This window comes from Lepisma saccharinum, chromosome 3, assembly GCF_977018435.1.
Source record: "Lepisma saccharinum chromosome 3, izLepSacc3.1, whole genome shotgun sequence".
NCBI classification, from domain to species: Eukaryota; Metazoa; Arthropoda; class Insecta; order Zygentoma; family Lepismatidae; genus Lepisma; species Lepisma saccharinum.
The window spans coordinates 84,991,425-85,063,513 of record NC_139231.1 but is presented as its reverse complement, the minus strand read 5'-3'; the positions used below and the strand labels follow the sequence as shown (position 1 = coordinate 85,063,513).

Genomic DNA, 72,089 nt, shown 5'->3' with positions numbered 1-72,089 from the left:
AAAAACCAAGTCGTCTGCTGGATATGACCGACATTTGAATGTTTCGTGATAAAACGACCATTGAAACTGTTTTGTTGGCCATGTACTCTATTTTCGGGTGAAAAAGTGTGGAATTCAGGTGTGGATAACATGGACCATAACCATGACGCATCCAAAAATTCAAAATCAATTGAAAAACTTCACTTTATGACAGCATCATAGAACTTTTTTGATTTGATTTGATTGATTTTGCTTCGCTTGTGCCACTTTTGGCTAATTTGTGAAGATGGGAAGAGTGATGATATGATGAAATTGATGAATAGACATCACAAACGTCCATGCCCAAGCCAGGATTCGAACCCGGGACAGTAGTATCGGAATTAGATAACGTCAATCGCTGCATGGGTGGTCTTTAATTTGCACGTACTTATAACTAATTTGCACGGGTTTTAATTAATTCGCATGTACTTAGAATTCATTTGCAAGTACTTAGAATATTTTACATTTATGTATTTGCATGTTTATAACTTTTATGAATATATAATTATTTATTTTATGAAAAATATGTATATAGAAGGTAATTAGAGGTACTAAACGCTATGCATATGGTTTTATATTTATTACTGCAAAGTATGTAATGTATAAAATGTTAATATTAATGTTTATAATATTGAAAATAAGAGTTTATGGTTTATGAACCGCTATGAACGCTGGTAATGGTACGAAAGAAGATGGTCCCGGTACTCGAACCCGCGATATGTAATGTTATTAATTAGTACTATGAAATAATTTCTTTATGTTATGAAACACGGTGGTGCGAGATGCTTGACAGAATACTGTCTCCGAATCTCGACTCCGCTCTAATGCCAGACAGAGAGAATGAATTAATATTCCGCGCAGCTAGAGGAGAAAGGAATTTGGGGGAAGTGCGTTCTAGGTCAAATGACGTCAGAACGTCAGAACAAAGGAAGAACCTGATTGACCAATCAGAGAACGCGTCGGTAGGTTTTCAGAACCTGTTTTTTCAAGGTTAACCAGTACGCAAGAACAGGGGAAAGCTATGCAATACTGTAGGGCAGGGGAGGGATTCAATCAGACAACAAAGGATGTCTGAGAATGCGCAGCAAGGGTCAAATCTCTGAAGCTATGCGGTTTCCGCCGCCAATTAATATTCCGCTCAGGTTTGCCTCCAAGGCACAGGACGCTTTAGCGCAGGTTTTTTTTATCTGTACTATGAAGAAGGGAGAGCTATTAGGGACGGGGCCTACAGTTTTCACCATTTGCTTTTATCACGGGGTAACGAACCTAGGACCCTTTGATTATTGATTTAGGTAGTAAATGTATGTTACTGTGTGCTATTTAACTTAATTTTATGTTAATTTTTTACCAAAATAACACTATTTGTACTATTCAGGCAACACTTTTATTAAATTTTGGACTCACAAAGACATTTTTTTCAACGTTTAACTTATTATTTTACAACTTGATATTAATTTTTTACCAAAATAACACTATTTGTACTATTCAGGCAACACTTTTATTAAATTTTGGACTCACAAAGACATTTTTTTCAACGTTTAACTTATTATTTTACAACTTTATATTAATTTTTTACCAAAATAACACTATTTGTACTAATCAGCAAACATTTTTTATTAAATTTTGGACTCACAAAGACATTTTTTCAACTTTTAACTTATTTTACAACTTTATATTAATTTTTTACCAAAATAACACTATTTGTACTATTCAAGCAACATTTTTTTATTAAATTTTGGACTCACAAAGACATTTTTTTCTACGTTTAACTTATTATTTTACAACTTTATATTAATTTTTTTTACCAAAATAACACTATTTGTACTAATCAGGCAACATTTTTTATTAAATTTTGGACTCACAAAGACATTTTTTCAACTTTTAACTTATTATTTTACAACTTTATGTTAATTTTTACCAAAATAACACTATTTGTACTATTCAGGCAACATTTTTTATTAAATTTTGGACTCACAAAGACATTTTTTTACAACTTTTTAACTTATTATTTACAATTTTATACCTATTTTTAACCTAAATAACACTATTTATACTATTAAGGAAAGACTTTTAGTTATATTTTCGACACACAAAGTGTGTGTTCTCAACTTCTATCTGTTTATTTCACAAGTTTAGGCTTATTATTACTCAAATAACACAATTCAATCTGTTCAGGAAAGACTTTTAGTTACATTTTCGACACACTAAGTGTGTGTTCTCAACTTCTATCTGTTTATTAGGCTTATTATTACTCAAATAACATTATTTATACTATTCAGGCAACATTTTTTTATTAAATTTTGGACTCAGAAAGATATTTTTACAACTTTTTAACTTATTATTTTACAAGTTTATACCTATTTTTAACCTAAATAACACTATTTACACTATTCAGGAAAGACTTTTAGTTACATTTTCGGCACACAAAGTGTGTGTTCTCAACTTTTATTTGTTTATTTCTCAAGTTTAGCCTAATATTTACTCAAATAGCACGATTTGATCGTGTCTTTTATTACATTTTGGACACACACACACACAGAGAGAGAGAGAGAGAGAGAGAGAGAGAGAGAGAGAGAGATTTTTCCAAGTTTACAGGATTATTCTCCAAGTTTACTCAAATAACACAATTTAAATGTGTTGTGAATTAGATTTTGTACACACGACGTGTGTTTTGTCAACTTTAACCCTTTCATTTTTAAGTTTATTTTACCAAAGTAAGACCGCTTAGTCTATTCAAGAAAGTTTTCAATTATATTTTGGATGCAAAAGTATATTTTGTCAAGTTCTACCCTTTTATTTTACAAGTTTAGGCTTATTTTTACTCAAATAACACAATTTCATCTATTTAGGCAACATTTTGTTTCTTATATTTTACTCACAAAGACATTTTTTTCAATTTTTAATGTATTATTTCACAAGTTTATGTAATTTTTTATTCTAATAACACAATTTTAACTATTTAGGCAACATTTTTTATTGCGATTTGGATTTACAAAGAGATTTTTTAAATTTTTGTATTAAATTTTCTATTTATTACGTTTTGTATTTCACATTCACTAATTTTTAAAGTTTTACTTTTTATTTTTATCTAAAAACTAAAGAAAAAAGTATTTTTAACTAAAAGTTATTTTATAGTTTTCGGTTTTCAGATTTCCACAATGCTATTTTTGATTCTGTATTTCTATATTAGGATATTACAGTTCTAAGGTGTGTATAATATTTCAAAGTATTTTCAGGGTGTATTTGTTAATGCATTTGGATGATAACTATTAGGTTTTTGGACGAACTAATGTTAAGAATATTTCAACCAATCAGAAAACGCGTCGGTTTTATTTCAACCAATCAGAGAAGGCGTCAGTTTGCTTATGAGGTATAAAAACTACGTAAAAGCAAGCAGAAGCTATTTTGAGAAGTATTTCTGAAGCATTGCGTCAGAGAAGACATCAAGTTGTGATTATTGTCTGAGATTTGAAGACAAAGAACTCAAAAGAAGCTATAATTAAGGTAAGTGAATTGTTACATATATGTATGGTGCTTTTAAATAATGCGTAAATGCAAATATTGAAACGAAGAAAACGTCAATGCAAACCAAAAAGAATATGCGTAATGTGAACAAGTACTACAACTATTTTTCTATTTTTCAGGTGCTTCTAATTTTGTATGTGCGACTGAAAGGGACCATTAGTAAAAGATGGCGTCTTCAACCTCCACAAACAAGGCTAACCACACTGCGGTGAGTACCTCGCAAGAGATTTTACCACTGGAATGTATATTTCTCCACTAGTTTTTGAAATAATATATAAATCCAGAAAACAAAGAAACGAAAAAAGTAAATACAGAAATGAATATGCGTAATATAAACAAGTACTACAACTATGTTTATATTTTTCAGGTGTTCTTATTTGTGTACCTGTGAGTGGAAGGATCTATTACTGGAAATAACGCCAACAAAGTAACCAACAAGGACATGAGTCAAATAATTGCATCATGTCCATGTTTTTCCAATTATATCTATAAGGACTGTGTGTTGGAGACTTTGAAGAGGTATACACCTGGCAAGTATATTATATGCTGGGGATGTTATTCTAATCAAGGCAACCAATTAGCCCACGATTGTGTAGTTAACCATTTCTACGAGTGTGAGTGCGTATGCTGTAAAGATGAAGATTTACTCTCTGAACGTTATTTTATTTGCCAAGGAGAACGCTGTTTGAATAAATGCCAACGATGTTTTAAGTGGATGTGCGAGAGAATCCAGTATTATTTACAGGACTTGGATAACACAAAACATATTTTTGATTTTTATATTACTAACCATGAGGATGTTGCGGATGCTTTGACGGCACACGAGGTACAGACAGAATACAAAGCTTTTTATAGTGTATTATGTGAAATTTCAAACAATATCGAACTAGTGAAAACTCTTATAGATCCTATACGCTCAGCAGAGCTTACTTATGGTAGCACAGGATTTTTGTGAGAGTTGAATAGAGACTGACTAATAACACCGAAAATGGTGCAATACATTATTGATGTACAAGGATTTATTTATAATAGAAAATTTATATTGCGTGAGATTTGTGTGAGTTCTACAAATTTGGACACTGTGTATTATGCGCTTGTGAGTGTTCCCGATTATTTCAAAGAGAACAAAGAATCGCGCTGGGTTAAAGACAATCTCCATGCATTAATGTATGATATTCCTTGTGGATGTGAAATATACTATGTCCGGAGGGCAGTTAGGAACTTGAACTGTCAAGGTGGTACATTTTTCTGCAAAGGAAAATCCCAAATTATCAAAGATTTGTTTAATATTGATAACATTGTTGATTTACAAACTGTAAACTGTCCATCCCTTAAGAATTTGTATATGTTTCAAGAAGGATTGTGCAAGTATCATTCTGATACTTCTCCCCCAGCTGAACAAGGTTGCGCATTCAGAAATGTTCAAAGACTTGTATGTTGGTACAATAATAAAAATATTAATGTGTAATGTATTTAGTGCAAATAATAAAGATTTGTGAAAAAGAAATGTTTTCTATGTTGTTATTTAGTTTTAAAGCCTTTATTCAAGGTATTTTCAAGTATTACTGGTTTTTTGGCTGCATCAACACATGGGTTATTTCTATTTGGTTTATTATACGAGGCTACAATCACTATATGTCTATGAGGACTAAAATCCACTGATTGAACCTTAAAGCTTAGGTTTACTATGTATATTGATTAAACACAGGACAACACGAATTTTACAGAGGATTGTAGGAGGCATAGGCCCACACGCCAGAGCCTTATTACCCTGCAAGAACAACTTGTATGTTGAATTGTGACTGTTTAGCAATAATATTTATAAAGTTTAAATCATTTTCATTAGATTACATATATATTTTGGATTCAAATAAAACACTCAAGTTAAGTTTTTTAAGTTTATTTTTATTTAATATACAAATATAGAATATATCAAATTTACATATATGAAAAGTACTCTACCAAAGAGCAAAAGTCACATAGGGATTACGATTTAGCCGATGCTGAAATTCTTCCATGAGGGATTTGTAGTAAGAGAGAAATTTTTGCCACTGTTTAAAGTTGAGGGTGACTCCACCAGAGATGCTGGTGGTTTCCACTTTTATATTTTCTCCACTGCCCTCGAAGGTGAAGTAAGGTTCTCCTATAATGTCTATAGATCTGAATCTGTCTTTTTGTGTGGGGAATCTGTTTTTGTAAGTGTCGAAGATCACATCTGATTTGTAGACGCATGATGGGTACTCTTCTTTATTTAGGACAATGTATTTTTTTTCATGTTTCAAAATCAATTCAGTGTCTGCGAAAGTACCTCGAATAATGATATCCATGTTGGCATCGATGATGAATCTGGTTTCTGGTTTTATGTTGTTCATTTGGTGTGCGCCTCTGATAGACTGCATTTTGGTTTGGTATCAATAAAAAGTTTTAAAAATATGCAACTAGTGCTACAAAAGGAACGGAAATTATCGACAATTTCTGGATTATAACTAAAATTCAGTTTGCCTTTTACATATCCAATATTTACATACCAACACTAACTAGACTTCGATTTATATAAATGTAGCAGGAACTATATTTCTGAGAATCAAACTATATTAGGATTATATGTTAAACTTATACAAAACCAGATTATTCTATGTAAGTATATTTATATTGACTGGATTATTTAACAGATCAAACAGAAAGAAGGCAAATTCCACTAAACGTAGGTGATTGCATGAAAATAACTAGGTCAAGGAGTGACCAACAGTGAGCTGAGGTTATATATAGTGGGTCGCTCTTCATAATTCTTACCTTCGCTGGATCGGCGAAGGAACGCACTTGTGGGCGGTAGAACCTGAATGGACTCCACCAAGACATCGGAGACTCGAAGCAGATGTCTTGGTGGATGAACCCAAGTAAGGTCATAGGCGCTAGGGTCAATTTGGTTATTTCTTCTTGTATGAGGAACCAATTTGGCCAACTCCCCACATTAACTTACATTGCTTATAACTAATTAAATTTGAAGAAAAATTATAATCTCTTAGACTGTAAACATATTTTATATTTAGGCTGCACAAGATCCAATGATAAAATTAAAAAATGGTAACCACCCAGACAGGGACTCGAACCCTGGACAGATAGGTTAAAACCCATCTGAGTATAAGGTATTCTTTTTTTGAAAAGTTAGTTATGTTAAGAAATATCGTTTGAGAACTCTTTCGGTCTGGGTCGACAGAGAAGGAGACACCATTTCCAAAATTTTACAGACTGGATGTATTTTACCACCACTATAGAGGTCTTTACTATATGTAATTCGAAACGCTAGAGTTCAGTTAGCTTTCAAAATTGAAGTTACATAGTACAATATGTTGAAGTTTTTGTGTTTGGCACGCATAACAAGTTACACTATATCTAATTACGGACATATAATACTAAAACTTTGCTAGTAGTTGATGAGATGACAGTAAATTTGAGAGTTTTAGCATTATTTGTCCTGAAATGGATATAAGTGTAACTTGTTAAGTGTGCCAAACACAAAAACTTCAACATATTGTACTATGTAACTTCAATTTTGAAAGCTAACTGAACTCTAGCGTTTCGAATTACATATAGTAAAGACCTCTATAGTGGTGGTAAAATACATCCAGTCTGTAAAATTTTGGAAATGGTGTCTCCTTCTCTGTCGACCCAGACCGAAAGAGTTCTCAAACGATATTTCTTAACATAACTAACTTCTCAAAAAAAGAATACCTTATGCTCAGATGGGTTTTAACCTATCTGTCCAGGGTTCGAGTCCCTGTCTGGGTGGTTACCATTTTTTAATTTTATCATTGGATCTTGTGCAGCCTAAATATAAAATATGTTTACAGTCTAAGAGATTATAATTTTTCTTCAAATTTAATTAGTTATAAGCAATGTAAGTTAATGTGGGGAGTTGGCCAAATTGGTTCCTCATACAAGAAGAAATAACCAAATTGACCCTAGCGCCTATGACCTTACTTGGGTTCATCCACCAAGACATCTGCTTCGAGTCTCCGATGTCTTGGTGGAGTCCATTCAGGTTCTACCGCCCACAAGTGCGTTCCTTCGCCGATCCAGCGAAGGTAAGAATTATGAAGAGCGACCCACTATATATAACCTCAGCTCACTGTTGGTCACTCCTTGACCTAGTTATTTTCATGCAATCACCTACGTTTAGTGGAATTTGCCTTCTTTCTGTTTGATCTGTTAAATAATCCAGTCAATATAAATATACTTACATAGAATAATCTGGTTTTGTATAAGTTTAACATATAATCCTAATATAGTTTGATTCTCAGAAATATAGTTCCTGCTACATTTATATAAATCGAAGTCTAGTTAGTGTTGGTATGTAAATATTGGATATGTATAAGGCAAACTGAATTTTAGTTATAATCCAGAAATTGTCGATAATTTCCGTTCCTTTTGTAGCACTAGTTGCATATTTTTAAAACTTTTTATTGATACCAAACCAAAATGCAGTCTATCAGAGGCACACACCAAATGAACAACATAAAACCAGAAACCAGATTCATCATCGATGCCAACATGGATATCATTATTCGAGGTACTTTCGCAGACACTGAATTGATTTTGAAACATGAAAAAAAATACATTGTCCTAAATAAAGAAGAGTACCCATCATGCGTCTACAAATCAGATGTGATCTTCGACACTTACAAAAACAGATTCCCCACACAAAAAGACAGATTCAGATCTATAGACATTATAGGAGAACCTTACTTCACCTTCGAGGGCAGTGGAGAAAATATAAAAGTGGAAACCACCAGCATCTCTGGTGGAGTCACCCTCAACTTTAAACAGTGGCAAAAATTTCTCTCTTACTACAAATCCCTCATGGAAGAATTTCAGCATCGGCTAAATCGTAATCCCTATGTGACTTTTGCTCTTTGGTAGAGTACTTTTCATATATGTAAATTTGATATATTCTATATTTGTATATTAAATAAAAATAAACTTAAAAAACTTAACTTGAGTGTTTTATTTGAATCCAAAATATATATGTAATCTAATGAAAATGATTTAAACTTTATAAATATTATTGCTAAACAGTCACAATTCAACATACAAGTTGTTCTTGCAGGGTAATAAGGCTCTGGCGTGTGGGCCTATGCCTCCTACAATCCTCTGTAAAATTCGTGTTGTCCTGTGTTTAATCAATATACATAGTAAACCTAAGCTTTAAGGTTCAATCAGTGGATTTTAGTCCTCATAGACATATAGTGATTGTAGCCTCGTATAATAAACCAAATAGAAATAACCCATGTGTTGATGCAGCCAAAAAACCAGTAATACTTGAAAATACCTTGAATAAAGGCTTTAAAACTAAATAACAACATAGAAAACATTTCTTTTTCACAAATCTTTATTATTTGCACTAAATACATTACACATTAATATTTTTATTATTGTACCAACATACAAGTCTTTGAACATTTCTGAATGCGCAACCTTGTTCAGCTGGGGGAGAAGTATCAGAATGATACTTGCACAATCCTTCTTGAAACATATACAAATTCTTAAGGGATGGACAGTTTACAGTTTGTAAATCAACAATGTTATCAATATTAAACAAATCTTTGATAATTTGGGATTTTCCTTTGCAGAAAAATGTACCACCTTGACAGTTCAAGTTCCTAACTGCCCTCCGGACATAGTATATTTCACATCCACAAGGAATATCATACATTAATGCATGGAGATTGTCTTTAACCCAGCGCGATTCTTTGTTCTCTTTGAAATAATCGGGAACACTCACAAGCGCATAATACACAGTGTCCAAATTTGTAGAACTCACACAAATCTCACGCAATATAAATTTTCTATTATAAATAAATCCTTGTACATCAATAATGTATTGCACCATTTTCGGTGTTATTAGTCAGTCTCTATTCAACTCTCACAAAAATCCTGTGCTACCATAAGTAAGCTCTGCTGAGCGTATAGGATCTATAAGAGTTTTCACTAGTTCGATATTGTTTGAAATTTCACATAATACACTATAAAAAGCTTTGTATTCTGTCTGTACCTCGTGTGCCGTCAAAGCATCCGCAACATCCTCATGGTTAGTAATATAAAAATCAAAAATATGTTTTGTGTTATCCAAGTCCTGTAAATAATACTGGATTCTCTCGCACATCCACTTAAAACATCGTTGGCATTTATTCAAACAGCGTTCTCCTTGGCAAATAAAATAACGTTCAGAGAGTAAATCTTCATCTTTACAGCATACGCACTCACACTCGTAGAAATGGTTAACTACACAATCGTGGGCTAATTGGTTGCCTTGATTAGAATAACATCCCCAGCATATAATATACTTGCCAGGTGTATACCTCTTCAAAGTCTCCAACACACAGTCCTTATAGATATAATTGGAAAAACATGGACATGATGCAATTATTTGACTCATGTCCTTGTTGGTTACTTTGTTGGCGTTATTTCCAGTAATAGATCCTTCCACTCACAGGTACACAAATAAGAACACCTGAAAAATATAAACATAGTTGTAGTACTTGTTTATATTACGCATATTCATTTCTGTATTTACTTTTTTCGTTTCTTTGTTTTCTGGATTTATATATTATTTCAAAAACTAGTGGAGAAATATACATTCCAGTGGTAAAATCTCTTGCGAGGTACTCACCGCAGTGTGGTTAGCCTTGTTTGTGGAGGTTGAAGACGCCATCTTTTACTAATGGTCCCTTTCAGTCGCACATACAAAATTAGAAGCACCTGAAAAATAGAAAAATAGTTGTAGTACTTGTTCACATTACGCATATTCTTTTTGGTTTGCATTGACGTTTTCTTCGTTTCAATATTTGCATTTACGCATTATTTAAAAGCACCATACATATATGTAACAATTCACTTACCTTAATTATAGCTTCTTTTGAGTTCTTTGTCTTCAAATCTCAGACAATAATCACAACTTGATGTCTTCTCTGACGCAATGCTTCAGAAATACTTCTCAAAATAGCTTCTGCTTGCTTTTACGTAGTTTTTATACCTCATAAGCAAACTGACGCCTTCTCTGATTGGTTGAAATAAAACCGACGCGTTTTCTGATTGGTTGAAATATTCTTAACATTAGTTCGTCCAAAAACCTAATAGTTATCATCCAAATGCATTAACAAATACACCCTGAAAATACTTTGAAATATTATACACACCTTAGAACTGTAATATCCTAATATAGAAATACAGAATCAAAAATAGCATTGTGGAAATCTGAAAACCGAAAACTATAAAATAACTTTTAGTTAAAAATACTTTTTTCTTTAGTTTTTAGATAAAAATAAAAAGTAAAACTTTAAAAATTAGTGAATGTGAAATACAAAACGTAATAAATAGAAAATTTAATACAAAAATTTAAAAAATCTCTTTGTAAATCCAAATCGCAATAAAAAATGTTGCCTAAATAGTTAAAATTGTGTTATTAGAATAAAAAATTACATAAACTTGTGAAATAATACATTAAAAATTGAAAAAAATGTCTTTGTGAGTAAAATATAAGAAACAAAATGTTGCCTAAATAGATGAAATTGTGTTATTTGAGTAAAAATAAGCCTAAACTTGTAAAATAAAAGGGTAGAACTTGACAAAATATACTTTTGCATCCAAAATATAATTGAAAACTTTCTTGAATAGACTAAGCGGTCTTACTTTGGTAAAATAAACTTAAAAATGAAAGGGTTAAAGTTGACAAAACACACGTCGTGTGTACAAAATCTAATTCACAACACATTTAAATTGTGTTATTTGAGTAAACTTGGAGAATAATCCTGTAAACTTGGAAAAATCTCTCTCTCTCTCTCTCTCTCTCTCTCTCTCTCTCTCTCTGTGTGTGTGTGTGTCCAAAATGTAATAAAAGACACGATCAAATCGTGCTATTTGAGTAAATATTAGGCTAAACTTGAGAAATAAACAAATAAAAGTTGAGAACACACACTTTGTGTGCCGAAAATGTAACTAAAAGTCTTTCCTGAATAGTGTAAATAGTGTTATTTAGGTTAAAAATAGGTATAAACTTGTAAAATAATAAGTTAAAAAGTTGTAAAAATATCTTTCTGAGTCCAAAATTTAATAAAAAAATGTTGCCTGAATAGTATAAATAATGTTATTTGAGTAATAATAAGCCTAATAAACAGATAGAAGTTGAGAACACACACTTAGTGTGTCGAAAATGTAACTAAAAGTCTTTCCTGAACAGATTGAATTGTGTTATTTGAGTAATAATAAGCCTAAACTTGTGAAATAAACAGATAGAAGTTGAGAACACACACTTTGTGTGTCGAAAATATAACTAAAAGTCTTTCCTTAATAGTATAAATAGTGTTATTTAGGTTAAAAATAGGTATAAAATTGTAAATAATAAGTTAAAAAGTTGTAAAAAAATGTCTTTGTGAGTCCAAAATTTAATAAAAAATGTTGCCTGAATAGTACAAATAGTGTTATTTTGGTAAAAATTAACATAAAGTTGTAAAATAATAAGTTAAAAGTTGAAAAAATGTCTTTGTGAGTCCAAAATTTAATAAAAAATGTTGCCTGATTAGTACAAATAGTGTTATTTTGGTAAAAAAAATTAATATAAAGTTGTAAAATAATAAGTTAAACGTAGAAAAAAATGTCTTTGTGAGTCCAAAATTTAATAAAAAAATGTTGCTTGAATAGTACAAATAGTGTTATTTTGGTAAAAAATTAATATAAAGTTGTAAAATAATAAGTTAAACGTTGAAAAAAATGTCTTTGTGAGTCCAAAATTTAATAAAAGTGTTGCCTGAATAGTACAAATAGTGTTATTTTGGTAAAAAATTAATATCAAGTTGTAAAATAATAAGTTAAACGTTGAAAAAAATGTCTTTGTGAGTCCAAAATTTAATAAAAGTGTTGCCTGAATAGTACAAATAGTGTTATTTTGGTAAAAAATTAACATAAAATTAAGTTAAATAGCACACAGTAACATACATTTACTACCTAAATCAATAATCAAAGGGTCCTAGGTTCGTTACCCCGTGATAAAAGCAAATGGTGAAAACTGTAGGCCCCGTCCCTAATAGCTCTCCCTTCTTCATAGTACAGATAAAAAAAACCTGCGCTAAAGCGTCCTGTGCCTTGGAGGCAAACCTGAGCGGAATATTAATTGGCGGCGGAAACCGCATAGCTTCAGAGATTTGACCCTTGCTGCGCATTCTCAGACATCCTTTGTTGTCTGATTGAATCCCTCCCCTGCCCTACAGTATTGCATAGCTTTCCCCTGTTCTTGCGTACTGGTTAACCTTGAAAAAACAGGTTCTGAAAACCTACCGACGCGTTCTCTGATTGGTCAATCAGGTTCTTCCTTTGTTCTGACGTTCTGACGTCATTTGACCTTGAACGCACTTCCCCCAAATTCCTTTCTCCTCTACCTGCGCGGAATATTAATTCATTCTCTCTGTCTGGCATCAGAGCGGAGTCGAGATTCGGAGACAGTATTCTGTCTAGCATCTCGCACCACCGTGTTTCATAACATAAAGAAATTATTTCATAGTACTAATTAATAACATTACATATCGCGGGTTCGAGTACCGGGACCATCTTCTTTCGTACCATTACCAGCGTTCATAGCGGTTCATAAACCATAAACTCTTATTTTCAATATTATAAACATTAATATTAACATTTTATACATTACATACTTTGCAGTAATGAATATAAAACCATATGCATAGCGTTTAGTACCTCTAATTACCTTCTATATACATATTTTTCATAAAATAAATAATTATATATTCATAAAAGTTATAAACATGCAAATACATAAATGTAAAATATTCTAAGTACTTGCAAATGAATTCTAAGTACATGCGAATTAATTAAAACCCGTGCAAATTAGTTATAAGTACGTGCAAATTAAAGACCACCCATGCAGCGATTGACGTTATCTAATTCCGATACTACTCGGGACCCCAGCATCATATAACTATTTTCAATGAAGATTCGTCGGATTGATCTGCTCTATAAGTAGCCTTCGATGTTTCTGTAAGTATCAAATTACGTATTTCTTTATTAGGCTAATGTTTATTGTGTCAACAACCAATGTTTGCGATTTCACTTCGGTCCTTATGTCAACATTTTCCCCTGATTAATAGCTTTACCAAAATCTAGTATTGAATTGCAGACGTACCAGATTAATATTATATGATCTACTTGGAAGACATTTGGTGGGAGAGGGCATGAGGTGGGGAAGCGCCCAAGTCTTACGGCTCCTCCCTTAAATGTACCACTGATAACCGGTAACACTTTTAAAAATCCCATGCCACGCCACTGTCCATATTGCTACACGATTGCCGAAGATGTGCGTAGTGAGTTAGTCACAGAAATAGAAAATAATGATAGGGAGGCACTGCGGAGAACATTTTTTTTGGAGCAATAATAATTAATGCATCCCGTCCTAAATACCACACAAGAAGCACATTTGAGCTAAAATAATATTTATTTACATAAGTTTTTTGTGTTTGCTGAAGGTATGATAAGGGAGAGGGTCTGGTCGAACAGAGGGAGACCGGCGCCCTACCCGCTCTGACAAGGTCACTGGATGTGTAGTTTGAACTTTGAAGTGAAGGCGGAAGGAGAAAAACAAGAATATTTTGTTCGGCAGTCAAACTTAGTATACCCGTAAATATCTCCAATGCTATTTTTTTTAAAAAATGCGAGTATAAAATGTGTAGAAAGCAGACAGGTTGAAATCGATCGTCTTTTATTGAAGCAAATTGCGAAGTCTTATTAATTCTGCTAGCAGTGGATTTCGAACCCGAGAGATTCCTAGAATGTTTATATTACATATTATGTTTTCATGACACGCTTAATTTTCAGCGGCTCTTGATTTGATTACAAGGCGACGACGTTATCACTGTACCATCGATCTATAGGGGAAATGATCTGCTCACGCAGCTGTCAGTTAGAAAGTTATAATTTATGAAGCTGCAGTCGGTTTAAAAAAACTGCTCAGTAATCGGTTAGTTCGTATGAACTTTCCAGCCTGATCATTACCAGTGTGTAGTTAGAGATCGGTTAGTTCATATAACTCTCCAGCCTAATTATTGCCTATTTTTGTGGGAGCAGGAAAATGTTTATAGTAGTATGATTGATGATATTATTGGGACACTTATAGCGTACAAATGAAGAGCTCATATGATTAAACAACCCGATTTGGCTATACTTAAAATAATGCCAAGAGGGGCATATACCCCAATTCTTCAAGTGTGATATGCTTTCAATCCCAAGAATTTTGAATCCTAGTGTAGAAATGAAGAACCCCCCTCAGACAGATTTGCCTACACTCAAAACAATGTCAAGAGGGGCATATACCCCAATTCTTCAAGTGTGATATGCTCTTAATTCCCAAGAATTCTGAATTCTAGTGTAGAAATGAAGAACCCCCCTCAGACAGATTTGCCCATGTGTGTAAAAGCTACATCTCTCAGTTTGTTGTCCATAAACTTGTCAAAAATATGCCCCCCTTCATATTGTTTTGGCTATACTTAAAACTAAGCCAAAAATGCTTATAAGAGCTTTTGCTTACACAATAATATAATGTAATATATGCTTAAATACTTGTTGCTGTTATGTTAATATGTTACCTGGAATATGCTCAATATTTTAATTGGACACCAGCCTCAACTCATATATCTAATACTAAGACAATGTAATATGCAGAGGCCCTCTAGAATTGCTCTGTGACTCTCTCATTTCTTACATCATAAACATATGATTTTTCACCTATAAGAATAACACTACATATGGTGTCATCAGGGAGTGTATCGTGGAATTCACAGATAATTTTAATGTTTGTCCTGTCATTAACCACAACTTGTTTCCTTTTTGAAGTGTTGATGACAAACATGGGTCTCTGTGCTTTGAATTCATCTGGTGTGTAATACATGTCAGTATTGCCAGTAGTGACCCTTTTGTATGCTGTAAATGCCTCATATAATTTAAGAAAATCATCCTTGGACATGTCTAAATTATAATTTTCTCTAGGAAATACCTCATTTCTGCCATTTTTAAGATATATGTTCTTGATGTTGCAGCTATCAAATTTACTTGAATTTTTTTCCTGATTATTGTGTCTTCCAGTCTGAAACAGTACCACCACAAAATCTGGCATGTCATTTTGTATACTGGAGAATGAATTTGTAGCATCAAACTCATAATAAGTACCAGTGGCAGGCTTCTGTACACATTGATATGTATAAAATTGTAAAGGAATCTGTGGATTTTTTAGGATATCAGCTTTGTATTTAAGAGCATAACTGGCTTCATATTCAACAACTGGCATTCTTAGCTCCATAGTCTGAATAAGGCACTTGCCCTCATCAGGTAGGGTATTAGGCAGAGCTTCCCCTGTAGAGTTTAATGCACTGTACCTCATCAAAGCATTATTATCATTGGCAGCTCTTCTAAATGTAATTCTTAAACCACCCTTCCACATAATATCTTTGTAATCTGAGAAGAATCCTGGCAACAGGCGCATAGGAAACAATACTGTGTGGCTCTTGGATAATATCTTATCACCAGCCTCAAATCCACCTATTTTGTAGTAAGAAGCCTCGGTTTTGGATAATTTTAGTGTGGCCAAAGCTGTGGAGGTAATGCCGGGATAATCTACTCTGTTTATAACAACACCATGTTTTCTGATCTCAATTTCAGAGAACAGATGTGGCACAAAATTGTCTACCAATCTTATATTTGAATTTGCCGGATAATCTGTACCATCGAGTTTTACAACATCAAATTTGATGTATAGATCTGCTCTGTGGGGGTGTATAAAGCCATCCCCTACATCAAGATCAACCTCAATCTCTGTGTTGGGTTGATTTAAATTTGCAAAGGTCCTCCTGTTTGGGGGGAATGATTGTAGCTCATAACTCTCAATATTTTCCATTTTTTTCTTGTATGTATTTTTATTTAAATATTAATTTCTATGATAGCAGTTGTTGTGGCTCCAGCAAAATCAACTAATTCTTCTTTTTCATTAGTGACCATCAACTCAATATAATATATTCTATTATGGCACACAGGAAAATATAATGTTGGTGATGGATTGTAGATGATGGGCTCCATAAATTCAGAGTTAGGTTTGAATGTTGCAATGATCCCAGTTTGTTTGTGAGTGCCTATGCCATTTGATTTGGTGATCATACCCTCGGCCACATTACAGTGAATATTTAGAGTCTCTATGGCTAAGAATTTAGGTATATTAATAGCAGTGTGTTTGATGGGTGGTTCAAGTTTTGTGTTGTTCTCAAATCCTAACAGCTCTCCTATAGTACCCAGATCCACTGTTTCTGTAGCAGATACAATCTCTACTCTGTGAGTGACAGAATTTTGAGTTAATACTATACCTCTGGGTAACTGAGCATTTAAAGTGGACAGATTATATTGCCCTGGAGTGATGACAATTTTTTGATCCCCTACTGCAATTGTGTTGTTGTGGTGTGTAATATTAGGGATCAAGTACATGCCATAAAATGCTCTGAGAGCTATTGTTTTGGGATACACTATGTCATCATGTAATCTAAGTTTCAATATTGAATTTTGGCTGGTGAGATGGAATACCCCCATGATGCTTCAGATACCACAAGGCTTTTTGAAAATTTTCAATTGATGGTTTATTTATTTGAGACATATATCTAAGAACAGATAAACACAAATGTCCACAATTAATATCTTTGAAATTTTGAACACGGGCATTATTGTAATAAAGATTAGTTGATTTTAGATATTTTACTAAATTTTCAGGTGGAACACCTCCAAATGAATCAAACACAAATGCCTCATCTTTTAAATATTTAAGATAACAGATCCAGTGAGTGCCCTGATTTTTGTACTTATCCAAATTAACTATGCCACACTCTTTGTTGAGTGGTTGTTCTGGTAAAGAATCAGACATGTACACACCTCTAAAATTTTTGATGCCCAGTGGCTTGATTAAAGCTTCAATATCTTGGTTTGTAAGCGGCTCTTGTTTTTTTTAAACTTATTCATGGCTCTCTTAACACCTTTGCCTTGTTTCTCCATGGCCAGGTTATGGCGCCTCTGCTCATCTAATTCTGCCTTATTCTTCTTGGCATCTATTACTGTTTTTGCTATGGCAGCTGATCCCCCAGCCAAGCTCCCCACAGCCCCGAGAGCAGCTAAGATGGCAGGGATAGTAAATATGAATCCCCCCACATGTGATTTTTTTCTAGATTGCTGTAATTTTTTTAATTGAGGGGTGCTAAGTAATAATTTCATACCATGGCCCTTGGCAAGACAAGAATTTTTTTTCTTGCGCTGCTTTTTGGTTAGAAGATTATTAATAGGCCAAAGAGATTTGAGACCTGCATAAGGTATCTGATATACAACACCCTTGGCCTTCATCCTAGGTTTATTATATATATATTCACAACCCCCACCCCAATTTTTGTTTGGTATTCATAGCTATGGTGGTCCCCAATGCTGCTATTTTTTCACTTAAAGAAGCATCTTTGCTTACAAATCTACCAAATGCAGCCTCTTCTAATTTCTTGTCTGCAACATGTCTCTTGTCAAGATCAGAATGTGTGTTGTATGCTATGTCATGGTCTCTACAAGCAGCATCTAGGGGATTAACACCAGGATCACCTCTGTATAATCTATGGTCCAATTTTGTGCCTGGACCACAATACTGATAGACTGGAATGTGTAGTTCAAATGGCAGCTTGTTTATAATGTCATTAACCAACCCCCGACCCTCAGAGATATTCCAAAATTTAGGTGGTAGAGTATTAATAATTTTTATAAGATATCCAATCCCCTTAGTGTCATTCACTATAAAATTAGACAATTTTGTGCTTATCATGTCCATAATTCCAATCTTTTCATTGTAAAAATTGTGGTTGCCAGCATTTTCTTCCCCAGCTATGACCAGCAACCTATCTACAAGTTTCCTGACATCATCAACCCACACAAATTCTTTAGGCAGGGTGTTGTATTGTTTGATTCCACTACCAGTCTTGATCTGTGACCATATGGGCTTGATTAAGTTGTTGTATTTTGCTCCACTGCTAGACTTGACTCTTTTTTGTGTGGGATCATTGTTCTGGTATAGAGCATCTGATTTTATTAATATTTCTTTGTAGTGCTCATAATCTTGATCTGTATAGCTGCCAGGTCTCTTCCTAGTCATCAGTTCCCACAATCCAGGTGTTCCAGGATACTTAACAAAAGCACCTTTTTCTCCAAGATGAGATTCTGAATATACAATCAGATCATCTCCCATAAATGTTACTCTGAAATTGCCAATTCTATGTATGATGCTACCATCACGCTCTGTGTCAGCATATAAGCCAAAAACCTCTTCTTTGTTGTCTTTAGGTGTGCTTAAATATTTTTGAGCAAGAAGACCCAATTCAATAGGATCCTGAGTAGCTTCAATTCTTCGAGGACCAACAGGATTAGGTGTATGAATACTAGAAAGTGGGGTGAATGGATAATCTAATATGTTTCTTGCTGCTACAGGTACAAGCTCTGTGATCAAATTTTGATTTTGCTCTGTAACAGTTTTGATATTTTTACCTAATTCACCAATAGCATCCATAATAGGCTGTTCTGTTTGCTTGTGTTTTTCATAAATTCCTCGGTTCTCTGATTTCCATCCCTTAAATCTTTTTACAAGATAATCTCTTAATTTAAGATCATCAATGATTGGCCTTTTCATGGTTATTTATATATGTTTCAATGTCTAGAAAATTGTTGATTTTATTTCTGTATTTCCCACTATTGGGTTTTCTTGTCATATCAATTGTGACAAACCCATAACTGTCCTGGTTCCAGCACCCACTGCAAAACTTGGAAAAATCATTGTAGCTCAAGTCCCCACCTACATATTCATCATGTATGTGTTTGAGGTTGGTATGATCTTGATGAAACACACATATAAAATTGCTGTTGTCTCGGATCAGCTGCTTCGGAATTTTAGAAAAAGTCTGTGCCAGGTAGAAGCAATCAATGTTTTTGTGCCGGCCCTGTGTAAAGAAATTTCTAACCTTGTTTTGATTATCCAGTATAATGTTATCAAATACAACAACAGAATTATCGAGACATTCATGGAGTGGCTTAACATCTGGTTCAAAAGTGGCTATATCCAATCCATCATATAGCTTCATCAGCTGTTGATATTTTAATTGTTCCAAGCTCTTAGAGAAGACATACAAGTGCCTGTTTTTCCAGTCTAACCAGTTGGGTGCCAATAAAAAATTATCAATCATTAGTGTAGTTTTACCACAAGCCGATGGCCCAACAATAAGACATCTAATATTATCAGGCAGCAACATTCCATTTCTCTTATTCTGCTCTTCAGGTTCTGGCAGCCTCTTTATAACATCCCAGGTGTTCATATTATCACTTTGTTTGCATCGATCCAGCTGTGTTCTGGGAGTCCTAGCCATTTGACAAGTAACTTGCCTTTTCTGCGGATGATATTTTCTATGAGATATGTGTCAGGCTGTTTAGTTTTGCTGAGCTCTTCTTCATAAAACCTGCCTTTGAGAATTTCTCCTCGGTGATCTTTTATTATATATGTGTTAAGGGTCCCAGGTTTAACTTGAACCACTGTAAATAATTCAGTGCTCCAGTTTCTTGTAAAACCTCTTTTGAATAAGTGCTTATATTTACTCATTCTTACTTGATCACCAATCTTGTATTTGGATTTTCTTGTTGTTGGCTGATATTTAGGATAATAAACAGTGCTGATCAATTTTTGCTCATCAGATGAAGTTACTTCAGAGGGTTTCATGTTGATTGTAGAATGGACAGAGTTGTTATATTTATGTAGAAGTTCTGGAAGAATATTAAGCCATTTATAATTACCTTGAAGTGTGAATTGTTTATACATATAATTTTTTAGGGTTCTGTTGAATCTTTCTACAATTGAGGCCTTGAGATCACTGTAACTCGAGTAATGTTGTATTGACTGGCTTTTAATAAATTGTTGAAACACTGAATTATATAATTCTTTGCCATTATCTGTTTGCAAATAGCGCGGTGATCTTCCACTCTGATTGATGATTGTCCTGAAGGCTTCTGTAACACATGCTCCAGTCTTGGATTTGAGTGGCACAGCCCAGGCAAATTTTGAAAATGTGTCTATGACAGTAAGTAGATACTTGAAGCCCTTGTTGATCTTGTCTAAGTTTTCCAGGTGTCCACTTGCCAACTCAACCAAGTCACCCTGCCATAAATCATCTATGCCTTTTGTGACTACTGGCAGTCTCTTATAATTATGTCTGGCTTGTCTGTGTAATTCATCAACAATAATTTGTCTAGACATAATATGTAAACAAGAATATTGCAACTATAGGGTGTTCAGCAGCTGATACTACAGGATTTTCTAAATATAATTTGTCCCCTATTTGTATTTTAAATTCCAGAGAGCCATCATCTTCAGCATAGGCTGTTTCTAATGTATTGGGGTCTGTATCCTCTAACTCTACACTGGTGATTTTTGCTTTGTTGTCAGCATTTGTTATTGATAAGTTAGGGTAGTGGTGTGCCTGTGGTTGTAGCCAATATTTGATCTTCATTGGTCTCAGTGTGCCCCCAACAAAAAACTGGTAATAAAATTGTGCAGGGGACAGCATATATATTTTGCCACCTGGTGTAAATGGTGAATCATATTCTTTGTTGGGGATGCTGTACAATTCAAGAATTACTGTATGTTTAGGATTCTCGATTATGCCTGTTATTTCTTTTTCTGCTGTAAGCAATCTACTTGTTACAGATTCAAGGTGCTCATTGATAGTCCTAACAACATCATCATGGCCTGGCTTGATTTTTATGTCCACAACAAGTTTCTTGTATTGTTGCACAATCTCTTGTAGCTGGGTGGCAAAAACAAACAAAGCATTTGCTTGATTGGATTCCATGGTCCCTAGCTGTTGCTTGATATTAGCTACAATTTGCTGTAAATTTTCAACAACTGCCAATTTTGAATTTTGAGCTGTAAGATCATGGACCTGTCTTCTGATATCCTCAAACAGGGCATGCAGTTCATTAATATGTTGATTGGTTGGTAGAGTGGCCACTGTCTGAGTGAGTTGTTTGATCTCTGTCTGGATATTCTTGATATCTTCTGATTTCAATATGCGATTCACAGCTCTCTTAATATTTTTAAGTTCCTGTGATGTAGGCAGATTTGACACAGTATTTTGCAAAGATTCAAGTGCCAATATCACATTGTTTAATTCAGAAGCATCAGCCACATTTTGCATAGCATCTTGGAGCAGGGCTATATCTGCCTGAGAGGGTGTTGATTGTTGTAAAATTTCAAGCTTTGTTTGGATATCATCGATCAAGTGATGAAAATGAGATAGCTCAGATTCAGTGTTGAGGTTTTCAAGTTTTGTGATCTGTTGCTGGACACTGACAAGAGTGTCTACAATACCAGGCAAGCGGGATTCTAGAGATTCTTGTACATTTGTCAAATCACTTTGCACTGCTGCTATTGTACCCTCAAGATGGGTTATGGTACTTTGAATTTTTCCAAAATCTTCATATGTTTCAAGTTGCAGCTTAATATTGGCAACACTCCGAGTTATTGCACTCAAAGCATCAGAAGATGGCAAGTTGTTCATAAAATTTTCAAGTGTCTCAATTTTTTCTTTAACCTCGGCTATGGCATTGTTCAGAGGGCCCAGATTAGGTATCTGGAGTGACTGAATCTGTTCCTTTAGAGTGGAAATCGCTAGATCAAAATCTTCTTGTGATTTTATTCTTTTGACAATTGTTTGGAGCTGTGTCTGGACATTATTTATCTGCTCTTCCAATTGTTGTTTCAATTGCTCAGAGTTGGTGGCCTGGGTCTTAAATTTGGCTTGAAGAGCTGCTACAGCTTCTTCTAAATTTTGAAAATTATCCAATGTGGCCAAATCAATATATTTCTGAAGCAATAATTTGAGTTCAGAATCAATTTTAAGAAGAGGGTCCATGCATTGTGATTGTAAATTTGTAATTTCTAGTTGAAGACTGGCATTGAGTGTAGTTTGTAAAGCTTGTAAATCACTTCTTAATTTCTTGACTCTGACATCAAGCATCAGAATCTCATCACTGTGATCTTCATGTCTTGTATGGCCAAATATATCATTAGGCATTTTTGTTTTAGTGGTTATTTATTATTGAATATCTAATTCTTAATTCTATAAAAAAAGGTATAAGCTTGTCATAGGATCCAGGGACCTCAATATATAAGCAGTCACCAGCAGAAACAGTATAAACAGTGCCAGAAACCATGTTTGAGTGCTTTATCCTGTAAATATTTTTGCCTATTGAAATCTTGACATTACCCTCTGGGGTTGTAATAAATTGTAATTGACCACCTACAGGTAATTGGTAATGATTTAAATTATTGTTAAATATGTACAATATTTTACCTGTTTCATCATCAACATCTGTAAGTATGCTGTTCAGATGAATAATTAATAAACCACTTAGTTTAGATATTATATCAGAAGAGGGTTGTGGTGTTGGCAGGTCCATAATAGCCTGTTTTTTGAACCCAAATAAGTTCATAGGCATGTTTATTTATTTCAAATCATGCTCTGTAATTGGGCATTGATTACCATTTTTCAAATCACAATGACCCCATGGTAGAGTATGTATGACACATGATAAAATACATCTCTTATCATCATGTGGGTCCAGAGCCACTTTTCTTACAATATTTGTAGTCAATAAGTGATCCACACTCTGAATTCTGGATTCTGATGTTCTGATTGTGCTACATGATTTGAGACAATCTTCATAATCTTTAAATTCAAGCTCTTTGTCAACAGTTACTCTGCCAATGCCCTTGGCCTTTTTGGCAACAACACCACTACATGTTTCAAAGCTGTACATCTTGGCCCTTAACCCAGCAAATGCCACAATAACATCACCAAGTGTCTCATCTTTTAACTTGCCAGGCACCTTTTTGTTGTGGGGTTGAATCCTTGTATGTTCACTGGTATCAAAATATTCAAGCAATTCAGGCTGGGACATATCTTGATAAACATCTTCTGTCTGAATATCAAGAACAAAACTATCTGTGTCCATGTACATCAGTTTTACACGATCCTTATAAAAAGGCTTCAACACATCATAATACAATTTTAACATGTGTAATTTGGCCAATTCCAATATCACAGCCCCTACATAAATAGGCTTATCAAATTTAATCTTTGTTTTTTTCATATTAAAAAGTGCCATATTTTCATCATAAATTCTTCTATAATTGAAATTAGGTTTTGCTATCAATTTTTTGTTCAGGCTGGGGTCAGTAATTATTTTAACATCAGTATGTTTTCTGACATTTTCTATGGTTTTGCCATACACAGAATTGACCATCAATTTAAACAAGGCCTTATCAAATTGGCTCATTGCAGATGTTCGAAGCTCTGTGTTTGTATCAATATATGGCCTCAACCATCTTGAGTGCCTGAACCTCAAAACTTTTCCAACTTTGGTTACTTGAACACCATGATGCATCAGGAACTGGAGGTTCTTGTAATATATGACATAACCCTGTTTTGGCTCCAGTGTCATCATCAGTTTCTTGTGTTTAGAACCAGGTGAGCACTCAACCTCAGGAATTGGGGGCAGATCAGAAAATATCTTGTGTAAATTATCAGGAATTGTCAGATCAACCTCTAAGAATAGGCCATAGTTACTGTCATCAAAATCCTTAAGATCTTCAATATTGAAATCTTCAACCCTCTCAAGCCCTGCAGATGGCAGTTTATCCGTCATAGCGTAACCATACAAGCTATTTGCATCCACATAGAGTATATAATTTGATGGCAATTCTGGATCATAATTGGGAATATATTTGTTATTAGCTCTGGCATATCTCTGAGAGCATTGCACCATGCCCCCTCTTATACATTGCTCCATAAACAGATACATATCTTGATCTTGGATTAGATCCAATTGCATTTTAGTGTTTAAAAACATTGCAGACCATGCTAAGCCTGGTGCACTGTAAAAATACATTGGATCCAGCTTATAATTTTTCATGGAAGATTTTCTGAATGCCTGCAGTATATCAGCTAAGAGAGTGACATCAAGTTTTAAATATGCCTTGTGATAATCACCAAATGTCTGGCATTTTAAATTGTTCCACATCAATTGGGCATGGTAATAATCATCATCAGTGATTCCAGATCCTCTGATTTTGCTGTAAAACTCTTGTTGCGGTGGCAGAGAACACTCATCAAATTTAGAAAAATCTGTAACATAGTCATATGGATATACACCCTTCCGCCTAATTAATTTCAGGTCCTGATTTGGAAACAAAGCACATGTGATTTTGAATTGATCATCAGATAATTGAGTGGCCAGTGTAGCCAGGCTAGCAGACAGAATTCTGTAAGAATCAAGAAATCTTAAGTGAATAGGAACACCATTAATTTTAATTATCTTGCTAATAGCTATATATTTTTCATCATTTTCAGCTAAAATATTTAAATTCTGCTTGTCAAACCCCTCGTACCTAATCAAGTGATGAAAATCATAATTGGATGCACCATGGCAAAATATAGGGACAAATTTTGGTCTCTGGATCTTAATATTACAGTTATTACACAGTGCCATTAAAAATTTACCATTTGTATGGGAATGGTGTTTCACCTTGATATTTGTATCTGAAAATTCACAATCACATACCGGGCATTTTTCTGCATTGTTGAAATCTTCAATCTGATCCTCTGTTAAAGGCAACATGGGTTTTGATTTTAATAAGACATTAGATGCTATGTCACGGCACTCATTTTCTATTCTATGTGCAAATTCTTTGATGGCATCTGGTCCCATGTATAAATATTCTTTACTAACAACCCCATCCTGTACAACCACATAATAAAAACTAGAAGGTTCATGTAATTGATATGATGTAATTGAAGATTCCTCAGGATCTGGGCTACAGAATGCAAGAGGTTTGAGGTTTGATTCAAAATCACAGACTATATATGCTGGGTGTTCCAACAAGGCTTCAAACTTTTTGAATTTGGCATTTTCACTTGGCATTGGCATCACCATATGAACAGGTTTATGGTTGCCACAGTATTTCAGATGCTCAATTAACTTGTTTTTAGCAATTTCTGCATTCACTTCCCGAACCCCATTCACCATTTTTTGACCATCAAATACAGTTAAACATCTTCTACACAACTTAAATATTCTATTAAATTTGTCTAGTTGTTTTCTTACTAGAGCTTCAAGACTGTGTATCAGAGTGTAATGATATGTGTTTTCCCCTTCAATTAAGAGCAGATCAATCGGAACAGCAGAATCATCATCAAGTGTACTGATTCTGAGAGGTGCTATCAAGCAATTGCCACGACCAGTGGAGCAAATAAAAACATTAATAGATAATTGTTTACCATTGATATCCTGGCTTTTTTTTTCAAATTTATCAATATTCTGAACAGACATTGGATATTCTAAGTCTTTCATTGCTTCATCGAAATTGTGTTCATATTGTTTATAATAAGTTATTCTCTCAGGATGATCTAAAACTGGATACAAAGCAGCTAAAATACACCACAAAAAGCATTTCTGGTCGATATTTTCTATGTTAACCACGGCTTTTTTGTTTTTAATATTGGCAGGTAATGGCAGATATGTAGAACCTTGTAATGGGCTGAATTCAGAAATATTAACATAGAGCCTGTGTAGAGATCCGCATAGGCTCCATCCTGACTCTTTTCCAGCAAATTCAGAGTGTTTAATATTCAATTGATCTATCAAACTGCTTATTATTTTGTCTGAATGTGTATTTGAATATACAGGTACAGTTTCTGTTATGTGGGGCTGTGTACATTTTGTGCCATTTGGCTTCTTATATTGTGTAAACAATTTGAGGGACAGCTTATAAGAGCCATTTTGTGCATTTAGAATTGCCTGCACATCAGGTTTTATACTGTTCAAAAAATTCTTAATATCACATCTTGGCTCTGATACAAAACGGTGATCCCTAAGTTGGCCATTAAAACTGCTATGGATAGGTGGTGCATAGCGTGGCTGCTTTGCCGGTCTAGCATTAACAGGTGTTTCATGCTTCCTTTTCAGACCAGATGTAGATGGTTGTGAGGGCAATATTGATGACTGTACATAACAAGTACACTTATGCCTTTTGTAATATGCCTTGCTTAATATTTTATGGCATCTTGGACACATTTTTGTGGCCTTTCTGTATTTCTTACGGTCACAATTAAACCGGTGCCTAGCCCAATTAGAACTAGATATATTTTTATTACACTGATTGCAATATTTTTGATTTGGCATTTTTATTGTTTATTTATATAAAATTTCTTGGTCCAAAAAAACAGAACTATGGACAATATGCCAAAACAATTATAACAGCAGTTAGTGGCTGAGCTGGTGCTTTTATACCCAGACAACAGCAATAACTAGGCTCTGGTGATCCCCAATATAAAATAATTTTGCTCTATTATGCTGTTGTATAACACACTTTACCAGGTTTCAGATCTGGGAGCTATCAGTTGTATATCAACTAGCAGTGAATATTCTCAAAATCTCACGTGTGGAGATATTATGTTGCAACATGTATTTCAATCTTACACATTTTATCAGGACTCAAACCCGAGCCTCTTGTTTACAAGGCAACAATATTAACACTTTGCCATCAGGGGAGGCCTCGCATTTTATCAGGACTCAAACCCGAGCCTCTTGTTTACAAGGCAACAATATTAACACTTTGCCATCAGGGGAGACTTCACATTTTATCAGGATTCAAATCCAGAGCTCTTGTTTATAAGACAATAAGCCATGGAACTATGTCCACATTCTATTGAGCATCAGAACCCAGGAGTTATGAGTTCTATATCAGCTAAATACAATTCAAAGTTGGACTTTGAACTGTGCAATGAATATTCTGTCTCACTCGGGTATATATTATCAGAACAAGGCAAAACCTGAATTGGGCTCGGGCATGCAAGAGTGAAGTTTTATGCTCTTCCAGTAAATTGGAGTTAATAGCATGATGGCATGGCAATTTTCCCTGAAAGGGCACAGTGTAGATTATATCTCATGCATGCTAGCATATAAAATCTCCCAGGCGTGCATAATTTATTGCTGGCCGGGACATGAAACTGATCAAAGATTAGAAAGAACATGCTTCAATTTGCACGCCTGCTCTTGTCCTTTTGTATTGATCTGTAAGTTGTAGAGCATGAGAATATAAGCATTTTTGGCCTAGTTTTAAGTATAGCCAAAACAATATCAAGAGGGCATATTTTTGACAAGTTTATGGACAACAAACTGATGGCCGTGTGCACGAACGAAGATCAAATTTTAAACTCGGATCGGGAAAGGATCACTGGAAAATTCCATTGCACGAAGACGGTTCAACACTTGATCGCGATCTAGGAACATCAAAACGAGTTTATCTTCTGAACGGCCATTCGAGACCGTTTTGGTGGCCGATCCTGGTTCACGATACTGACGCTTCGACTGCAGGCAGTTGTTTTTGAATATAAACAAAGCGGAAAGTGATATCGAGGGCGTGCAAACGCTAGAGATGTTGGATGTACAATGCTGATAATTCGAGAGTTGTGTAAAGTAAACTAAAAACTGCCAAAATAATAATAATAATTTGTGGTTCTGTGGTGCAAAGTCGAAATTTTTCTAAATACTGTACTTTCTATCCCAGAACACAAAACATGTGCAAGTGCAAGGTAAATTAGAACAGAGCAATGTTACGATATTGCTACATGGTGTTGCTACACGACATGACAATATAAATATATAAGAATTAAGAAATGAAAAATTCAAATACTTACCACAATACATTAATAATAATAATAAAATATCTTTATTGAGCGGGCGAGTTTCAGCGTACGCTGTTCTCTCGCGAATGCATTTCGTAAGGCATTGAAGTCCCGTAGAAGAAGGTTCCATGCTTTCTCCTTATTCTTTTGTCTTATGCCGTCAGTTCTTTTTTAAGATTATTATTTCTTTACACCCTACTACATCCTTGTACTCGTCGACAAGGTTGATCAGTACATTTCTCAAATTCAGATAAGTTTGCAGCCCGAATTACTTTCTTCTCCTACACGTTGATACTTTAACACATCACACTATTCGGTGGGGTTCTTGATTGTCATTTGTTTTAGCCAACCAATCAGGTATAGCCTTACAAATTAATCTCGGATCATTTGAACGGAATCTCTTGAACGTCGTTTTTCGTTGGTGCAATGCAAATCTTTAAACCAAGTTCATTTAGAGTGGATCAAAATTGATCCCGCTCATCTGAACTTCGAAATAATCGGCGTTGGTGCACTCGGCCATGAGAGATGTAGCTTTTACACACATGGGCAAATCTGTCTGAGGGGGGTTCTTCATTTCTACACTAGAATTCAGAATTCTTGGGAATTAAGAGCATATCACACTTGAAGAATTGGGGTATATGCCCCTCTTGACATTGTTTTGAGTGTAGGCAAATCTGTCTGAGGGGGGTTCTTCATTTCTACACTAGAATTCAGAATTCTTGGGAATTAAGAGCATATCACACTTGAAGAATTGGGGTATATGCCCCTCTTGACATTGTTTTAAGTGTAGCCAAATCGGGTTGTTTAATCATATGAGCTCTTCATTTGTACGCTATAAGTGTCCCAATAATATCATCAATCATACTACTGTTTATTGTCCATTTTGCCTTGACTCATCTCACTCAACAGGTCGCTAGGTGCCATGGCTTGCCGCGAGTTGCTAGCTTCCTGGAGATAAGACCTTGCTCGAGAAAAGTTTATTATCCAAAGTTAAAAGTTATGGACGGTGTTAATGGTGGAGCTATAGTGGAACCACGAGCAAAACAACCTGCGCTGCCCGCGACTCCTGTGCACCGTACCCCCGCGAGTAGAGGAGGGGGAGAGTGGACCATGCTTCCTTATGGCCCGAGGTGGAGGGAAGAAGGAAAAGCTGCGCGGAGACTTTTCCTCCTAAGGTTTTTTTCCTTGTGGTTAATATGTAATGTGGTTAATGTAATATTCGTGTAGATTACGCGTAGACAACGCATGTAGACGTAAACTTATATTTTACGGCACATCACTGCTGACTGATCTATGGACGTTAATATGAACGGCGAAGTGGAGATTCTTTAACAAAGGGTGCAAGCTGTTTAGCATATGGTTACACAGTTCGATCGGGAACAAATTTATAGTGTCAAGTATCACTTCTAGGTTTCTGAAGGACATGGAGAGAAGAGATCTGTGGATACAAGCGGAACGAAGAAAGAATTGGTGCCTGACTCAAGAATTATTTGTACGACTTGTATTTTCTTACAAGCATATGGATCGTTTATCTGTGTATGTGGTGAAAAGCACGTCTGTTAGGGAGGTTTCAGACCGCAGCGGGGTTTCACACCGAAGTAACAAGCGACACAGGCCCCTTTATAAGCAAGCAAGTATTTACCGAGCATTTACCATTGGGAGTCTGGGTGACACGTGCAGCTTGTCGTGTCGCTTCGGTTCGAAAGGTTGCATTGATTATTGATTGTTTACTTCCAAGAGATGCGTGTCGCTTTGAACTGAAAGATCCATTAGGAAGATTTCAGACCGAAGTGGCAAGCGACACGGGACATACGCAAACTTCACCTCGCATGCGAAAGCAATGGACAAAGGCAACACCATACACAGCTTGCCGTGTCAGTTTGGTTCGAAACGTTGCATTGATTAGGGTACCGAGGGTTTGCTTTCAAGCGACACGGAGATTTCACACCGAAGTGACAAGCAACACAAGCCCCTTTATTCTAAAGCAAACAACTCATTGCGCATGCAAGAACAACAGACCGAGGCGAGACGATGCATGGTATTGAGAAAACATGACAAGTTACAAGTATCGTTTGTGACTCGGACTGGGTCGCTTTATCGTGTCGCCTCAGTCTGTTGTTTGCACATGTGTGGTGAATGGTTTGCTTTAGATTGAATGTCGCTTGTCGCTTCGGTGTGAAATACAAATATAGTTTGTCACTTCAGTATGAAAGCTCCATTACTGTTTGAAGTAAGTTAGTTAAATTAATTAAAAATGGCATGTCTTATCATAGGTTTTCCCTAAATTCCCCAGGCACAAAGGCGGAGTTCATAGCACACATATTCACCAGCATTTGAATATGTCTTAACTTCTGCGGATTTGTTGACAAAGATTCACTAAAGCGTACACCAGCATTCTATTTCCCTCGCTTTTCGATTTACAAATTCATTGAATATAGGCTATCTAAACTTATATACGTTTTGAGTTCTTCGTGCGTGTACTGCCCATGTTGTATGTCTGCATGTACAACTGGCGGCCAGAAAGACATTTTTTCTTTCTTCAATAATCTGCACTGCATTTCACATAACATACGTTGGAGTGGTAGAGTAAGAGGTGCACCAGGGTCAGATCATTTCTTGAATTATGAGATAACTGTAACCTTTTTCAGATTTTTATTCCTGTGATAACATTTCCCTGAAAGGTGAAACGTAGATTTTGCCCAAAACTCTTCAGCGTTACAAAGATGGAACGAAAGTACTCCACTTAATGGATTTATTCGAAATCCTAGGAAAGTATAAATTGGCATTTCACAAGGTTCACACTCTAGATGTATTCTCTGTAACAATTCCAGTTTCTAATGCAGCGTGTGAAAGAACATTTTCGTCTTTGAAATCCTCGAAAGAGGATGCTGGATGTCAGCTTCCTCATTTGGCTGTCCTTGCTATTGAGAAGAAATGTAAAGTCCTGAACGTACCGAAGGTGGACAATGTGTTCTCCAAAGCACATACATCAGAATTTTTATACAGGAGAATTACACTTCACTAACTGACTTTCGTTGTTTCTAATACTTAAGACTCTTCCAACGTCATGTTTATTTTGCAAGAAAATTAAACTCTTCGAAACATTTCTTTTAGTCATTTATATTATTATTTTAGTACACTGAATCTTATTTTCTGTTCAACTCTCCCCCCTCCCCTACTCGCGGGGGTACGGTACACAGGACTCGCGGGTTTGGGCAGGTTGTTTTGCTCGTGGTTCCACTATAGAAATCAGTAACAAGTCAATCAAACGAACCGACCCCCACCCTTCATTTTGAGTGAAGGTATATAGAATTGGTATAAAATTTTGTCTTCTCAAAAAATTCCCATGACGCAGGCGCGTCATGAAAACTCCCTGTGGGCACCCCTGATATGAAATGCAGCCAAGAAATTAAAGTAAGAATAGCAATGGCGAAGGAAGCCTTCAATAGAAAGGAAAATATTTTCTGTGGATCTATGAACAAAGAACTGATGAAAAGACTAATGAAATGCTTTGTATGGAGTGTAACATGGACACTGAGAACAAGTGAGAAAAAGCGACTAGAAGCTCTGGAAATGTGGTTATGGAGACGAATGGAAATGGACAATTAAAGTGAGAAATGAAACAGTGCTAGAAAGTGTAGGGTAAAAGAGATCAATGCTGAAGTGAATATAATCATGAAGAGAAAAATAAATTGGTTGGGTCACTGGATGAGAAGAAACTGTAACCTAAGGGATGATATTGAAGGAATGGTCGAGGGAAAGAATATCCTGGGAAGAAGAAGATTCCAAATGATTGAGGACATCAAAATAAATGGCTCCTACACTGCTACAAAGCGAAGAGCTGAAGATCGAACAGTATGGAGGTTGTAAGGAAACATGCCCCCGGGCATAAAACAATGAAAAATTAATGAATTTGTCGTACATTCTTGTTTTACTTTTATTGTGCATATATCGCTATTGGTGTAGATCTGTTCATGATCTTGAAAGAGATAGTGTGTGTTTTTCAATATTATCCTTGGTAAAGTATATTTGAAGTCAAAATTAATTGCTTATCTCTTGTTGATATAACAAAAACTCTCCCCCCCCCCCGAAAATTTTGGTTGGAGGATTTTTGAGGCCTAGATTGTTGGTGGGAGGAACCGTCCCTCCCGCCAGGATTTCGCAACCCTCACACAATATTTTACAACTTTTCTCAGACACCACAAATCATGGCAAATATTGAAAACACAGTGTGTACTCTCTTCTCTTGCAGGATTATTATATCGTTGTAACTTAAACTTTATTACATTTCACAATAGTAACAAATCTTCAGGTAATGTTATAAATTGCCGATTCATTTTGAAATTTGTTGAAGTGGTAATTGTGTTTTTGACTGGCGGTATACTTTAAATAACTATACCACGATATTGATTCCACAGTAATATTTTAATTGTCTATACACCATTCAATAGAAGTCAAGGACTTTCTTGGCCAAGACCAGTGGCGGCGATTGGGTTCCAAAACTAAGGGGGCAAGGTGCCAAAACTGGGGGGGGGGCAACTGCCCTCTCGCCCCACTAATCGCCGCCACTGCAACATAAATCGAAAAATGGTAACTCAAAATAAATTGAATCACTCCAATGGCGACTGTTAATGATAAATAACACTATTCTCTCAGATTTGTAAGTCACATTTGCACACCAAAAATTCGAGACAGACTGAATCTTGATTCGACCGGAATACCAGATTAAGTCATCAAACATTTCTAACACAATTATCCACACGTTTGTTTCAATATTGTATATTGTAATCGACGGATGTGGTCGGAATATCAGCAGTCTGCCAATAGGAATCGCCGTAGCACGTTTCCAAAGCGACGTAACTTTGCGGGAAATAGGATTGACTGAAGGGAACGTCAGATGAACCAATGCTGTGGGAGAATGGAGATGTGTACGGCGCACTAGTGTAATAGAATCCTCTCTCTGTTGACCAAGGCTGGTGATTGGAATCATACATTCCCCTGACATCCAAGTCGTTGATTGCACTTGGTTCCAATGCCAGAAGAGCTTCCAGATGTCTGATGTATCTGATGGCCAGCCTGCAAAGTAAACACATAACCACATTTAACTATCAAAAATATGTCATAGCTACACGATATATATTTATTTCCTTATATTATTAGATTTATTAATTGAATCAAGAAGCCCTCTGCAAGCAGGCCATATAACATGTATGGGAGAGGAGAGAAATATTTACAAGATTCTTGTTGGAAAACCTGATGGTAAGAGACTTGTAGGAACACTATATATAACGAACGTAGAAGGATAATATTAAGATGGTTTGACAATTTCATAAGATATGTCAAGAGTAGATTGGTCTTGTCCAAGGTAGGGACAGATGGAAGTTTTACTTTACTTCGGCAATACATTTTTGGGTTTAGGGATGGCAGATAGTTAGCCAATTAGTTTTATACAACGTTGTATTTTATTTATTGAAGAATTATATAGGTTAATTATACAATTAATAATTCGTGAGAAAAAACACTGATACACCTCTCTATGGAAATTTATGGGGGTAGAAAGGCCTTGTCCCCTCACAAAGCCGACGCTTTTTACGGTTCTTGGAATGACACTCGGAATGTGTGAATTTCAGTGGATTATTTCATCTAGTGCAGAGCGCTGAATCTATTCCTTCCCACTACATTTTCGTTGCTTTATATAAATAAAGAATGGTGCTACAAACATTGTTTTCCGTGTTCAATAATTTAGCTTAGCGCTACCAAAAAGGTATTTCATATTCGACAGAGGTAAAAAGCTAGTTGGTAAGGGTGATCGAACACATGGTCGTTCGTCCCCCCCGATTCGAACCTACTAGAAATAGAGCCATAGGTGTTGGGTCTAATATTTTTAATCTACTCACCTAAGAGATTCTATCTTGGATAGCTTCTTCCCTGGAGGTTTGCAGACAGGAAGTTTCTCCCGTAGTGAATCGAAGGCCTTGTTCATATCTCGCATCCGAGTTCTCTCTCTATCGCAGGCAGATTTCTTGTAATCTAAAAAGAAATAAAATAAAGCAATATAAAATATTCATCACTCACACACAGCGGCTAATAATCGAAGTTCCCGAGCCAGACTTTTCAATAGATCAACTTGGAAGTCGATTTTTTTGACAGATTTTTTTTTCATAAATATAAATCATCCCTTCTTCGAATGTTCATTTTGTTATTTTGCGTGAACATTCGGTTCTCTTGTATTTTCAAGTACATGCCTATTGTGAAAGTGGCTACTGAAATATTTTATCATTCTTGCCCATTTGTAATCTCCTCGAAAATTATGATTGTTTTCTGATAACTTTTGAGTTTAAAATTCCAATTTTGTTTATTTGAAGCCTTTGTTCTGATGTAAAGGCTTTGAGTTCGATTTCCAGTCTGTATTCCTTTGTGCTTATCACCAATTTCCCAAATACAATACATATTGTTCATCATCTTAAATACAAATACAAATTCAAAAGAGGGAGATAGATGATAGAGCAGCCCATATGACTCTCTAAATAAAGGTATTATAATTATATTGTTATTATTATTACTACTATAATTACCTTTCTCTTGTGAACATGCACCCCGCCAGGTAGTGTTGGGGACAGTTTGAATTGTGACCACGTGATTTTGCAAGCTAGATTCCATCTCAACGGGAGGGACCGTGATTGGTCCTTTCACCTCCCCCCGTATTGCCATTGTATGTCGCGAGACAAAGGTTTGGTTCCTTGCGGTATGATAATCAGCCACGGAGCTCTTGTTGCTCAGAGAATCGATGGAAGAATCAAAATTGAATGCCGGTCCAGGGGAGGGTGGCAGAGGTTCCAAAGAGGCGTAAGTCACAGAGACAGGTAGAAGTTGACCATTTCGATCATCGCTGAGCGTTGTCATCAACTCTGAGTAGTGTCTGTCGTCCATAGATGTCTCCACCTGTAAGGAAACAAGACAACATCTCAAATTTCAATATAAGAAATTATAGTAGAGCCAGGATTTTAGGCAAAATGCCTATTCGTTTCCGACGCTGGTAGACAAAAATTGAACACAAAAGTACACCGATTCGAAGGTTCTTAACATTCTGAACAATACTTTATGTTGCCTTTTTTGCCTATTTTACCTTACGCTGCCTTTTTCAAACTTTTTTGCCTTTTTTGCCTCTTTTGTCATTCCGACAAGGCATTATGTTGACTGTTTTTGTCTATTTCACCTTACGCTGCCTTTTTCAAACATTTTTGCCTTTTTTGCCTCTTTTGACCTTCCGAAGAGGCACTTTTTTTAAAATTATATTTCTCTTCTTCTATTTGATTTCTTTTCTCAATAACCCTTGTTATTCAAATTATTATTTGTAAATACATTTTTAAAGATTTAAGAAGAATTTAAGTTCTCTTCAATTTTTAATGCCTCTTCTTCAATTTTCACTGCCTCTTTCTGAAACTTGACTGCCTTTTTTTCAATTTTTCGTTGCCTTTTTGCCTGCCATTTTTAATACTTTTCAGTGCCTGAACATCCGGGCTCTAGCTATGAGCATTGGCGTAGCTGGCATGCACTCCCGAAATTTTGTGACACTTTTCTACAATGGAATTTTTGCAAAAACAAAAATAACATTTCCTTTTATAGATCTTGATTTGCTGAAAACAAAAGAGTGTGGGGTCCTACCCCCACATCCCCTAAATGTGCCTTCATGGCACGGTGCTATTTGAGCGGGAACTTTACCTTATCCTTGTCTATAAGTTGTCATAATTGTCACAAATTGATTATAAGTTGATAAAATGACATGCTAAACATGTCTTTCATGCACAAATAATGCAAATCTAATATTTTATGCGATTTTTCTTGTTTATCATGAATTTCACTAACCATTCTGTGAAAAACACGAGTTTTATATAATTTTAGTTTAATGTGTTCGGTAACACAAAAGTAGTATTTTATGAATATGGTAGTCATCAGTTACGTGCACTGAGAAGTAGCTAGTCTAGCAGAGATAGATCAATCAATCTCACATCTCTAATTATATTTAAATCACAATATTTATTGTCTTGTTAAAGCCACAGTTCATATGCAACACTTTCTTTTCCACGCGCTTCTCGTCCATCGGTTCGATCCGCGGGCAAAGCTGGCTGGACACCCTAGCTCGCTCTTCCTCCGCCTGACCAGTTTCCAGGAAACGACCGCCCGAAGGAGGAAGGAAGATTTCTACCACTACCTCCCTTGCCCCCTCACCCCCGCTGCAATGGTTGAAAGCCCAGGCTTTCAGGTCCCCCAGTCTATCTCCTATAGGACAGATAGGGGATTGGTTTCTCATAGATTTTTTTGTAGATCCTCTAAAGAACTCAGCTCAGGGTAAAATTTTCTGCAGTACATATGTTCTCTGTATTTACACAACATTTTACACGTTGTACAATATGTATGTATAATATGGGATGTAGTTTTATTATTTATGAAATGGGAACGTGTTATGTGCAGACAATAATGTTATGCTTTCTCTTTTTTTCCCAAATATGGAATATATAAGGATTGAATTACAAATATATGCTCAGGTTCTCTCTCTCACTCTCGTTTTAGTAGTGTTTTATTTAAATATATTAATATTTTGGCCTCTAACAGTCATAAATACGGATGTATTTATTTGGGCAAGAGAACGCGTGTCCATATTGTTGTTGGTTTGGTATATTTTACTTCGCTTTTCTGCCACATTTGGTTATCGCGAAAATGAGGATGAGTGATGATATGATGAAATTGATGAAGGAACCTCATATAAACAATCCAGGCCAGGATTCGAACCCTTCATGGGTGCGCATTCTTGTCCTATGTGTTGTACTCTGCAGTGAATAATGAAATAATTTGGAACGAAAAATGTATCTCAGAACTCAAAAAGCCAAATAAATATTATTGAAGAAACTACAAAAAAGTGTGTTTTGTTACCTGTCTTGTTTCTGTGCATAAAGTGTACTTAAAACACCAAATCAACCAACCGTGGGAGAGTGGTTATCACAGCGCGCTACGACACCAGGAGTTCCGAGTTCGAACCCATACCTGGGCGTGGGTGTTCTTTGTGTTTGTCCCTTCATTAATTTTATCGTATCATCTTCGCAATTAACCAAATGTGTCAAAAAAGCGACGCTAAGTAACAAAAATGAAATCAAATCATTGATTGATTGCTTGATTTGGTTTATTTTACTTCGTTTTTCCGCAACTTTTGGCTAATCGCGAAGATGATATGATAAAATTGATGAAGGGTCACACACAAAGAATATCCATGGCCAAGCCGAGATTCGAACCCAGGATCTCTGGCTTAGTAGTCAAATCAAATCTTTTTTATTTTCGAATGTGGGTGGGGGTTACGTGTACTTTTTTTAGTACTCATTCATCATTTTGCAATCTTTTCCTGTTATTGACATTCTTCTTTTAGGAATACTGGGCCCTAAAGGGGGGAGGGGTGTGATCCACACCAACCCCCCCCCCCCCTCGAGCACGGCACTGACTGCTTCCCCAAGTGTTGACGTCACCGCACGTCACTGGTAGTCATAATTGAATATTGGGAATCTGAAACACTCAATATGCTGACCAAAGCAGTAATTTATTTTATTATAAAACATAAACTAAACGTAACGTTTCAACCTTCTAGCAAGGTCTTCTTCAGTAATTGGTGCAGAGTCTGAAGAAGACCTTGCTAGAAGGTTGAAACGTTACGTTTAGTTTATGTTTTATAATAAAATAAATTACTGCCTTGGTCAGCATATTGAGTGTTTCGTATCATGGAAACAAGGCTTAATGGTGTTATAATTTAGAATCTACATTAATTTTTTCCATAAATTATATGTCAGGCACAAACATATTACTTTGATTGATGAAATATGTACGAATATACAAGCATTATAAAAACAAGTGTAATAAAAAAGTTTTTAAAAACGTTTTCTGAAAAATCGCTATTCAACCAATTGAAGATGATTTACAAATTGAAAAATTACCAATGTTATTCTTTACACAACTATTACAATTGTCTTTATCCATTTAAAATCACATTGCTCAGTGAGAGCTAATATTGGGGAGGGCCAAAAGTACTTTGTTTACCCTTGAGGTACCTTGGGGTACACAGACAGTGTACCCCCAGCCTCCAAGTCCTGGCATGTATGTGCAAAATTACCGTATCCTTGCTGGCAAATTCTCCATTGGAAGTGTCGGAAGAGCCATCTGGTAGCCTGGAGTTAGGCGTCGCTCTCTGCCGTTTGCTGGCGACCACCAGCCAACCGTCTGCGTGCTGGATGCAACCAGGCTCCCGGGAATCGTCGGCGTCTTCATCGGCAGATGCGCGTCTCTTCGGCGCTTCTTCCGCTTCTTCCCTGTGAGAGAGCACCCGGGTGAACGCCGAGTTGCGGCTGAGCAGGAGACCGGAACCATTCTGAAAGTAGAGTACATTAATCAAATTTGAACCAGTGTTTGAAACAAAAACTAATCTCAACCAGTGTTTAATTGACTTATTTAACGTCCTTAGTAGAAATGACAGCACTTCGTTCCTACGCGTCAGCAAAAATTTGATGCGGCTGGTGTTATGTTACATCCGGTCGTAGCGGGCCACGAGCGGTTTTATTGTTGAGTCAGCAGAACGTGTCTGATCACGTTGAAGACATCGGAAGTGGTGGGGGGAGGAGGTCAATGGATTTGTCACGTTGTTTCTTGATGTATGCTAACCTAACACGTGCATATGTTTGTGTGTGTGTGTGTGTGTGTGTGTGTGTGAGTGTGTCTGTGGAGGAAATGCGCGCGCAACTATTGCGTGTGATGCAAAGACATGAAGAAATGATTTAAAGATGGCGCCGAAGGTGCTGTACCCCGAAAGTTTAGCGGCTAAGGTTATTGCTCTGTAAAACAAGAGGCGTCGAGGGTTCGATTACTGGTAGAGTCAATATTGATTGATTCATAGATTGAGTTAGTTTTTTTTAAGTCCGTTTTATGCACGGTAAAACTAATCAGGATTGGACCTACAGTTGAAAAGTTGTAATTCGGACCACTATGTGCCTCCACCGAGTATCGAACCTGGGACCCTTTGTTTACAAGGCGACGATGTCAATATTGAATGGTCTCGATTAGCCTGTGTGTAAATAAAGCCAACAAAATGGTTGAGTTCGAAAATCGAGTTGGGTTAGTGGTTAATGTTGTCACCTGGCAATGAAGAGGTCGCGGGTTCGATTCTCTAGGTAGTTAAATTAGGCCATTTGTTTAGTCCCGCCATTATAGGTTCCGATTAGTCCATCTGTGCATAAATAGTGATTGAATAAAATCAATATGGCGGCCTTGGGATAGTGGTTAATGTTGTCGCCTGGTAATGAAGAGTTCGCGGGTTCGATTCTCTAGGTAGTTAAATGAGGCCAATTGTTTTGTCCCGCCATTATAGGTCCCGATTAGTCCATCTGTGCATAAATAGTATTTGAATAAAATCAATATGGCGGCCGCGTTTTGTGTTTAGTGGCGGCGGCGGCGACCGGGCGCGGCGCGGAGCAGCGCGGGGCGGGGCGGCGCGGCGCGGGGCGGAGCGGGGCGGCGCGGGGCGGGGCGGCGCGGCGCGGGGCGGAGCGGGGCGGCGCGGCGTGGGGGGTGTTTTTTATTCCGCGAGATGTTTTAACCAAGTGGTTGAGGGTTCGATTCCCAATGTTGGTGAAAATTGGATATTCAATTGTATTTGTTTAAAAGTTCCGATTAGCTTTTTGTGCACAAAGAGAAAATGAACTAATTGGAAATAGGATGTTTATGCTGTAATGAAAAGGTCCCCGGGTTCGATTCACAATGTCAAATTGGCTGATAATGATGTTGTTTTTAAAATAAAATAAAAAAGAAGTGTGTTGAGTCCCCATTAGTATTTATGCAGGAACAGATATTAAAAATCAAAACAAAATGGCTGTGACTGGTGTTTAGTATTCGAAAGGTTCCAGGTTCGAGTTCCTAGTTATAATTTTTTTTTTTTTAGTTTACAGAATTAGTCCCCATTTATTGCGTTTTGGCGAACACGTCCTCCCCCTTTGTGGCATTTGGACATGTTGGAGATATACATAGAAATTGTTGTCAAAGTGGCTAATAATGATTTTCTGTTTAAATAAAAAAGAAGTGTGTTATCAGTCCCGATTAGCACGAACAGATATTCAAAAAGCAAAACAAAATAGCTGATATTGTTGTTTAGTATTCAAAAGGTTTCGGGTTCCAATGCTGGCAAATTTGCAGAATAACATTGATTTGTTTAAAAAGTGAGTTACTATTCCCGATTATTTTTTATACACAAATAGAAAATGGGGTGATTTTGGAGTTTTGCAACCAAGGGGCTAATGTTGGCGTTTTTTTAACGCAGTCCCGATTAACCGTAATGCATAAAGCTGTTTCAACGAATATCGAACCTGGAACCTTTTGATTACAATGCAAAGACTTTACCACTAATGTATGCTATGTTTTAAAACCAAAAATAAATAATAGTATCGAATTTTTTAAAAAATGCGTTACCAGTCTCGATTAGCCATTATGCACAAACAGATGTGTTTTGAAACCAAAGGGGGGTCGAGGGTTCGATTACAACTGGGTATGTGTGTTGAGGAAACTAAAGGTCAACAGGCATGGAAAGTTTTTATTCGCCATCTCAAAATAAGTTTTTGGGCTTGGTACAGGTAGCTTTTTGTAGAAAGCCCCACAACGACATCAACGTGGCTACCATCTCTGGGGGCCTCTTTTTTTTTTAAGTTGGAGAGGGGCACAAAGCCGTTTGTACCATACAACGTTGCACCGAAGAACCAACTTGTCAACTAGTCACTCACTCCATCATTAAAGTGCACAACATAATATCAGATTTGCACTGATAATAAGCAAAAAATTATAGCGGCTGCATAATTATATTTCAATGACAGCAAATGGTTTCAAATGAATGGTTTTCACTTTTATTTTTTACTAAGTAACAGATTTGGTAATGAAAAGCTTTAACATTTGCATATAATATGAGATTTGTTTTGGTATCCAGTTTGTATGTTGACCAAATCACAGATATACTATTACTAAGGATAGCATTAACTTAATCTAATAAAAATATATTCCACTGCATTACAAAATTAACTCATTCTGTTTTCTGTTGTTTGAATCCATATGGTAAAGTCTTGAAATTTGATGCACATCTTTTTCTTTTGGTATATACCACCTGAAAAACCCTTATTTCCGGCTTACTAACAACGGAATGTGTTTTTGTGCGTACGATTTTGTTCGAGTTGAGTAAAGTTAAAGAGGAGGTGTTGTTGAGAATAGCATTGGTGAGTGATTCGAAATTGATTGTGCTGCTGTTTTTATGGTTTAGACATATGCCTTTCACCTTGCAAACAGTAGTAACATTAGTATTGTCTGGATTTACTACCTCAAATGCATAACTTTTCGGCCCACTGGATGAAAATGCTCTGATATAAGCATTTTCCCCATAGAGTTCTAGTTCATTTGTTAGAAAAGGCGCATTTAAGAATTCCCCGAGTCACAGGTAGTAAAGTCCAACTTTTGCCCCCATCCAGCAGAAAGTGATTATTCAGTATTTTTAAGTTCAAAAATAGTTTCAAAAACTCAGTTTGCTGTGCTCTGTAGTGAGAAAAAGTTAAGCCGATTGTTTCGCTGCTATACTTTTATATTTCTGCTGCAACCCCACAATGCAACTGGAGGTAAGTGCGTGATATAAGTTTGTTTTTCTAGTTAACTGTTATTTCAAACTGCTTACCCTACTTCTCTAATGGTTAGGTTACTAATTTTAATCTCTAGTGCGTGTGTGTCTGGTGTGTAGTTTGACCAATGTAGCTCAACCAACAGTAGAATTCACCAACGATAAGATGTGAACGAAATTGAAATGGAATAAAATTAACACAGCAATAAAAAATTCTAGGGTTCGAATCAAAGCGGGGTTATATGTATCTATATAAATTTGTTTTTAAAAACTGTGTCACCAGCACCAATCAACCGCTGTGCGCAAACAGCGAAATTGTTTAGATGCCCGCTTTATGCACAGATGGGGTAATCGGGGCTGGACCTACAGTTTGAAGCGGAGCCTTATGTATGTATTTAAATTAGTTTTTAAAACTGTGTCACTAATCCCAATCAGCCGCAGTGCGCAAAAAGAGAAATTGTTTAGATGCCCGCTTTATGCATAGATGGGGTAATCGGGGCTGGACCTACAGTTTGAAGCGGAGCCTTATGTATGTATTTAAATTAGTTTTTAAAACTGTGTCACTAATCCAAATCAACCGTTGTGCGCAAAATGAGAAATTGTTTAGAAGGCCGCTTTATGCACAGATGGGGTAATCGGGGCTGGATCTACAGTTTGAAGCGGTACTATATGTAACTATATAAAATCACTCTTTTAAAACTGTTACTAGTCCCAATCAGCCGCAGTGCGCAAAAAGAGAAATTGTTTAGATGCCAGCTTTATGCACAGATGGGGGGTAATCGGGGCTTGATCTACAGTTTGAAGCGGAGTGATATCTATCTATTTAAATTAGTTTTTAAAACTGTGTCACCAATCCCAATCAGTCGCAGTGCGCAAAGAAAAAAATTGTTTAGAAGGCCGCTTTATGCACAGATGGGGGTAATCGGGACTGGATCTACAGTTTGAAGCGGTGTCATATGTATGTATTTAAATTAGTTTTTAAAAACTGTCACTAGTTTCAATCAGCCGCAGTGCGCAAACAGAGAAATTGTTTAGAAGCCCGTTTTATGCATAGATGGGGTAATCGGGACTGGACCTATAGTTTGAAGCGGAATCATATCTATCTATTTAAATTAGTTTTTAAAAACTGTCACTAATCCCAATCAGCCGCTGTGCGCAAAATGAGAAATTGTTTAGAAGGCAGCTTTATACACAGATGGGGGGTAATCGGGGCTGGACCTACAGTTTGAAGCGGAGTGATATCTATCTATTTAAATTAGTTTTTAAAACTGTGTCACCAGTCCCAATCAGTTGCAGTGCGCAAAGAAAAAAAAATGTTTAGAAGGCCGCTTTATGCACAGATGGGGTAATTGGGACTGGATCTACAGTTTGAAGCGGTGTTATATGTATGTATTTAAATTAGTTTTTAAAAACTGGCACTAGTTCCAATCAGCCGCAGTGCGCAAACAGAGAAATTGTTTAGAAGCCCGTTTTATGCATAGATGGGGTAATCGGGACTGGACCTACAGTTTGAAGCGGAATCATATCTATCTATTTAAATTAGTTTTTAAAACTGTGTCACCAGTCCCAATCAGTTGCAGTGCGCAAAGAAAAAAAAATGTTTAGAAGGCCGCTTTATGCACAGATGGGGTAATCGGGGCTGGATCTACAGTTTGAAGCGGTACTATATGTAACTATATAAAATCACTCTTTTAAAACTGTTACTAGTCCCAATCAGCCGCAGTGCGCAAAAAGAGAAATTGTTTAGATGGCCGCTTTATGCACAGATGGGGGGTAATCGGTGCTGGATCTACAGTTTGAAGCGGAGTGATATCTATCTATTTAAATTAGTTTTTAAAACTGTGTCACCAATCCCAATCAGCCGCAGTGCGCAAACAGAGAAATTGTTTAGAAGCCCGTTTTATGCATAGATGGGGTAATCGGGACTGGACCTACAGTTTGAAGCGGAATCATATCTATCTATTTAAATTAGTTTTTAAAACTGTGTCACCAGTCCCAATCAGTTGCAGTGCGCAAAGAAAAAAAAATGTTTAGAAGGCCGCTTTATGCACAGATGGGGTAATCGGGGCTGGATCTACAGTTTGAAGCGGTACTATATGTAACTATATAAAATCACTCTTTTAAAACTGTTACTAGTCCCAATCAGCCGCAGTGCGCAAAAAGAGAAATTGTTTAGATGGCCGCTTTATGCACAGATGGGGGGTAATCGGGGCTGGATCTACAGTTTGAAGCGGAGTGATATCTATCTATTTAAATTAGTTTTTAAAACTGTGTCACCAATCCCAATCAGTCGCAGTGCGCAAAGAAAAAAATTGTTTAGAAGGCCGCTTTATGCACAGATGGGGGTAATCGGGACTGGATCTACAGTTTGAAGCGGTGTCATATGTATGTATTTAAATTAGTTTTTAAAAACTGTCACTAGTTTCAATCAGCCGCAGTGCGCAAACAGAGAAATTGTTTAGAAGCCCGTTTTATGCATAGATGGGGTAATCGGGACTGGACCTATAGTTTGAAGCGGAATCATATCTATCTATTTAAATTAGTTTTTAAAAACTGTCACTAATCCCAATCAGTCGCAGTGCGCAAAGAAAAAAATTGTTTAGAAGGCCGCTTTATGCACAGATGGGGGTAATCGGGACTGGATCTACAGTTTGAAGCGGTGTCATATGTATGTATTTAAATTAGTTTTTAAAAACTGTCACTAGTTTCAATCAGCCGCAGTGCGCAAACAGAGAAATTGTTTAGAAGCCCGTTTTATGCATAGATGGGGTAATCGGGACTGGACCTACAGTTTGAAGCGGAGTGATATCTATCTATTTAAATTAGTTTTTAAAACTGTGTCACCAGTCCCAATCAGTTGCAGTGCGCAAAGAAAAAAAATGTTTAGAAGGCCGCTTTATGCACAGATGGGGTAATTGGGACTGGATCTACAGTTTGAAGCGGTGTTATATGTATGTATTTAAATTAGTTTTTAAAAACTGGCACTAGTTCCAATCAGCCGCAGTGCGCAAACAGAGAAATTGTTTAGAAGCCCGTTTTATGCATAGATGGGGTAATCGGGACTGGATCTACAGTTTGAAGCGGAGTGATATGTATCTATTTAAATTAGTTTTTAAAACTGTGTCACCAGTCCCAATCAGTTGCAGTGCGCAAAGAAAAAAAAATGTTTAGAAGGCCGCTTTATGCACAGATGGGTTAATTGGGACTGGATCTACAGTTTGAAGCGGTGTTATATGTATGTATTTAAATTAGTTTTTAAAAACTGGCACTAGTTCCAATCAGCCGCAGTGCGCAAACAGAGAAATTGTTTAGAAGCCCGTTTTATGCATAGATGGGGTAATCGGGACTGGATCTACAGTTTGAAGCGGAGTGATATGTATCTATTTAAATTAGTTTTTAAAACTGTGTCACCAGTTCCAATCAGCCGCAGTGCGCAAACAGAGAAATTGTTTAGAATGCCGCTTTATGCATAGATGAGGTAATCGGGCCTGGACCTACAGTTTGAAGCGGTACCATATGTGTGTATATAAAATCACTCTTTTAAAACTGTTACCAATCCCAATCAGCCGTTGTGCGCAAAAATAGAAATTGTTTGGAAACCCCGTTTTATGCATAGATGGGGTAATCGGGACTCTACATATAGTTTGAAGCGGAGTCATATGTATCTATTTACATTTGTTTTTAAAAACTGTGTCACCAGTCCCAATCAGCAGCTGTGCGTAAAAAAAGAAATTGTTTAGAAGGCCAGTCCCAATCAGCTATTGTGCGCAAAAAAGATGAACTGTTTAGTAGACCGTTTTATGCACAAAAAGGGGTAATCGGGACTGGACCCCCACAGTTTGAAGCAGAGCTATATGTATCTATATAATTTTTTTAAATTGTCACCAGTTCCAATCAGCCGCTGTATGCAGAAAAAAAATTGTTTAGAAGGCCGCATTATGCACAGAGGGGGTAATCGGGACTGGGTCTACAGTTTGAAGCGGTGTCATATGTATGTATTTAAATTAGTTTTTAAAAACTGGCACTAGTTCCAATCAGCCGCAGTGCGCAAACAGAGAAATTGTTTAGAAGCCCGTTTTATGCATAGATGGGGTAATCGGGGGCTGGAGACAATTTTACAAACACAGTTTTATATAGATTAATGATGGAGTGAGTGACTAGTTGACAAGTTGTTAGGTAATTTTGAACTTTATAATTTTCAGATATCTTCGAAAAATGGAAACTGGAAGTACTACTAATTTTGAGAAGGTTATTTATTAGCAATGTCTTCCCCCAATTCATTGGCAACAGCAACAAAAATATCCTGAGTATCAATGTTTACGGTTTTGTCTATGTTGTCAATCGAATTATTTCCCCCAGTTGTACCCAAGGCCAAATCCAAATCATTGAGCACACCTTGGGTGGATATACAGCTACTTTGACTAAATTCTCCGATTTCATTTCTGATTTTATTCAACACCTCTTGGGTGCTTATTTCAACAACAATAAACAATTTCTTTTTTTACGCACAGCTGCTGATTGGGACTGGTGACACAGTTTTTAAAAACAAATGTAAATAGATACATATGACTCCGCTTCAAACTATATGTAGAGTCCCGATTACCCCATCTATGCATAAAACGGGGTTTCCAAACAATTTCTATTTTTGCGCACAACGGCTGATTGGGATTGGTAACAGTTTTAAAAGAGTGATTTTATATACACACATATGGTACCGCTTCAAACTGTAGGTCCAGGCCCGATTACCCCATCTATGCATAAAGCGGCATTCTAAACAATTTCTCTGTTTGCGCACTGCGGCTGATTGGAACTGGTGACACAGTTTTAAAAACTAATTTAAATAGATACATATCACTCCGCTTCAAACTGTAGATCCAGTCCCGATTACCCCATCTATGCATAAAACGGGCTTCTAAACAATTTCTCTGTTTGCGCACTGCGGCTGATTGGAACTAGTGCCAGTTGTTAAAAACTAATTTAAATACATACATATAACACCGCTTCAAACTGTAGATCCAGTCCCAATTACCCCATCTGTGCATAAAGCGGCCTTCTAAACATTTTTTTTTCTTTGCGCACTGCAACTGATTGGGACTGGTGACACAGTTTTAAAAACTAATTTAAATAGATAGATATGATTCCGCTTCAAACTGTAGGTACAGTCCCGATTACCCCATCTATGCATAAAACGGGCTTCTAAACAATTTCTCTGTTTGCGCACTGCGGCTGATTGAAACTAGTGACAGTTTTTAAAAACTAATTTAAATACATACATATGACACCGCTTCAAACTGTAGATCCAGTCCCGATTACCCCCATCTGTGCATAAAGCGGCCTTCTAAACAATTTTTTTCTTTGCGCACTGCGACTGATTGGGATTGGTGACACAGTTTTAAAAACTAATTTAAATAGATAGATATCACTCCGCTTCAAACTGTAGATCCAGCCCCGATTACCCCCCATCTGTGCATAAAGCGGCCATCTAAACAATTTCTCTTTTTGCGCACTGCGGCTGATTGGGACTAGTAACAGTTTTAAAAGAGTGATTTTATATAGTTACATATAGTACCGCTTCAAACTGTAGATCCAGCCCCGATTACCCCATCTGTGCATAAACCGGCCTTCTAAACAATTTCTCATTTTGCGCACAACGGTTGATTTGGATTAGTGACACAGTTTTAAAAACTAATTTAAATACATACATAAGGCTCCGCTTCAAACTGTAGGTCCAGCCCCGATTACCCCATCTATGCATAAAGCGGGCATCTAAACAATTTCTCTTTTTGCGCACTGCGGCTGATTGGGATTAGTGACACAGTTTTAAAAACTAATTTAAATACATACATAAGGCTCCGCTTCAAACTGTAGGTCCAGCCCCGATTACCCCATCTGTGCATAAAGCGGGCATCTAAACAATTTCGCTGTTTGCGCACAGCGGTTGATTGGTGCTGGTGACACAGTTTTTAAAAACAAATTTATATAGTGTAGAGATATGGAGACCATTAAACCGAGAAAACCTCGTCATGTTAATATTCACACTTGTTTATTTCCTGAACTTGTCCGACCAGCGAGTGATCCCAAGAATGCGCTAGCTTGTAACTTCCGTAAAACAAGGAACTTGAAAGGCAAACGCGTGGATCTAAACAGGATCTACCGCGTTTGAAAGGTTTAACAACCTTTCGACGCCTAGAATTATAAAAGCAAGCTCCTACCCGGAGCTCGCTCTCTTTTGATTCTGACACTCATCGACGCTACATGGAGAACTAGTCCGATTACATTACAACACGTTACACTGCTAACTACGACGATGGAACACGGAGTTACCGCTGCCTAGCATGCTACAAGGCGCAAGGGAACGCTCGGCTTGGTGAACTGAGGGTCGCTGGATAGAACCTTGGAACTGTCACGATTCGGTCTGCGAGAAGCATTAGGACAAGACATCACACACATCTACCAGGTATGAACAAGCGTGAATAACCTTTTACACCAACTTTCCATATCTCTACCCTCCTACGGAGCAGGTTCAGCCATCAGATATTATTAAGCTCTACCTAAATGTTTAAATGAAACTTCCCTGTGACCTCTCAGAGCCCAGGTAAACGGGCTTACAACATGGTGGAGATGCTTCAGGCCCTTTTTGCAATTAAGTACCCTCCTGTACGAATTGCTTTACATTAAATTATTCTCTCCCCCCCTCCCTCCCACTTTGGGAGCATTTTTAAAGTAAATTTTTAGTAATTCCAACTCATACTCCCACAGTACGCTTAAGATGCGTCAGACCCAGTGACAATTATGTGTATTACCCTATGGACAACAACCCCTCTTTTTCTTTTATGCCGAGCCCCCCTTTTTTTCAACAAAATCTAGTTCTTCTGCATAACATGTATTCAAGCATCATTCACACAGGAATGAGAACACTTGCTTATACTTATTTGACCAGCGATATATTCATGACGTAAATAACTGTATACCCATACTTTCATTTGTTCTTTGGTCAGCACGACGAACCTTCGTTTATGAATACGTCACAGATAGCGTTGCACGAACACCTAGATTCCTCCCTCGACCAAATCATAGAGTTAGCAACTGCAATCACGGCAAATCCAATAAATTCACGACCTTTATCCCCAATTCCCTCCCCTCCACTAACACGGTTAAGGTCTGCTAATAGAAATTACCCTCAATTTGTCCTTGGACTAGCAACACCCGACAGAAACCGACCCCAACCCTTAGCAAGTACCCCAGCTCCCGTTTCAACTTCCTCTAACACTGTTAATAGTTCTGGTAACGTAGCTGTACAAATTTCCACCACTAACATGGCCACCCCAATCCCCACTGCATTGTACCCGGCACCATTTAGCGGAAATGACCCTAAGCACATTGACTCATTTTTCCTCAAGTTCCAAAATGTAGCACACGCCGCAGGATGGTCGGAAGCTAAGCGTAAAGAGATGTTACCTTTATTTTTGACGGACACCGCTTTAACTTATTTTCATGACATACAGAAACGACCCAATTTTGTAGACTTGACATATACCCATATCAAAGACGAGCTAAGTACGCTATTTAAGGGATCGTACCTGTCAGCAGATCCCGTACAGATAATACTCCAAAGAAAACAAATGATAACCGAACCCATCCATACCTATGTTATTGCTAAAAAGGCATTAGTCCAGCAATACTTCCCGAACGCCACTGAAGAACAAACTCTCTCTTACATCATCACGGGACTGCGAGCCAAGTACATTGGCTGTTTAACCAACAAACATTTTGCTAGAACAGAAGAATTAATTGCCCACCTACAGAATTTCGAACGCCAGCAGTCATTAATTAATTCCCGTATGTTGGAAGAGAAATTGGAAATTGATCAGGCCATCGCTCAGGCGAGCTTGCCCCAGACATTCACCCCGTCACCACTTCACAGCTGTTCGCATGCACAGGTCTATTCCCCCCTCCCCAGTAATCCACTCAACCCGAGTCCGCACTTTGTACCATACAACCAGTGTCCATCTCCTTTTCTCCCACCATCGACTCATCAAGTCCAAAGTCTACAGTCCAATCCGGCTCCCGTAAATAACTCCCACGCAATGTATCAAGGAATGTATCATGTACCGAGTTCTGATAGTGTCCGCTGCGCGGCGCCACCAGCCGTAGCCAGAGTAGAACACGCTCCAAATGCCGCCTCTGGTGACGAAATAAACAAACTTTCGTCACAAATCTCGACCTTAGCTCTGCACTCAACCGAAGAGATGAACGCGAGTTCTCTTTTCAATCTTTGCTCAAATGTACTGGAATTTGCAAAAACAGCTAATCAAAACGCACATAACAGAGGTTTCAACAAGGGGAATACTAACTCTTCCTACAGAAATAATAATAATCATAGAGCTAATCACAGAGGTAATTATAGATCGAACTCCCGAGGCCAATTCAGAGGTCATAGTAACAAGAGGTTTCAACGTCGAGATCAGGCTAATCGCGACGATGCAAATACCTCAGCCTGCAAGTTTTGCGGTCGTTATAATCACGAGAGCGACAATTGCTTTTACAAGCCACAACGAGAGAGCAGTTTAAACTAAAATCGTCTTCGACTTGCAGGAACGAAATCGAAGATAATAGCAGATTAGATAAAGTTCCTATAATTGAGAGAAATGGCCTATACTTTATTAATAGTAGCATACAAGGGAAACAGGTAGATTTACTTATTGACGTGGGTTCCCAAATCTCAATTTATCCTTCCCACCTTCTCCCTACTGAAAGAAAAACATACAAGGTACAATCCACAATCCAAGGTGTGTCCGGATCGAAACTGAGTGTGTCTGAAATTGTAGTTCTTCCAATCATAATTGGAAAGCGTAAATATTCGCACCCATTTAGAATAGTAGATTCAACTAATGTCCCTCCCCTTTTAGGAAATGACTTTTTACGAACGCAGAGGTGCGAAATGTCGTTAAAAGACAATACAATAACTATTTATCATTTAGGACGTACTCCAAATTATAGTATTTTAAGATCAAAGTACAAAACTCACCAGGTGTCGCATGACATATTTACCCAAATTGAGAATGTAAATGTGTATGAGGGAAAAGCTACCCTTTCAAACGCAGTTCAGTTAAGTCCACGAACAGAAACTTATATCAATTTGAACATCACCACTACGACACCTAACAACCCTAAGCCTGTACTTTTTACCCCATCTGCTTCCCTTATGGCCCAGCATCCAGTAGTCCTTCCCAATGATACAGTAAACACTCAGTCACCTGTAATTCCCAAAGACAACCCTATAGAAAAGACTAATCTTGACAAGAAAGATGATGATGATGATCTATTCTTTCATCAAGTATTTCATGCACAAGCAGCAGATTTTGATATTAGTTCAGAACAACGTAAAGACCCCTATTTCAGAGACATTATTGACTTATTAGAAAACAAAGACAAAGCTAGTGACCCTAAACTAGAAAAGCTTTCGTATTCTTATGTACTCAAAAATGGAGTCTTATACAGGACTAATAAAATCAAAACTGGTAATAGGGATAGACTTTGTATTCCTCATGCATTAAGAAATCAAGTTTTCGACCTTATTCATGCACACAAAATGAATGGAAGTCACCAAGGTGCACAAAAGACATATAATTTAATGCTTATGCGCTACTTTTTCCCTAATATGAAGAAATTTGTGTACGATAAGGTTCGACATTGCATCCCTTGTCAGATTTCAAAGAAACCACAAGGTTCTAAGCCGCATACGCTGCAAACATTTCAACCAGCCCAAATTCCTTTCCAACGAATTCATATTGACGTATGTGGTCCTTTAGTTTCTTCAAAAACGCACAAATACAAATATTTCCTATCGGTAGTTGATAGTTGTACAAGATATGTAATTACAGCTCCTTTGGCTAATCACGATGCACAAAACATAGCAACAGCCCTAGTTGAGAAAGTCTTTTTAGTTCATGGCATCCCGGAAACGATCTATTTAGATCGTTCAACACCCAATTCAAGTTTACTCTTACGAGAGTTAGCTAATATCACAGGTGTACAACTAAAATATGTAGATACTTGTGCACATTTCACGAATGGTTTAGTTGAGAGTTCATTTAGTTACTTAAAGAAAGTTATGAGAGTTTTTGTGTTAGAAAAGAAGGCTTCATGGTGTGACTATTTAGCTAGCGCAGCGTTCAGCCACAACGTTACAATCCATTCTGGATCCCTCCAGAGCCCGTATTTTACTTTGTTTGGCTACAACCCAAGGATCTTAGCTGACGCAGTCCTTCCTTCGAACCCCGACAATGTTTCCCAGACGAACGCACAGAGACTTGAACTCCTGACCTCCATACGTAAGACAGCACATGACAACCTGCATAAGCGTTACGAACAGCAGAAAAAGTACGCAGACAGCACTTCTAGGCAAATACAGTACTCACCAGGACAACATGTATGGATTCTAGATGCCACTCCAACTCCAGGTGTGTCAAAAGCCTTTGCATCCTCTTATAAGTACAAAGGAACTATTCTTCGCAAAGTTAATGAGAATTCCTACGAAGTAACTTACATCGCCGGCAGGAATAAACAAAAGACTGACACTATTACTATTTCTAGACTCAAAGCCCGCTACGACTAGTGCCATGATAACCCCACTAACATTCATTAACACGCCACTCCGTTGCCACTCGCTTTAGCCTCCTCGCTCCTCGTTGCGTACATTGCACATGCTAGCATTCCCTGATTCAGCATTTTCTCACGCTCATCGACTCCCCTCCTCCCTCTTTCCACTTCCAGTGCTCGCACTGCATTTCTGCGTTAGAACGAACTCATTTTTATTTTCAACAAGATCAGGACTACAGAATGCTATCTCAATCGTCGGAACATTTATAATACATCTTTTGCCTAATAATAATTTTTTTTACAGATATTTTAATGTTATTTTATAATTTGCGATTCAACGCATAGTAATAGTCAGAACATATCACTTAGCTGATTTGACTAATAAGTACTTAGTGTGTTTATGATCCTAACTAGCAAATATTTTTTTTTCCCCATTTGCTGGTACATATACGCTCAAATGAAGAAAAAGTACAAAGAAATAAAGAACGAATGAACTAAGATAGAACAAGATCAATGATTTAAAGAACAAATGAACTGCGTAGAACTTGCTTGAACAATTGGCTTTTTGGCCATAGCAATTTTTTTTATTTACGCTTAGGTGTAACGCGAACTGCTTCTTTGAAAGCTGCAATGCACTAAATATGTTAATAAAGCATATAATAAAATAGGCAAATGTTCCCACTCTCTCCTTTAATTTTATAGTTCAAATATTGATAGCATACAACATGGTATAGCTCATATCCCATGAAATTAAAACCTACTCTATTTTTCAATGAACTATTACACAAATATATTACTTACTCTTTTTCACTTCTTTTTCATTTTTTTTTAGCAGCGAATCGAAGGCGCTTAAACCTTTGTCCACAAGACACGTAAAATTCTTGCAATTGTTTTTATAACCGACATTTACACATATTACAGAAGGAAATGTCTCGTAATCACTTAGTTCGTTCTATCATCGCTGAATTCTCCTTTCTTTTCTCATTTCATTCCCGGCTAAGCCGACTATTCTAACTTCCCCCCCCCCCCCCGTTGCGCCCCGGCGAACTTTCCTTACAACATGGAATTATTCCACCTACTCCCCCCCCCCCCGTTGCCCCGGCGAACTTCCCTCATGTAAACCTGTTAATCATAAACAGGCCCCCTTAAAAACTCTACATCATATAAGTAATAACGCCCCTTCGCCGTCATTCAAATTAGACATTACCTCCCCTCCCCCCCAAAATAATTCACCAGTTTTAACTGAAAGTCCCTTTTCAATCGATTTTATAACCCGTCATCATTTATTGTAACTCTGCTCCACTACCTTTTGCTTTTTCCTAATTTTTCCCTTTTTGCGCTTGTTTCATTTTCTCATCGCCACGGATGCTACCGGACCCATGACGACCAACGGCTTGTACCATCGAGCGACAGACCTAGGCTCATCGCAGAGACCGACAACGATTTTGTGAAATTCCAGCACCAAAGGACCCGTTCCCGTCTGGACCCCATGGCTGATTTTTCCATCTCCCACGCCGCGACCCAGATGTGGAGCGCTTTACCCAGGACGTTTCTTGCCCCGAAGCGCCATCGAAAATTTGATTTCCAGAAGGCCCCTCCCACTGAGTGCATCCTGCTCTTGTTTCCTGACGTCATATGATGCATATGTTATTTTTCATCGGCTAAAAGTGTTACGGTGCTCAGCTACTTCAACTACCGTAAGGCACACGCTATTAGTACGCACGCATGTCCATTACAGTGCCAAAGTTTGTGCCCATGGGTACTGCCCATATTGGATTAGAGATACGTCTCTTTCTTTTGTGTTTTTTTTTTTATTATCGACAGCTGCACAGAACGTCCAGCCTATGGCGGCATGCAGTTTACAGAGTTGCCATAGGTAACATACCTCAAGGCTCCGCCCAGCATCGTGTATGTTCCGCCGAGTGTACTTTGAACTCAGCAAACAGTAAATACAACCGCTTGCGGTTCCCGGCGTTTCTTCACACTGTGCTGACATGTGTTTTTTTTTTATTATTATTGTGCTGTCATCACTCAATCAAAACTAGTTCAGTGTCACACTTATGTAATTATTTTTATCCATGCCTCAAGACTTAGTTATTTGTGCTCGTACTTTTTGAGTTTATAAGAGGCTATGACCTACAATTTAATTTTTTTTTATTCTACGTGTTTTTATATTTTTTTTCTCAACGGTGTTTGGTGCCACGATATGATATGACTCTTCTGGTGATTTCAATTTTTTTTTACGGTGATGTGATTCTTCTACTGATTGGTTTACTGTATTGGTTTTCTACGAGTTTTGATATGTTAATAAATCATAATTTTTAAATATAATCTACTCCGGACGAGGTAGTCGACCATCACAGAGTGGTTCGATTATTTCAACAAGGGGAATGTAGAGATATGGAGACCATTAAACCGAGAAAACCTCGTCATGTTAATATTCACACTTGTTTATTTCCTGAACTTGTCCGACCAGCGAGTGATCCCAAGAATGCGCTAGCTTGTAACTTCCGTAAAACAAGGAACTTGAAAGGCAAACGCGTGGATCTAAACAGGATCTACCGCGTTTGAAAGGTTTAACAACCTTTCGACGCCTAGAATGATAAAAGCAAGCTCCTACCCGGAGCTCGCTCTCTTTTGATTCTGACACTCATCGACGCTACATGGAGAACTAGTCCGATTACATTACAACACGTTACACTGCTAACTACGACGATGGAACACGGAGTTACCGCTGCCTAGCATGCTACAAGGCGCAAGGGAACGCTCGGCTTGGTGAACTGAGGGTCGCTGGATAGAACCTTGGAACTGTCACGATTCGGTCTGCGAGAAGCATTAGGACAAGACATCACACACATCTACCAGGTATGAACAAGCGTGAATAACCTTTTACACCAACTTTCCATATCTCTACCCTCCTACGGAGCAGGTTCAGCCATCAGATATTATTAAGCTCTACCTAAATGTTTAAATGAAACTTCCCTGTGACCTCTCAGAGCCCAGGTAAACGGGCTTACAACAATAGATACATATAACCCCGCTTTGATTCGAACCCTAGAATTTTTTATTGCTGTGTTAATTTTATTCCATTTCAATTTCGTTCACATCTTATCGTTGGTGAATTCTACTGTTGGTTGAGCTACATTGGTCAAACTACACACCAGACACACACGCACTAGAGATTAAAATTAGTAACCTAACCATTAGAGAAGTAGGGTAAGCAGTTTGAAATAACAGTTAACTAGAAAAACAAACTTATATCACGCACTTACCTCCAGTTGCATTGTGGGGTTGCAGCAGAAATATAAAAGTATAGCAGCGAAACAATCGGCTTAACTTTTTCTCACTACAGAGCACAGCAAACTGAGTTTTTGAAACTATTTTTGAACTTAAAAATACTGAATAATCACTTTCTGCTGGATGGGGGCAAAAGTTGGACTTTACTACCTGTGACTCGGGGAATTCTTAAATGCGCCTTTTCTAACAAATGAACTAGAACTCTATGGGGAAAATGCTTATATCAGAGCATTTTCATCCAGTGGGCCGAAAAGTTATGCATTTGAGGTAGTAAATCCAGACAATACTAATGTTACTACTGTTTGCAAGGTGAAAGGCATATGTCTAAACCATAAAAACAGCAGCACAATCAATTTCGAATCACTCACCAATGCTATTCTCAACAACACCTCCTCTTTAACTTTACTCAACTCGAACAAAATCGTACGCACAAAAACACATTCCGTTGTTAGTAAGCCGGAAATAAGGGTTTTTCAGGTGGTATATACCAAAAGAAAAAGATGTGCATCAAATTTCAAGACTTTACCATATGGATTCAAACAACAGAAAACAGAATGAGTTAATTTTGTAATGCAGTGGAATATATTTTTATTAGATTAAGTTAATGCTATCCTTAGTAATAGTATATCTGTGATTTGGTCAACATACAAACTGGATACCAAAACAAATCTCATATTATATGCAAATGTTAAAGCTTTTCATTACCAAATCTGTTACTTAGTAAAAAATAAAAGTGAAAACCATTCATTTGAAACCATTTGCTGTCATTGAAATATAATTATGCAGCCGCTATAATTTTTTGCTTATTATCAGTGCAAATCTGATATTATGTTGTGCACTTTAATGATGGAGTGAGTGACTAGTTGACAAGTTGGTTCTTCGGTGCAACGTTGTATGGTACAAACGGCTTTGTGCCCCTCTCCAACTTAAAAAAAAAAGAGGCCCCCAGAGATGGTAGCCACGTTGATGTCGTTGTGGGGCTTTCTACAAAAAGCTACCTGTACCAAGCCCAAAAACTTATTTTGAGATGGCGAATAAAAACTTTCCATGCCTGTTGACCTTTAGTTTCCTCAACACACATACCCAGTTGTAATCGAACCCTCGACCCCCCTTTGGTTTCAAAACACATCTGTTTGTGCATAATGGCTAATCGAGACTGGTAACGCATTTTTTTAAAAATTCGATACTATTATTTATTTTTGGTTTTAAAACATAGCATACATTAGTGGTAAAGTCTTTGCATTGTAATCAAAAGGTTCCAGGTTCGATATTCGTTGAAACAGCTTTATGCATTACGGTTAATCGGGACTGCGTTAAAAAAACGCCAACATTAGCCCCTTGGTTGCAAAACTCCAAAATCACCCCATTTTCTATTTGTGTATAAAAAATAATCGGGAATAGTAACTCACTTTTTAAACAAATCAATGTTATTCTGCAAATTTGCCAGCATTGGAACCCGAAACCTTTTGAATACTAAACAACAATATCAGCTATTTTGTTTTGCTTTTTGAATATCTGTTCGTGCTAATCGGGACTGATAACACACTTCTTTTTTATTTAAACAGAAAATCATTATTAGCCACTTTGACAACAATTTCTATGTATATCTCCAACATGTCCAAATGCCACAAAGGGGGAGGACGTGTTCGCCAAAACGCAATAAATGGGGACTAATTCTGTAAACTAAAAAAAAAAAAATTATAACTAGGAACTCGAACCTGGAACCTTTCGAATACTAAACACCAGTCACAGCCATTTTGTTTTGATTTTTAATATCTGTTCCTGCATAAATACTAATGGGGACTCAACACACTTCTTTTTTATTTTATTTTAAAAACAACATCATTATCAGCCAATTTGACATTGTGAATCGAACCCGGGGACCTTTTCATTACAGCATAAACATCCTATTTCCAATTAGTTCATTTTCTCTTTGTGCACAAAAAGCTAATCGGAACTTTTAAACAAATACAATTGAATATCCAATTTTCACCAACATTGGGAATCGAACCCTCAACCACTTGGTTAAAACATCTCGCGGAATAAAAAAACACCCCCCGCGCCGCGCCGCGCCGCCCCGCCCCGCGCTGCTCCGCGCCGCGCCCGGTCGCCGCCGCCGCCACTAAACACAAAACGCGGCCGCCATATTGATTTTATTCAAATAGTATTTATGCACAGATGGACTAATCGGGACCTATAATGGCGGGACAAAACAATTGGCCTCATTTAACTACATAGAAAATCGAACCCGCGACCTCTTCATTACCAGGCGACAACATTAACCACTAACCCAAGGCCGCCATATTGATTTTATTCAATCACTATTTATGCACAGATGGACTAATCGGGGACCTATAATGGCGGGACTAAACAAATGGCCTAATTTAACTACCTAGAGAATCGAACGCGCGACCTCTTCATTGCCAGGTGACAACATTAACCACTAACCCAACTCGATTTTCGAACTCAACCATTTTGTTGGCTTTATTTACACACAGGCTAATCGAGACCATTCAATATTGACATCGTCGCCTTGTAATCAAAGGGTCCCAGGTTCGATACTCGGTGGAGGCACATAGTGGTCCGAATTACAACTTTTCAACTGTAGGTCCAATCCTGATTAGTTTTACCGTGCATAAAACGGACTTAAAAAAAACTAACTCAATCTATGAATCAATCAATATTGACTTTACCAGGAATCGAACCCTCGACGCCTCTTGTTTTACAGAGCAATAACCTTAGCCGCTAAACTTTCGGGGGGGGTACAGCACCTTTGGCGCCATCTTTAAATCATTTCTTCATGTCTTTCCATCATACGCAATGGTTGCGCGCGCATTTCCTCCACACACACACACAGACACACACACACACACACACACAAACATATGCACGTTTTAGGTTAGCATACATCAAGAAACAACGTGACAAATCCATTGACCCCCTCCCCCCACCGCTTCCGATGTCTTCAACGTGATCAGACACGTTCTGCTGACTCAACAATAAAACCGCTCGTGGCCCGTTACGACCGGATGTAACATAACACCAGCCGCATCAAATTTTTGCTGACGCGTAGGAACGACGTGCTGTCATTCTACTGTCCTTTATTATACAGTGGAACCTTGATAATTCGAACCTTAACATCTCGAATTCCTTGATAAGTCGATTTTTTTGTAATCCCCTTGAATTGTCCATAACACTTTTTTGTAATCCCCTTGAATTGTCGATAACACTCAATACTAATTTTACCTCAACAACTCGAATAAAACCTTGATAAGACGATTTTTTGTACAGTTTATGGGATGCGGTTCGAGCTCAATAACTCGAAGGTAGACTATGAAAAACCTCTATGAGTCGAAGTTAAATTCTAATCACCTCTGTAACTCGAAGTTTTAGTCGCACGGACTTCAATAAGTCGAAGTGTAGGGTGCGTACGTACAATGTCAGGTGATCAACAATCGTGTCGGGACTTGAACTCCCCCACCCTGTCGTGCATGTAACCATCATTGTAAATGTGCTTAGTGTGTCGAAGTGAAGGGTGCGTAGGTACAATGTCAGATGATCAACAATCGTGTCGGGACTTGAACTCCCCCACCCTGTCGTGCATGTAACCATCATTGTAAATGTGCTTACTGTGCGTTGTAGAAGTGTTGATACATATGTAACGTACATAAAAGTTGCAGGTTATGATGTCGGTGAAACTTTAGACCTATATAACTCGAAGTCAGCGATTTTGGTCCTCAATAACTCGAACCTTGGTAAGTCGAAATCCTTGATATCTCGATTTTTTTCTTTTCCCCCTCAAGTTCGAGTTATCAAGGATCCACTGTGCTTGTTTAGAGGTGAGAGACTGAAACCCTGAGATGTTCATTTATAAAAATCTAGACGAGAACGAAACTATACAGTAATGTAGATTTGAAAACCCAAATTACCATAACATGCGACTTATTCAGATGTACGAGTACTAAGCGGCATAATGCCATGTATTTTGCATATCGTGATTGCAAAGTTAATCCGCTAAGGCCAACTGTGAACTAGTGGCAGCACGGTAGAATACATTCCGGATAAAATTACATTTTTCGATGGTTCATAGCGTCGAAAGGGGCTTCCCAGAAACGAGGAGACACACAATGATCTCTACATACTGCGAAATTTGCATGCTGACAAGCTGTGCATATTGCTTTCACCACTATACGCATATAGGTTTCGAGGTGAGACGGAAACGGAATCGAGACTTGCCTTTCGAAAAGAGAACGAGACGGATGACAATACCGTGGAAAAACTTATAACTCGGGACCACATCGAGAAGGCAGACATCCCCATGGGATGGGCGACGAGACTCGGCCAAGACTAATTTCGTCTCCTCTCCAGAGGCGTTCAGCCAGTGTGAATGTGCTGCCACTCTCAAATTATTTTCTTAGATTGTTTAGTGGGTTGTGTGGATGTGGATTATTAAATAATTAGTTCAGTGGTTGACTTAACTATTCAAGATACGGGAAACGTTTCAGGCAATAATATGAGTACCACTTCCTCCATGGCAAAAGTAATTGAGCGCCATTTTGTTCTCTAGAAGGGTTGTGTAGGCTGTAGGAGAAAGCAAGTAGTGGAGAGGTGGCATGGCCGTAGGCAGGAAAAAATTTCGGGGGGGGTTCATTCATGATTGTTCCCAGGACGTCGCCAGAAATTTGAATAATAGAAATAATAATAATAATTAAAATTTCATAATAATAAAAATTTTATTCCATAATAATAATACTAATAATAATTATTATTACATTAATGTTATATCCTTGAGGGGGCTTACTCAATCCAGCAGATGAGTGAATATCCAGCATTAGTTTCTTTTTGTTTTTTTTAGGTTTCATACAGTGTGTACTGAAATGCACAATTATTTTACTTCGTCATTAAACTTTAGATACCTTCAAGAAAAAACTTTAAAAGTTAGATGGAAATTTTAGTCATGAAGTTTTTGTTGTTCGACTTTAAAATTAAATTTTTGGAATTTTGAAAAGTGTGGAACCAGTTATTCTCTTTAAAAGCTTAGCCTGGTGCATGGATTGTAACCTCAATCGCGAACGTAATGTGCTACGAATCTGGAGATACTAGGTTTGAACTCCTATCAAGGGGGATTTATTTTCGACTTTATCGGACGGGGAATTTAAAAGCTGGAAAGGGAATTTTGGAACAATCATAAGGGAATCTTCAGTCTATATTCCTTGTGACGCAGGAACAACACTGGAAAGATGACAGCAGAAGTGATAATGGAGGGGCCGCGGGTGGGCTGCGATTCCGAGAATAAATCCTGTTTCACTCAACTTTCAGAATTCCAAATGTATGAAAATTCTAGCTCGATCGTTTCAACATTGTCTCCTTGTACTTTTGTGATGCTTGGAAAAAAAAATTGAAAATTTGTTAGATTTTGGTTTCTGAACATCCATTAATCCAACATGTCAGAAGTTTCGGGGGGGGGTTGAACCCTAGAAACCCCCCCTCTAAATACGGCCATGAGAGGTGGGGTTAAACCATCTCTAACCTACCAAAATTCAGCTTTCTCCTAAAGTTTAACATATGCCGATTCTTGCGAATTCTTGTGGGTTATCACGACGATGAGGGCGAGTACATAGGCGTGCGCACGGGTGGGCAAGGGTAAGCAGTTGCCCCCCTAATCATGGACGTCCGCAGATTTTTTTTCCACGGAGGAACAAGCAAAGTATTTTTCCATAGGGCATATTACCCCGACAATAGAGTTGCCCCCTCAAAAAACACCCCTTGAATTTGAAATAATCGCATTAATGTAAATTACTATGACTGAAATCATATTATACGTGTGAAATATATACTTTTAAGTTGACATTCGATTTCTAAGGGGGAGGTGTGGTTATTCTTGCCCCCCCCCCTTTCCAGACGTCTATGTACCTACATTATTATACTTTCACGTAGAAATTTAGTGCAGAGGAATCTTTTCGCCGTTATTAAACGATATTATACTCTTATTGCGCCTCCCCAAACTCGGACGGAAATCAATTCTAGGGGAACAAGGGGGGCAAACATTGAGGTAAAAGAAAGCAAGGCTAATAGAATCTAAGCGTAGCAGGACAAAAATATACTCAAGAAGGCATTTGTTTTCACGTCTTTCTTGCATTATTTCTTCCAGACGGCTAAGAGCACCTGCAGGGGGCACAGGGGCAATTGCCACCCTTGATATCAAATTCTGTACAAACAAAAATACATTTCGTAAAATGTTCTTGCTTGCTTCGCTCGCAATGTCTACTTTTCTTACAGTCTTGTCAAGTCCAGAGCCGTTGCTAGGGGCGGCGGGAGTTGGTCCTGAACGCCGAAATGAGAAAATTGTAAAAGAATGACATGGCGGCCCATGAATGCCATATTAAATCAATATTGTTCTCAGTTTGCAAAAATTTAGATAAAAAAATTTTCTATTCTATATTTGGTTACTTTTCTATAAGTTTGTTATTTTAGAATATATGTTAGATAAGGTAACATTACACTGCAGGACAAAAGATTCTATGTATTCGCCAGAACAAATAAGAAAAAAACGTGTATGTGTAGGTGTAACCCTACTGCAATCTATAAATAAGTTAATAAAGATTTTACAGTGATGAAGCAGGTCTATAGCATATAAATAATAATAAAAGATGGAGGCCACTATTTTCGAGGCTGAATATACGGCCGCAATGTTTTTCAATGAAATGAACATGGCACGGTACCTCTTTAAACGTATAAGTGGAACCACAAGCAAAAATACCTGCGCGGACCCGCGACTCCTGTGCACCGTACTCCCTCGTGGAGGGGAGGTGCAGAGTGAAGCATGTTTCTTATGGCCCGAGCTGAACGGAGGAAGGGAAAGGTGAACGGAGACTTTTCGTCGAAGGTTCTCTGCACCCTGTCAGCACTCCTTCATTCCAGTTGCTGGCGCCCAATATGCATTATTTAGTTAAATAAAGAAATAAAAATGCTATACATTTTCTTTACAGAGTCCCGAAAAATAAGACTGTTAAATGGTTATTAAAATTATAAGATAGTTACAGGGCTTTCATTATTTTCAAAATTATTTTCCACAAAATATGTATGTAAAAAAATATGTAGAAACTACAAATTAAAGAGTTTGAGTTGGGTTTGGTTTGAGTTGGTGTTTTTAAGTCCACTTTATGCACAGTAAGGCTAATCGGGACTGGACCTACGGTTTAAAGTGGGATCCGAACCACTGTGCCATGTGCCTCCACCGGGTATCGAATCCGGGACCCCTTAATTACAAGGCGATGTAAATTAAAGAAAATATTGTAATAACGTACTAGTATTTTTAAACAAAAACATATTTGAAATGTGGTTGCGATGTTGATTTCATTGAAAAACATCGCGACCATATATTCAGTCTCGTGGATAGTGACTTAAAGCTTTTATTATTATTATTATTATTATTATCATTGCTGTAACTGGCCATTGGTGTGCTCAGAATTAAGTAACAATAAACCATTACAACAACAACAACTACTTCTATTAATAGGGAACGGATTTTAAGGTGCAGCGCCTTTCCAAAAGTATAGCTGTTTTCTTACCGATCGTTTGAGATGAAATCAAGTGAAATGAACACACTTTGTTGCACCTTTTGCACTTTTTCGTGAGATTGGCACACTTATCCCCCTTTACTTCCTCTTTGATGCTTCAGCACCTTTTTCTTTCCTTTCCTTTCAAGTTTTGTTAAAAAATTGAACAGAAAAATAAATGATTGTCACTCTTCTTGAGCAGATACATAATATCCTATAGCTAGTCTTATTTTGTAGAGCAGAACGAGAGCTATATAATGGTATAATATAAAGTGCACCATCTTTACCATAAATTATGTTATTTCCTACAGTGCTGAATAAATAATATTAATGTAACTGGTTTAGACCTGAATATAGCACCTTTTTGAATATATTTTCAGAACCTTTTTTTTTTCTTTCCCGACCATAATTTTGCACCTTAAAATCCGTTCCCTAATTATCATCATCATCATCATCATTATGTGCACCTTTGTTGTAACAATGAAGTAACTTTGATGAAACAATTTAAACTAAAGTATTGCCATATAAATAGGCTCCCAAGCAGCCAAAATGTTAGCGCTCTCGCATTTGATGAAAGCTGGCCTAGGTTAGATTCCCGCTGGGAGTCCCCAAATTTTGGTGTTGAACCAGCATCGTGAGGACAGCCAATTGGCAAACTACTTGAAAAGAAGTAGTAGCGGTCTCCGGACTCGAAAGACAGGAAACAGCGGCGCTGAGACTCGACGCCCTGACTCCGCGTCATACAAAGAAAAGCCGCTTGGCAGAATGTTACTGCACAAAAGGACGATAATACAGTGCCTTTCACTGTCGAGTCTTCCGTGAAGTGGTAGCTATCACGCCGGGCAGTGGGAGGGCGTCTGCCGGCATTTAGGTCCACAGCTTTACGCTGAGCTTGGCACTGGACGCGTCAGTGCTTCAGTATACAGATAGCTGGAGTCCAGTTTGCACGTTTTTTTTTAAGTGTTAAGGTGTTTACAAGTGTTTTAAATTGTTTTGTTTTGGTGTATGTATTGCTGGTGCTTTTCTACTGTCTAATAATGCCATGTACAATTTTAAACAACGCATTTTTATGTACGACTCTTACGTCATTAGGAATTCTTGTAGGGAAGTCAGAAGACGTTTGGCAGCAGAATTTCCAAATGTTCCTGTTCCACACAGAGACAATGTTCGATAACTTATGAGCAAATTTAGGGGAACAGGGTCTGTTCTTGATAAGAAGCAAAGGGGACACGGCGTGTGCTTACTGGGGAGAAACTAGACGAGGTTGGAGCACGATTGGAACACACTTTTCAAAAATCCCCCCGACGCCTTGCACAAGAAACAGACATTTGCATGACGTCTGCATGGCGAGCTACCAAGCATTTAAACCTGAAGCCAAGCCATGCATTAGAAGAATTGAAAGAAAATATCAGGAGAGTAATTGAAGCAATTTCGGAAGAGGAACTGATACGTGTTGGTGAAAATTTCCTTAAAAAATGCCGTAAATGTGTGGAAGCAAGAGGACATCATTTCCAACACCTCTTGTAACAAGGTTCGTGCTCATTTTAATGTTAACTGTCCGTGTAATTGTACGAGCTTATTTCATTACATGGCATAGAGGTTCCATTTACGCGGATGTAGCAACCAGTTTGCCGGCAGACGCGCTCTAGCTGCCCGTTGTAATAGCCGCCGCTCCGCGGAAGACTCGGCCGTGAAAGGCACACTATTTCACATAAATAATTATATACACCGACTTTGAGATGGGGTGCAAAGCACTTTCTGACTCCCGAATCAAATTTCACAATGGGGCAGGTGTTATATGTATATAAGAAAGTTTATGCCAGTCTGGTCCCTCTCCCTCCTTCCAATTATACTATCATTGCTCAAAACTAAAATATTTCATTTTTGAAAAAGCAACAAATCTAGCAGTACTCTTTTAAGCCAACTAAATATTTATATCATTTATAAAATATCACAAAACTGGCAATATTTATGTGTCAATAACCAGAAATATTTTCCCCCTTTTCCCTCAAAATACTGAAAACACAATCATGGAGTCAAATAAGAAACTCGTATGTGTATTGAAATTTCTTTGGCAACAGTTTAAAATTTCTCCACTGCTTCAACCAACCCTCTATTCTCGCAGAACTAACTCCCTTCAGACCTAACACTTTTACTTTATGATCTGAAGGAGAACTCTAAGCAACTTATATAATTTTAAAAATAACCTTCTATACGCAGATATGACGCACTGCAGCACCATATGTAACATACGGCGATGCAGACGATTTCCTTAAAGTATTCTATATTATATGTCTACGTATAACTTACCTGTTGGTTTTCCGATTCCTTTATATGGCTTCGACAAGTGTTCATGTGTTTGGCCTGATGGAGGGAACAGATCTGGTACAGAAAGCACGTGACTATTGTCACTGAGGAGGTGGCTGTTTTAGGTGCATTATCTCTCCCTACTTTACTCGCAGCGGATAGAAGGGGGAGGGGGTAATGTGTCGCAAGTGTTCCGTATAGGAGAGAGGAAAGGGGGAGGGGTTTCTATCCATTACCGTTTTCCGAATCCATAAGCCGCCGCCAGGAATCGTTTGACGGTGTAAAACAAACATGAAAGTGATGCTATTTTGTAAAAAGAGAGGGGTCCTCTGGCTAAATGGACACTAAAGAAGAAGTCACCTGTCTATTGGACGGACAGGTGGGAGGATGCACCTGCAAAAAAATGGATTCTTCTGTATTCCCATCCAAATCCGACCGTAACGAAAGAAGGGAACGAGCGAGATTGGGATTAGCAATGGGGAATGTTGGGGAACTTACCAAGCACCCAAAATGTCGTCAAGCTCGCTTTCCTGTTGGGAATTATTTCACTTCGGGTTTGTTCTTGATCGGTTCTTCGTGGTCATCCTCAGTGCGTGATTACAAGCAAATTGCATTTTCGTTCCCTCACGCATTCACACACACGCCAAGATCAGGCTCACAAGAGTATTTTTTTTTTTTAATTTAAACTCAGGTAATGAAATTCTCTCTCTCCTTATTATTTTTCCAATTCTTTCTCTATCCATTCGTCTCTCTCAAAAGAAGCAAGGACGTATTTATGGGGGTCCAGGGGGTCCGGACCCCCCCCCCCCCCGAAAGACTTACCAAGTACTAAAATAAAATAATAAAAATATAATTGTTTAGCATTTGTTATATAATCGATGGTTGTTTATTTCCGCTGAACTTATTGGAAGGCAATGAATTTGGCTCATACGGTTTTGAAGGACAATTCCAAAGATTTATGCACACGACCAATGGCGGCGATTGTGTCTGATTGTCACACGGGCGGCCAGATTCGATTCTCATGGTGGATAATATTCGATGGTAGTTTCTATGAATATTTCCCTGCATAAAACGGCTCTGAGATTCACTCGGCCTCAAATCAATGTGTAGCCGAAGGGAAGACTGTTGGGTAAAGACGGTCAGAGAGTGGCGCTGATTACAATACCCCCAGTATGTTATTTCCACACCTCCATGCGCCTTCAGGCACGGTGCAATGCACAGGGGATAATTCTATTATTATTATTATTATTATTATCATTATTATTACACGTAAAATGTACGAGGACCCCTTTCTAAGTATATTTCTAGATACGTGGCTGGTGAGATCCTAGTGTTTTACGCTGTCGCCTTGGAATCAAGCTTTCTGAATTCGATTTCCAGTGAGGGAACATTCTAGTTTGATACCCACGTTATACGCTGTCCATCCTTGCTTAGCCTCTATGAACATATGCTATGCTGATAACAAACTTGCTGTTTGGCTGTTATTCTAGTTTCGTATGTTAAACGCGATCACGAGGGTAAATAATGAAGGAGCAAATACAATGCAACATTTACAATTGAGGACTAAAAGTGGTAAACGTTGTAAGTGCCAAAAGCGAAAGTGTTGGGAAATCGCATCGTTCCGCACATCAGCCCGTAAGAACTTGCACACTAGTGACCTCTTTACACGCCCTTTGAACTACTTAGAGGGCTACCAGCCACATTACCACATTATAAAGCATGGCACATTTCATAGTTTAACTTGGGAAACGGTGTTTGAATTATTGTGGCACTTACAGCGTTTACCAATTTTAGTCTTCAATTTACCCAAGAATTCAAGCCTAAATGGTACTCAAGCCGTCGTCGCACGATACGCTATCCACTTTGCCTCCGAGTACCGAAGCTGTCCTAGAAAGTATAAGATTAGCTAATCTTCTTTTTTCATGATCCACATATGTCACAATTCATATATATTTAGCAATATACTTATTTAAATATGTAGTAATATTGTAATATGAATACTTTTATGTAATAAATATTGATTGATTGATTTTGTTTATTTTACTTCGCATTTCTGCCATTTTTGGCTAATCACGAAGATGAACATGAGTGCTGACATGATGAAATTGATGAGAGGACACTTACAAGGAACACCCATGCTAACCCTGATAACCACTCCGCCACGGAGGCCGGCATAATAATAAATATGTATTATATCTATACACACACACATTATATATATATATATATATATATATATATATATATATATTATATGTACACACACACACACATTTCGTCGTTGGGTAGGTATGTAAATTAATATCTTCGTCCTACCACCAGTCTCCAATGATTTCGCACTCTGGCCCCTATCACACAGAAAGGACTAACTAGGTGTCTGTCATAGTTTAAACTAGGCTGAACGACTGAAATGGAAATCCAGCATAGTGACCGATCTGCATGCAATATCTCAATATCGAGGAGCTGCGTACTACATACAATTCAAAATTTTACTACATAATGGCAACTCTGAATTCAAGAACAAATTGAATTTTATTAGTATCATCATGCTAAGGACGTATTTAGGGTGGGGTCCAGGGGGTCCGGACCCCCCGAAAGATTTATCAAGTATTACAATGAAATAATGAAATATTTATTAGTTTAGCCGTTGTTATATAATTTCCTCTGAACTTATTGTAAGACAAGGATTATATTGGGATCATACGGCTTGGAAGAAGGACACGAAGGACGTATTTCGGGGGTCCGGACCTCCCCCCCTTAACCGAAAGACTTATTAGGTACGAAAATTAAATAATGAAAATATACTCGTTTAGCATTTGTTGTATAATTTCCTCTGAACTTATTGGAAGACAATGATTATATTGGGATCATTCGGCTTTGAAGAACGGAAAGGTCGTATTTAGGGGGTCCGGACCCCTCCCCAACACACACACACCGGAAGACTTATTAAGTACGAAAATTAAATAATGAAAATACTCGTTTAGCATTTGTTGTATAATTTCCTCTAAACTTATTGGAAGACAATGATTATATTGGTATCATTCGGCTTTGAAGGACAGGAAGGACGAATTTAGGGGAGTTCAGGGGTCCGGACTCCCCCCCCCCGAAAGACTTACCAAGTACTAAAATTAAGTAATGAAAATATTAGCATTTGTTGCATAATCGATGATTATTAATTTCCTCTGAACTTTTTAGAAGGCAAGGATTATATTGGCATCATACGGCTTTGAATGACATTACAAAGAAGATTTATGTACACTACTACTCAAAATAATATGCATAAGATATTAATTCTTTTCTCCAACTACATGTAACATCATTTTTGTTATTCGATAAATATTCAATTATTCATCTATTTGACATTAATTCATTGCCAGGGCACTTGTTTTTATGTAAATTATTCCGAACTTAACTACAGGTAAGCTACGTAATGAATATGAGCTGTTATATCTATATTCTCACAGTCTTTTTACCTATTCGTGTAATAATAATAATATAATATTAATTTATATATTGTAATTAGTATTAATTTGATTTAATATAATTATTTTCATTTAAACATTATTATTATCATTCCTTAGACACTTGGTTCGGACCCCCCCCCTCCCCCCGAAACATATTTCTAGATACTGCCTGCATCATGCCTAAGAAAAAATAGCGTTCACACTTTATGCAAGTTCTCTCCGTCAACCTGGCAATAGCCTGCACAAAAACCACAAGTGTTGATACAAGTGGGACACCAGATGTTTCTCTTTGACGTCATCAGCCAGGTATAATAGAACCTGCATCAGCCGCAGAAGCTTCATTTCCACAAGCAATGGTCTTTATGTATCAAGGGAATAGAATTGCTTAACGTAAAAGCAGCGTTCTATAAAATAAGCACATGACACCGGAAGTTCCGGTTTCGAGTCCCGGTCCGGTGTACAGCTGCTTTGTGGGTGTCCCTTCATCAATTTTATCTAATCATCGTTCCATCATCTCGATGAACCTAGAGAGAAGCGTCTTATTTAAAAAAGAAAAAAGAACAACACACACATCACTTATCCGATAACCTTGCATCTAACACGGTCGCTTTGTAATTAAGGGTTCCAAGATTGGATTCACACTGTAGTTCAGATCCCATTTCAGACTGTAATTCCAATCGCAATAAGTCTATTTAAGCATGAGGTGGACATGTATGAACTTTTACCTTTTGTAACTGGTTAAAATATTTTTGAAACTGGCCAAAAACAAATGTACAACTTTTCAATGTTATTGCATGAAAACATATGACGCGACTGCAGATCCTGTTAACCTCTTCTTGAATGAATTTTGAAATTTTTTCAAACATCTTCCATAAAATTTATATGTGTGAAATTGGTTTAATTTACACCATTGACAAACACATAAAGCTTTTTTTTTAATATATAGGGCCTAACAAAGCCCAAAAAAGTCACAACCTCACGTGAGGTTTCCACGCAGTAATGCATGTGCTATAGAAACACAATTTCGAAATATTATGGACACAAATTTACATTACAACGTCCACACAAGTATCTCTCTTCTCTCAAACATCTTTTGTCTTTGCAGGCATGGGCGAATTTCATTTTTTTTTTCTTCGGATAATCTCCATCACAGGATATTTTTGAGGGAGGGGCCAGATCCGAAAATGTGTTCATTTACATATATATATATATATATATATATATATATATATATATATATATGTATATGTGTGTGTGTGTGTGTGTGTGTGTGTGTAAAGATATTACAAAATAGTTTAAATGTTTTATTAACTGTAATATTTTATTAAATTTCTGTTAATAATGATCAATAAGATTTCATACGTTCGTGTTTTATCTTTATATTGTATATGTTGCTATAAGGCAGAGGGGGTAGATCAAAGAACAAAAGAGATCAGAAATGCTATGAATTAGGTTATTTTGCGTTGCTTTGCTTTCATGTTTTTGTGATCGCAACGATAAGGAGGAGCAATGATATGATGAAATTGATGAAGGAACACACTCACAGAGAACACCCTATGCCCAGGTTGGGATTCAAACACGGATTGTCGAGTTGTAATATTTATGGTTCAAAGTAAACGGGGTAAAAATTCAACTTACCTATAACCTACACGCCCCACTCCCGACACAATAATCGGCAATACAGTAGCTTACAGACAAATGTGAAACACAGCGCACAGCTTAGTGCTTATTGCTTATATTCGATTCTCCGAAGCATTTGAATAGTTCTGCTTTCCGCAAATTAACAATGTTTTCAAATTTCCTTTAATTTTTTCTACACTCAACAGTCATAATAATTCTATGTTTAGAAAATAATATATTTATAAATTCAATTATGCGTATTAGCAATTATCATTATTATAAGGAACATGTCTAAATGTGAGTTAACAAAAGAAGGAAACATTTTCGCATCACGACTGCAGTTTGAAAAGAGACAGGGATTTAAATGAATGCACTGTTCCGACTCAATCTGGACGTTTGGTAGCCAGGTTTATAAAACTAAAACTACCCAATATTGCAGACTACTAGAGCCTGCCCCTCTACACAAAAAAACACACTACTTTGTGCAAGAATAAAATTGATATTTATACAAATTTGAAAGATCGTCGATGTTATTCTCATTGCTTTTTATAGGTTCACCTTTAAATATTTCATAGTTTGAGGAGTGCATGGCCCCTATGGCCCCTCCCCTGGGTACGAGCCTGCTCCATCATATCTTTTAGTGCCTCTGGTACGAGCTTAACTGTTCTATTTTGCCTCACATTAGCAGGGATCAGGTCTTCCTCTATTTCTGGCATTCTCAGAATAACCTTCAATTTCATTTTTAGACGAACACGTTCATTATACAATAAGCACATTGATTATACATAAATACTAAATACAGTAGGTGTTTTCATATTTATATCCCTTTAGATCAGCAAACATACATTAATGTATAAAGTTGATCAATGGTTTCTTCAAGTAAATCAAACTGAAATCGCAAAGAACCCCTGCAAATTCAAGGACTGGCGTAAGTGGAGGATGAAAAGAGAGGAGCGAGAGAAAACTCTAACCTGGGACTCCTTTCATCATAATGCACTGTTCTACTGCTAACTACTCCACCACAGAGGTAGGTAGATCAGAAAAAGAAGACAGAAGAAAAATCATGAATGTGGAACACTTAGTTTGGTATAAAGCCAATTCGAGCTGCCGTCATTGGAAGATACTTCTGTATTGGGTTTGTAATAATTGCAAAACTCATCCGAAATGCATG

General features: G+C 37.3%; 1 protein-coding gene across 1 annotated transcript; it reads right to left on the bottom strand.

The window, feature by feature from the left end:
• Positions 1-32,884: 32,884 nt before the first annotated feature.
• On the bottom strand, positions 32,885-65,958 carry sage (salivary gland-expressed bHLH). Its single transcript, XM_083120023.1, has 5 exons — positions 65,838-65,958; positions 38,545-38,799; positions 34,967-35,333; positions 34,289-34,421; positions 32,885-33,467 (listed from the first exon to the last, which is right to left on the bottom strand). The coding sequence occupies exons 1-5, from the start codon at positions 65,880-65,882 to the stop codon at positions 33,161-33,163; spliced, it is 1,107 nt and encodes a 368-aa protein (XP_082976149.1). The 5' UTR covers positions 65,883-65,958; the 3' UTR covers positions 32,885-33,160.
• Positions 65,959-72,089: the final 6,131 nt, after the last annotated feature.

Coding starts and splice junctions, on each gene's coding strand:
- sage (XM_083120023.1), bottom strand. CDS start 65,882: ATGAACACTTGTCGAAGCCATATAAAGGAATCGGAAAACCAACAG. Junction 34,422..34,966: donor TGCATGTTCACAAGAGAAAG/GTAATTATAGTA, acceptor ATTTCTTTTTAG/ATTACAAGAAATCTGCCTGC. Junction 33,468..34,288: donor TCCAAGATAGAATCTCTTAG/GTGAGTAGATTA, acceptor TTTACTTTGCAG/GCTGGCCATCAGATACATCA.